Here is a 72,089-nt window from a genome sequence, read left to right on the forward strand (position 1 = left end):
AAGACAGAATTAAAAAGATAAAATTGAATATCTGTTTCGATAAAGATATGTTTTTATACGATGCTTTTCCTTACCAAGAAATCAACCTTGTATTTAAAAAGTTAAAATCAAGTAAAGCAGGCGGGCATGAAGGTCTCGTATATGAACATGTAAAATATGCAGGAAAACCTCTAATTCACCATATACAGAATTTATTCAGTCTTGTTGTTAAACACGAATATATACTAAAGACTGGAAACAGGGCATCATAGTAACTGTACACAAGTGCCATGGGAAGCCTTAAGAAGATCCCAATAGTTATAGGGGAATAACACTTTTGCTGGTATTTAAATTTTTGTTTTGAAATTGCTTTTGCAAATAGAATTACTGAAATAATTGAGTCTGATATATTTCCGAACAAACAACAGTCAGCATATCAGAAAAATTAATGCAGTCTCTGTACAACGTTTGATTTGTAAGAATACATACACTTTAATATGGAATATGGTTAGGATGTATATGTGTTATTTTTGGACAGCACAGTGGCTGTCGATACTTTTTTGGCACGACGATTTATTAGTTAAATTATACGACATTGGTCTCACGGGTAAAGTATGGAATATACTGAGAGATATGTAAACAGATGTAAAAAGTTCTGTTGTATTTAATGGCGTATTCTCTTCAGCACTGAAAATGGAAAGAGGAATTTTACAAGGTGGGACCGTATCCGCCAAAATGTACTTAGGTTTTATCAATGAACTGTTAAATGAAGTTGAAAATTCTGGTTGGGGTGCAAGAATAACTGACATACCTGTAAATATTCCAACCCAAGCAGATTATGTTTGTTTAGTAAGTACCAATATTGTGAGTCTACAGAAAATGTTAAATATCTGTGAATCCTACAGTCGGGGTTCATGTATTCAGCATCAAAGAGTAAAATTGTTGTATTTTCAAACAAAAGAATTGTAGATATAAACCATAATTTCTACCTCTATAACAGTGTATCATCAGTTGTTGCAGATGTTCTAATGAACTGTAAACATAATTCCATTGAAAGAACAAAATCTGCTTGTAGTAAATTAAAAAGTAGTGTAATGGCCCTTTTACGCTCAGGCGCCCATCAGTGTGCTCTAAACCCATGAACAGTTTCAAAAAGTATGAAATTAAATTTGTTTGCTTTCGAGTACTGAGATACTGATGTTAGAAAGGGCCCAGCGCTTTATTGTAAAGTCAATCCAAGGTCTAGATAATAGAACAAGAACTGACATGTGTACCTCTCTACTTGGGTTGACGTCAATAGAAGCGTACATAGATACTAAAAAGCTTTTGTTTCTGGGCAGAATATGTAGAATGAAAAGAAGTAATTTGACTAGTAATTTTTTATTGTAAGGTGCTTTTTGTATACAATTAACGAATATTCCAAAATGGTTATATACCTGATACTGTCGGAATCCTCAAAATGTGATTCATTCCAGCATTTTGAACTTTTACTAGATGATGGTACTTTCCCAAACAAAACACATTGGAAGAAACTGATCTATAATTCTGTAAAAGACTACGAAACAAACGCCTGGTTGCAAAGAATGTCTAACGATGCAGATTTTTTCACGATTCAAACTACTGCACGATTGTTTAAGACCACACTGTTTGTGGAAACTAGCTCTGTATCACCCTAGTTCTCTCGACAATTTTCGTTATGTAATCAAACTTATTGTTTCCATACGGAATTTAAATATACAATGCTTGTGTCATTATTGTGAATATTTTCATAAAGACATTGTGAATCATACGATTTATATTTTTCAAAAATTGACCGTGATGACTTATGGTGCGCAATTGTGTCCTTTTCGGGTTTGAATTTATTTCATACTTACTATCATTTTACTAGTAAACCCTCTGGCCTATAAGCTAGACAAACACCATTTAGAACAATGTAGACTGAAGTCAGCATGTTCTATAAAAAGGATGCTGGAAGTATATAGTTATGTATAGCGTTGTACATTAAAAGGCTTAATGTATATAAACTTAAAACATGTATCATTTTGACATAAATGCTTAGTGTGTAATTACTTCATCACATTATAATTGATAAGGTCACTCTTCACGGAGTACATGTATTATGTTCAACCAAACTTAATGTAGAATTAACGCATTCTATGCATAGTCAGAATTTGTATAGTTTACATTATTTTTCACTTTAATTGCACGTTTTTCATATTATATTTGTATGCTCTTCATATTTGGAGGAAATAAAGACAATAATAATACATATATGACTCTGAGGACGTACAATGATATACAACCCCATAAGTAAACAAGAATATATGTAATGCGTGTTTGTATGGTGAAGATGTGTTTCCTCGATGTCGATTATATGGCTGTTGTAATGATGATGACACTTAAAAAGGTATCGTGTCCAAGGGGAAATAACCTCGGCAGATATCGTGTAGAACTTCGGTACCTCTTGAAAGAATATATATAAATGTGTAATTAAAAGTGTTTTATTTATTATTAGATTATATCGTAATATTACAACAAAACTCATCATTGACTCTAAATGGTTGTTGTCTTCCTCTAATACAGTGCAGCCCTCTAAAGAGTTTGTTGTACGATTTTTTTATAATATCATTTTGTCTATTTGAGATATAACGTGGAAGATGAAATCTGTAGATAACATTTTGTTTAAAAATGGCATTCTTCGACATAAAAGTAATTCTTTTGCGAATTATATCATCGGCTAGGTCTCTGATTTACGTTATTAGTTAATATTGACTATTTGCAACATTATTTCTTTGTGTCAATATTTTTGAAATAATTAAAATCATTAAGAAAGATTCGTTTTAGGAAATATAGACAGGTTAAAGAAATATTCAGTATAGCCTATCGTGGCTTTTTATCACCGAAAACTCTTATCGTTAACTTTCTTCTTTTGTCCCACTGACCATCAGCAACTTTGCATAACAAGCGTATATCGATAACTGTTCAATCTATAGAGAACCAATATATTTCCGGACTATTCCATACCATTTGACAAACTTTTACTAGAATTGGGTATAGCATTTCCGGTGTAAACATGGCGGAGAGGGTCGACTTTGCTGAGGTAAATATTTTATTCATTATAAGGGATTATTCGATCTTTGTACTTGCCATTCTAGCGCACATACTAGACACAGGATATTTTTCTTTTATGTCACGTTCAGTAATATTCTTGAACAGTGTTTGCTCTTTAAAAATATTTGAGTACGTCTCCAGTTTTGACGAATTAGTGTACAGATGCAGTCAACAAATTTGTAATGATGATAACATTGTTATGAAGTTGTGAAACAGAAAGATTCATTATAGATAAATCATATTATCGTAATCAAATCTAGTTATAATAGCATGCAAATTCGTGATTTGTCAACGTCGTAAAAGAAGGAAAATGTCCGGAGAATGACTTGTCACCTATTTTGACGGAAATGATTTTCACTTTGTAACACTTTCCTTAATATAAACTTATACTTTATTGATGTGTGCTGCAACTTCTATTCAAATACTTTAGAATTATCTAATGGTTTTCCATTGAATGTCATAATAAATGATTCACTAGTATGACATTTAATCAGTATTTTATACTTATTTAACTTTGCATAGACTTGAAATAATGTTTGTAAAAAATATAAATTATATATAAAAGATTAATGAATTATAAATAATCATGTAAAAAATCAAATAGCATTTAGGTGTATGGGAGTTAAAGCCTGATCTGATTCTATAGTATTTTTTTTCTTTTTTTTTTGTGCATGTAAATTGAATAAATATACTGAATGCAAGATAACATTTAGAGGAATAAATTGATATATATGTGAAAAAAAGTTTCTGAAATCAATGTCTTTTATTTTAATTCCTTTTGCTATTATTTAAAGGTAAAATTATTGTACTGTGAGTGGGATTTTTAATGGAAAGTAGCTCTATAGTAAGGCCAGTTTAAATAGATGACTTCCTGATTTTTTTCTTAGACATGAGATATTCATATTTTTATTTCAACAGATTCAAGTTGCAGGAGATTATGGCTCTGAATTTGAATATGACAGTGAAGCTGACAGAAGAAGGTTGGTGTAAAACTATGACAATTACTGGTACATGTACATAATTTTTGGAACATGTACATTTTAAACAATGCATTCATTTTCTTTTCTAATTATGAAATCAATATTTTTGAAGTTATGGTATGGATATATACCTTTATGGTACATTTTGTTCTCCAGACACAAAGATGACAATTTAATGAAGAAAAGAAAAAGGACTACAGATGGAAAACCAAAAAGGCGAGAAGCTGAAACGGAATACAGCAGGTTTGAGATATATGTTTTGTAAACCATTTGTTTTTCATATGATATCTGATCTACCTGATATAAAATCATAAGAACTCCTTTGAAACATATGTTTGTAAATCTTTATCATTGGAAGATTTCATTTATTTTCTGAGAATATAGGGCAAGATTTTTCACAATTTTATATTTCCTGCTAATATGGTGCAATGGTAGCTGTAATTCACAAGACATGTGCATTGCCCTTCCCTGAACTTGCATGACTAACCAACGATATAAGCCATCAATAACAGACAACATATATATCAAAGTGCACTTCTATAAAGATTTAAGACATTTTTATCTGTAACTTTTTCTCATGATTTTAACTTTGGATAAAATTTGGTTTTTATAACTTTGTTTTCAATTGATTATAGGGATATTCCACCCATGTTGCAAAATTTCTGGCTGTCCTGTATTTAAGAAATCATTCTAATTAGTTTTAAAACTATTACATTGTATTTACATCAAAATATCTCTCCTGTGGTAAGTTTGAACAGGCGAAATTGGTGGGAACACTCCATGCCAAACTGGCTTAATATAGCACATTAGGAAATCTGGAACAGAAAGGTCATTAGATCATAGATTTCATGCATAATATTGGGTAAATACACAAGTGTGTATGCTGTTTACTAAATTTTCTGCTGGGTTACACATTCATTAAATCATCAGACTTATTTTCTGCTGATTTTATAATTTACACAAACATTCTGTTCTGTTCAGGGCCATGCAGACATTTGTAAATCAATCTAGCTAGGTCTACAAAGAATTTCCCCAAATTAAATATTGTGTTTGTTTGAATGGTAAATTGAGGTGTATGATTTCCATAAGCATGAAATCTTAACTTGTGTGGCATATCCCTTTAACCAAAGATATGATATAATGGTAATGTTATAGGATTAATTATGGCATATGTGTCAATTTGTATGTGCTGAAATGTTACTTGAAGTTATTGATGTGTTGTGATAATATTGCTACAATGTAGCTAATCACTGATGTTTTCTTTTCATAGAGAGGAGGCAAAAATACAAAGATTTCACATTGTCAGTATGGACGCTGTATCCTTCAGTTCAAATGTGGCAATAAAATCTATAGATATATAATTTGACAAAATATTAGATAACTTTAAAAATTGTTTCTGTAACGAAATGAAATTATGTACATGATCAAATTGTAAAGATTCACTATGAGAAATTGGAACACACTTAATATATTTATTCAATACCATACTTGTTTTACAGTAAGACCATGTCTGGTAATAAGCCCACCCATATCTACTGACATGATAGCTTAGTTGGTTAAAGTGTTGGTTTACATAGGTCTGAGGTCAGTGTTTGAAGTTCCATGGTGGTTTATTTTTCTCCAGAGGCTGAGAAATGGATCAGTCAATGCTGATATGGTTATATCATTGGGCGAGACAATTTACAAAAATTGCTTTTTAGGGTATGCCACAGACCTGTATATTTTTAATTGACATAGCCACCAGTTACTACAAGAAGATTCCACCTTGAAATGTCCCTGGTTGTTTATGGGGCGATAAACCCAACAAACAAATAAACATAGCTACTGCTGTTTAGTACAATAAACCATCAGATGTGTAGGAAAAAGAACATCAGACATGCATCCAGTTGAAATAAAAAGTCTTTTATCTTGAAGGGTTTGAATTAGTTTCTTCGATCTGCGTTTCCTTAACTACTACAGTTTTCCAGACATAAAAAGTTTGTTAATGACTATATGCTGTATTATGGAGGAAAGAAAACAGACTTCAAAAGGGACACGTAAGATCATTTCAAATTCAATTCTTCTGAAAATATTATGTATTCAGTTGTACTAAAACTTTCAAGTCTCTGTATGCTTCAGATATATTGAAGTTTGTGTTTTGAATGACTTTTTGAAGACAGGTGTTAATTGAATAATATCTGTAAATTTCCTAATATCATGTAAAACACATCACATTTGGATTCATTAAAAATGTTCAAATATCAATGAAAACGAGAAGAAAAAGTTTTTACTATGAATATTAAAGAAATATTACAAACTGGTAACTGAAAATGAGTTTAACATTAAAATAGTATAAAAGATGTTACATTTGAAATACAGATAAATTGAGTGCACATGTAATCCTCTCTTGGAATACATCCATTAGAATATGCTGTATATGTTGAAACAGGTCCCGAGACAAGACAGATATGGATGTGATACGAGAAAACCATCAGTTTTTATGGGAGGAAGACGAAGGGGAAAGTGACGACTCTTGGTAACATTGATAATTACATAACGAGTACATGCAGTTATACTTAAGTACAAGGAGGGCTTGTAACTTGTCTCTAAAACTTTCTTGGTCACTTCAACAGGAAGGAAACTGATTTTAACTAATAACATGCAATGAATGAAATCCATCACATTCATTAAAACAAATTCTTTCTATAGTTTACAAAATCTGTAATTAAAGTTGTTTTCATAATTTTTTTTCCTCTACACAACAAATCACAAAGGTTTTATATTTTTTAATTCAGTTATGCTATTTCAGTAATTCTGTCAGTACAAAACAATATTATCGTCTTGATGTTTTTCTGTAACCTTCCTTTGAAAATTCATTTTCAGGGAAAGGCGATTGGCCAAGAAATATTTTGATAAACTGTTCAAAGAGTACTGTATCACAGATCTCAGCAGATACAAAGAAAACAAGGTGAAGATATAACTAATCTCTTGTCATGTAATCCATCTGTAATGCAATGAATTCGCCAATAAAATATTTTTGCAGGTACGTCACTAGTGTAATGTAATCTGGAGCATTTTTCATTGGCTGCACCATAAGAAGTGAAAACTCCTCTAAGATCCTATATTTATGAGAGGATTACTTTATTTTTCAGTGAATATTTACATGTAATAGTTTTGCATGTTACGCTTGTGTCATCAAATTTGTCATGACATCAGGTTTTGATAATGAAATGATGTCACACACTCACAGATTGCATTGATGTAACAAAAGGGACTGTATAGATATAGAGCCAAAATGATTTCAAAGTTGACATAGAAATTGCTGTTTTCTGCAATATATGACTTGACAATCGACGATGTTATGAAAAGGATATCAAACTTATTTCTGATTGATTAATGATTTATGAAATGATACATACAAATTTTCATCTTAGTTCACCAAAGATTCAGAAAAATTTTCTTAGAAACTAATCTCAGATCATTAAATATTATGTGTTAGTATGGTTGTATACATGAACATGTATCACATTTCTTTAGTACAGTTAAACAATAGATAATTTCACACCTGCCGTGATCATTATCTTTAACCGTTTTGTAATCGCTGAATTATATATAGTGATGTAATTAATTTCATCATGATGGTCTATTTATTCATATTTTTCTGACAATCTGTTTCATCATGATGGTCTATTTATTCATATTTTTCTGACAATCTGTTTCATCATGATGGTCTATTTATTCATTTTTTTCTGACAAAGTGTTTCATCATGATGGTCTATTTATTCATTTTTTTCTGACAATCTGTTTCATTAATGATTTTTGAAAAAAAAATCTTTCTTTTTTTGACATTCTGTTTCATTCAACAGGTTGCCATGAGGTGGCGTACAGAACAAGAAGTCGTTGATGGCAAAGGTAGGGTGTTACCATCATTCCTATTCATATCAACCATCCATTGATGTAAATAATGGATTTTTGTATGGTGGAACCAGTTCGAAATTCTTGTACTCTTTCTATTGACTTTGAGTTGATATTTGTATTTTGGTCATCTGAGGTCACTGTGATAAGTCATCTGATTCAGAGACAGAATTTGTATATGTAGTCCATCTAGGGTTACTGAAGGTTAAATACGGTAATGTCTTGTTTACAACAAAATCAGAACTGTTAATAACTTTAAACAATTGATTCAGTTTCAATTTCATACACGAGCAAATTCATTTCTACTGCCATTTGATTTCTATTTTGTATATTATATACTATTGGTTATTAAGTGGTGATTGATAGCTGCTGAGATTTTTGAATCTCATACAAGAGACATGAAAATGTTATGTATTGTTAGATCTGTCTGTTTGATCTGGCTGGTACCTTTATTTGATATTTGAGGCCAGATGACGTCATGATTAAAATGTTATATTCAATAATGTTTCCGACTTATAACTGCAGAAAAAAAAGTAACATAATTAAATTGAAGAATAAATTGGAAATGAAACTACTTGACAAGATTTAAATTTGTTTAATTTTCACAAAATTATGTATGAGAAATAGAATTTCTTACCTGAGTGTGTTGTTGATTAACTATCTCAGTGTTGTGGTGAAATTCTGTAACATCTGTTTCTCGGCTTAGCCATTACAGAATGTCAGTCAACTGATCTTGAACACATACAGGTAACAGATTCATTCTGGAGATTTGATGCATAAACTTAAGAATTTGTAGTCTGAGCAGGTCACAATTGAAATCAATGCCTTCACTTTAGGGTAATTAATTATTTGAATTATAAATATTTGATCACTCTATGAATTACCCATCAGAAAAGAAAACATGTCAAGAGTGGTATTTCTTACCACATAGTACATGTAGTTTAATTTAGACACAGAGCTGTGAGAAATTAGCAAATTTTTGGCAATTCTTTATTATATAATAATTGAAGGTCAGTTTATTTGTGGAAGCAGAAAGTGTTGTGAGAAAGAAGGACTGAGGAGCTGGGAGGTAAACTTTGGATATCTGGAGCAAGGTATCAAGAAAAATGCTTTAGTTAAATTAAGTAAGTAAAGTGTGATGTTTTGAACTCATGTGATGTAACATTAATATAATCACATCATAGTAGTTTACATGGAATGGGACCATTTCAAACTTTTAAACTATTACTGTAAAACCATTCATTTGCATGGAGGTTTTATTTTTGTTCATTTTGTAAGTACTGTTAATCCATAAATAGATATGTTCACACACTCTTAAGACTAGTGTCAGCAGATTTATTTAAGTATATATGTATCTACAAAATAGTACTTTTTTGAGAAACCACGAATATTGAGCCCCACAAAAATATGTGATTTTACAGTATCGCTGGCCAAGGGAGGAATACCAAGACTTTTCTTGCATACTTCACATCTTAGTTTCAATATATTCTAGGGCTCACTTACTTTTTACTCTTCCAATGTTGTCCTTAGACAATACCAAGTCAACTCCATTTATCTATTCCAGGGTTATATTATGAGCATGTTCTTTTAAACTGTAGGATAATATATATCTCTATTTCAGGTTACAACTTCAAGCTTATTAAAAAAAGAAAAAAAACATGTCATGCCCAGACTAATTAAACTATTTGTCACTTTACCAGGGTTGTGTCCAGACTGCTCCTATAAACTTAACTACCACCACAAGTGAGTATGTTTATTGAAATGGAAAAAGATGAAAGTTACTTGCAGTTTCAAATGTTGCCTGAAAGAATCCCGATGGAGATGGTGCAGCTATTGAAATTCTCTACTAATATACCACTTAAGCAGTTCTTTGTCCTTCACAAATTAATACTGCGCCCACTTCATGAGCATTTACAAGTGTAACATTTTCTATTGAATTGAAAATGTTAACTCCAGTTTGCACACATGAACTGCACAATTGAATATGCAAATATTTTGATGTTGATTAAATCACAGGATTTTAGAAAAATAATTTGGATATTTGGCTTGTTGATCAATACCTTTCATAGGATTTATAGAGAAAACTCAGGAATTCTTAGAATTTAGTGAACATGTTCTGGAGTTTTTAAGATTTATGTAAAAAATTTAGGATTTTTTCTTTTTGAATTTTATAGAACCTTCATCATGCTGAAATAAAAACTATATACAGTATCACTTTCCTTGATTTCATTTTTATCACTTGATCAGATAATTAAGCACGATTTTGTTTAACAAAATTGCTTAACTAATTAGCTATGTATTTCTGGAGGTAAAAATTGTAACTACATGTACTTATATTAAATTTAACTGTTGTCTCCATTATAATATTACAATAAAACTATCAAAATACCTTTTCTTTATCACTTGGCAACTTCAGAAAATATAGTAGGAGTTCACTTAAAAAATCATACAGGTGTTACATGGGCATATAATTACCTCAGAAAAATTCAAAATTTGTATTAACCTGTAAATTGAAAAATAAAACTGCTGTATTTATTTATCTTTTTAAAATTTGATTTATTTTGGTTTAAAGGAAAAAAGAAATTCTTCCAAAGAAAAAGAAAGGAAAACATAAAAACAGGGAAGATGATGACAATGCCAAACGACACAAGACAGATCATCATCATTCTGAACATGGTGAGAACAAATACTACATCGATTGATACAAAGATTTCATTGTCAGAAACTAAGAAAAAACATCTTGTGCTGATAGTCAGCTGGATCTTAGCAGAGTTTGTTCATTGGTTGTTAAAAGTTGTATAGGTGCTAATTAAGACTTTTATTGGAACAGTTTAAAATTAATGATCATTAACAACTGTCATTTGATTACAAATGTAGAACTAAGAAACATTATGATTGATTTCGATTGAAATCCTTTTGAAAATTTTACATCTCTGTAGTCCTGTGCCTGAAAGATAGAATTTAACTTTAAATTTTGTTGACAGTCCAGGTTACATTGTTATTGATCTTGAAATTATGGTATTGAACCTTTTTACTTTGTTTCTAACATTGTGCTAAAATTTGACAGACAGTCTTTCATTATTTTTCTGACAGTGGATTTCAGTTAAGCCCATTTAGGGTTTAGAAATTTCTAAAACTTTGATAACAAGGTGCTTTTTTTAAAAAAAATAATTAAAATTAACACAATGTATGAAACAAATGCCCACATTCTTTATATTCTGTTAAACTGGTGAATTACCTGTGTGTTTTCTATGATAGGGTCCAACAATGAAGCAACAGAATCTCCTGGATGGTCCAGTAACACTGATCAATCCATCTGGTCAGGACCGGCCAAAATCACAGAGGAGAAATCTAGGTATGTTACAACTTTCATATATTATCTACATGTTACTGGAAACCAATTTTCTTTATAGATGACTAGTGTGGTACCTACAATATATCTATAATATTGTTATGTCTTGCGTTTTAAGTCTCAGGTCCTATCTTTATAATTTGTGAAGGTTTGTCGTTTGTCACTTTCTTCAACAACTTCATTAATGAGAGGTTTTATTTGTTATGTGAATCAATATATTAAGAAATTTTGATACTCTTTCATGAATGACAAGGACTAAGTCAAGCCCTCTGTAATTTTCAATAGACAAATATCTAATGATTTTGTATACCTAGTGACATTTACATGTACTATTCTGAGAAAATTATCATGAAATTTTAAACTTTACATCATTAAAAGTATATTTAGATAATGTATGACCAAGCAATTTGAACGGTAGTCATTATTGTCTTTCACTAATTGTGAATCATGAAGGTTCACTTTACATGTACTAATAGTAAATTTACATTTCAACATTATTTGTTACATGAACAAATTAACTGCAATTAACACAAGCGCAATATCTGCAGTGTGAAAAGAGCTAAAATAAGATTATCACTAAATGTATATGTTTACAGTATTCATGTAAAATGTTAACAGATAATTTATAAAGGCAATTAATATAGATATCGGTTCACTGAATATATTGTGGAAACTTATTACTTCTGAGGTATTACACTGTATATTAATTTCTTACATTTTTTATTGCAGGGAGGAAGAATTTGACGACTATTTCAATGACATGTTTCTATGACAGTGAAGAATGTTCAAACATCCTTGTGATATTTCAAAACAGTTCGTAACATTTGAACAATGGTAAACGAACTCTAAAACCATAGAACTTTAAAAGAAAAAAGACTGCACGACATCCAAAGGATAGAGATTTTATATATAATTAGATCCAGATGTCTTGTGTGTAGCCTTCAAATTAAGTCTAATCAGTAATGCCTTCGGTGACCTGTCCACTTTCATCACTTCAACATATTTATTTGTCTGCTGATTTTAGCCATTTAATTCAATCCTTTTCTTGCTAAAACCTTAAGAATTGATTGATTGACACTTTATTAATTTTGATATACAAATATTGTAAGTAAATGTTTTGAAGTACAAACGACAAAATGGGCAGCGTAAGAAATGTTCTATTTTACAGTTGTTTGCTGGGATTACCTCTTGTGAACAGCCAGGGTCATGTTGTGGCCGAACCTCGTTATAGTAGCTGGTGTATACCACATTGAACAACATAGGGGAGGTTCATCACATCCCATCCAGAGTGATTAGGGTAAAGTGTCATGCCTAATAAACATGACCAGCACAGGCAGGTCCGTTTCTCAGAAACAAGCCACTGTAGGTAGAGGGAGTCTAACAACACATCTCAGGTCTTCACCTGAGGTTATGCAAGCTAATGTTCAACCAACTAGAGTCCTGAACACTAATCAATAATTTTGAACTTCTTTATTTCATTTTAATGCACTTCATTCCTCTATTTAATAGGAAAATTACGAAGTTACAGAAATCAAAACAATTAGGAATTGTGCATACGTAGATACTAGATTGTTCCTTCATATTTCAATATTCAAAAAGCTTACTGCAAGGAGTAAGAAAACAAAAGACAAGTTGGTATGAGATCAAGTTCTTTATTGGTAAAATAAATACCTGCATGATGCAGTTGTTCGAAATGAAGTAATATAGTGTACATAATTATAACACTGTATTTGTTCTTTGCACAATTAAAATGGTCATTGCAATGACTTGTATTTTTTCAACCTGGTATTGCTCCAAAACGATCTACCAACAACATTTTCTTTGTCATTTAGCACTACCAAAGGAAAGAACAAAGCCTCACCTTCAGAGGATCTCGTAGATATGAGAGTCGCAAACAAAAACTAGAACTCAAACTGAAACCTCTCATTTTTAGTTCTATATATGAAATTAACCAACATTTTGTGTACCTTTATACACTCCTGGAAGGTTGGAGGCACATCGTTCCTAAATGTTGGTGTTCAACTGATTTTCCCATCAGACACTGGCATAGATACCCCTGGTGTACAGAGTCTACACAAACATGGCAAAAATAGTAGAACAAATGTGTGGACAACAAGTCTGTGTCATCTTATAATCCAGATATAATAAGGCTGATCAGACATCACAAGTTTAAGTTTTTTTCTTTAAACATTATTTCTACTTTCTTATTCATACTGTCAACCCTTGAGCTCTTTTGCAGTTTAAGATTATTTCATCTCAGCATTTATGAAGTCACTATTTCTTGTTTACAATGGTATAAATGATGTCAAAATAAAAAAAAAAAAAAACAACAACTGTTGTTTTGATGATGATCTGCTGAAGATTTGAAGCATGTCAATAACTGGCTTTGATTAAAGTTTGATTTTAAGAAGACAATGACATGTTGTCTGTATATTTTTTTAAAATTACACAATAAGAATGTAATAAACCTTTTAAAAGGACTTGGCATCTTCTAGCTGAGAGGGGGCAGGTCGATCATTAAGTTGGTGTTTTCTTCCATGTTGCCGAATAATTAGTGTAAGTACATTAGTACATTTATATACCTATATTAATCTATGAAATCAAAAGTCCACAAAAATCTGATCTTTTGAAAAACCGCAAAAAGTAAGAGAAGTGGATCACGACAACCTACTACAAGTAACCAGAAATCAAAAAGTTGTCATGATATGTTAACATTGCATGATGCCAGTGTAACTGTAAGCAAATCTACATTTATGTCATCTAAAATGTCAATGTCAATTGCTGATTCTGAAGGTGAATGTTATTGTTCCTAAAAACATACCTGAATTTACTATACTCCATTATCTTATCATGTCAGATGAGTATTCTGTACAATTATGTAAAATTGTTCAACTTAAAAATTATTTTCAAGATTTAAGAGTAGTGCTAATTACATCTGATAGAAAGCTCTGTGCCACACAAAATTTAATGACAATGATAACAGTCTTTAAGCACCATCCACCACAACATAAATATGGGGACTTGAGTTTGAGTTGAGGTTTCAATGTCATTCTTAATGATGCAATAATGATTCTTAGGAGACACATCAGTCACAACTAAATATTTGTTAAAGGTCAAGATAAACTACTGATGTCATTCTTAGGCAAGCAATTGTTTTTCTTCAATCACTACCAAGACATATATGAATTATACTACAAATATCAATGAGATTTTATGGTAACATATTGAAAAGTTGCTCCTAAGAAATGGCCAGCACAACACCTTTAGGCAGTAGAGTTTCAAGTTACACTCCAAATATCATTCTGAGGTCAGCAAGTGTTAACTTTGTCTTAGATACACCAGATCTACAATAGAAAATACAGATCTCAATTATTTTCAAATAATAAAGTTTACGAAATGATCTCCTTTGAATTACATAAATTTTGAACAATAGACATGTCAAACTTAAGTATATAGTAGCATATCTGGTATTGTCAAGTGACTGTTGAAAGAAAACAAAAAATATGAGAAGGTTCAAAACTTTTCATATGTCATGAAGAGGTCAAACAATGTATTAGAAATATGGATGCACTCACGCATGGATGAACACAGACACAGACAAAGTGATAACTATGTAGCCCACTCCTTTACATCAGGAGGGGGGTATGAAAATCATTCAAAGAAGAAAAACTCCAAACATGTACTCATATTTGAAGAAAGAAAAATTATATAGGAACAGAAAAATATAGATGTTGCTACCTACCCTGACAAAACATTATCTGCTATAGCTTGTTTCCTCTTTTGTAATTGAACAATCTTCTCTTCAACTGTGTCCCGACACAAAAACCTGCAAATATTCAGATCTCTATTAAAGCAAAATGAACAGAAAATGGGACTGCTATTTAAACACCACACAACATTTCATGTTAATTATATCAAAGGCTACGAGTAACATCTGGCTAATCTTCATTTCTTTTTTGTTGTATTTTTCAAGAATTAGAAAAATATAGTATCTGTCAGACTAATAGAATTTGCAATAAATGAGTATACAATGGTAGTATCAGAAATAGTGCAACAACTTTCTTGAAATAATCAATTAAATAGCATAGTTTTGTACCATTTTAAAACTTGTCCTTATTAGTAATTATACGTTGGAATTTACAGCAAAGCACAAGAGGTCTAGATTTCACTGATGATTTTGTATATAGCTGAACTCTGTAGACTGACAGACTTTATCACCTCTGTGTGATGTGGACTGAGCCTATCACAACTCAAGGGCAGTATTTAAAGCTTTGCCAAGTACATTGTACTGGACTTTAACTAGAAACAAAAACGGAATTGAAACTAATTTGATTAATGGAATATTGTGTTATATAATTTCTTTTTTGAATAAAGTTGAATTTTCAAACCTGTGTATGAAGACATCTTTCTTTTGTCCAACACGATGGATTCTATCACAAGCCTGCTCCTCCAGAGAAGGATTCCTTTAAAATCACAAAATCACAAACGATACAGCTATTAGAAATTACAAAACAACTGTGTGAAGGATTACATTTTTTTAACCTACTGTAAAATCAATTATTTTCATGGGGGATTTGTTTTCATTGATATTGTGGGTAGGCAAATAGTCCACAAATTTGTATGTCCACAAATTTTTGAAATAAGTGTTAGTAGATTCATTGAGCTTTTAAAAAAATGTTTTAAATGATAATAAATTAGATTAAAAAAGTGGGGGAAAAAATGAAAATTTAGACCCACAAAAATATATGGTTAAATCGTACACTGAGAAATTCAAAACTAGTAAATATTTTTATTTTCATCTTTATATCAGTTAGGTTAATGCATCAACAATGTTATTAAATTAATAAATAACAGCACAATGAGCCGACTATATCATGAAATTCTCTGGTTAGAGAGGTTTATCTGAAGTAAAAGCTCCTATGTTATTTGCAACATTATAACAAAAATAAAATGTGTGACACCACAATGATAATGATATAAGCTGACAATATATCAGCCTTCAGGTAGAATGGATCACTGCTTGCTGGATTTATCACCCCGTGTACAGCCACGGTCAATTTGCGGCAGAGTCTCTTTGTTGTAGCTGTGGGCTACCTCAATAAAAACAAGAGACCTGTTGCATGCTGGCAACCATGTTTAGGGTAAAGTTTCTTGCTTAAAGACACAACCAAAACATCTAAGACAAAGCTGTTTCAAAATTTCCTGCGAAACATGAACGTCCATGTAAAGTGAGCTTCAAATCACAGACATAAAATATTCCTTTGAGGTTTTGTTTTCAACCCTCTCCAACCCAGTTATTGCAATCTCCAGAACAGAGCTGATAATTGTCTGAAATAAGGTGTTATTAAGAAATTAAAGATGAATGCTCATAAGAGGAGAGTCTGGTCATTCAGACATTTGGTCCCATGCTGGCTCTTGATTTTGTTTCCCAACAAAGGGATGAATGCAAGCATGGCTGTTACAATTGTAGCTTGTAAATAGTAGCATACACCCTTAACTTTAACACAATTTTAACAGGAAGCCAAGGTAATTGAAACATACCAATGTTGGTCTAGTAAAAACAGATGGTTTCCCCCAATAAGGTTAAGTCCGACTCCTCCTGCACGAAGTGATACCAGCATCACTTCTGGTCCACTGCCACTTGAATTAAAAGCATCTACAGCTTCAGCACGCTTCTTTGGTGGGATGTTTCCCTTGATAATGCTGTATTTGATGTTAAGCTTGTCCAACTGTAGACCTACAATCTCCAGCAATTTTGTCCACTGGGATACAATTACACTGAAATCAAGATACAATCATTGTTTTTGTTATTGTCATGTCATATGGAAATGCATGAAATTTTTGGGAAATCTTAAAAATCATTTTTTGTCAAAAAAATTTCTTTCATTTAATCTTTGCTCTTCAACAGGGAAAATCAATGAGGATATCCACCAGCCTTCTTATCAAAACTTCTAAGACTAGTTTGAAATATGTAGTTTTCAGTGAAAACAAGTTTTAAAGAAATTCAATTAGCCCATTATTCTATAATCGTAACTTTTAAGACTCCTTATAGAAATATTGGGTTTTATCATACAGATTCATTCTATGTTTTCCCATTCAATATGTTTAGTTATGGAATTGTAAACATTACCATGCTCAAAGGTTTAATAAAACTCTGACAAAAACTCTAAATTACGTCCATTAAAAGGCTTTCACTCAGTTTTTTTCATTTTTTTACCTTTTCTGTCTTCTGTCTTTTTCTCTAATTTCCTTCAGTTTTTCTAATAAAAATTTCATCTACAAAATAAACAAAAAGACTATAACATATCTAACAGGAGACACTTGTGCTGGCAAAAGAAAGAATATATATTTTAACACACACATTTCCGTAATACCAAGTTGAAAAATTAGCTTTACAGACTATTAACAGACTTTTTATCAGAAAAAGGATAAAATTTTATATACCACGGTTGCTATGAATGGGATAACTCTATCCTACATGGGGTAGGGAAAGAACTCCGGGCAAATGCTATGATGCCACTTGCAATAGGGTAGAGTCATATTTTGAGTAGCGTAATATTGGAAATTGATATAGTAAATTTTGACGAACATTTAATAGGACATGAATGATGTACAATGGATCGGGTTCAGAACAATTAACAATTTGTTTTGTTTTTTTATATGTGACTAACTGACTTATCAAAATATTCCACATTATTACATCAGATCTTGGTGGCATACCTTTGTGCTTAGAAATGACTGTTCAAACATTGGTGATGCTTTTGTGAGTTTTGGTTCCTCTGGTTTGCCTGGCTCTTCCAGCATTAGGTCCCTCATCTGATCTGCTATGTCTAATTCTAAACCTTCAGACTCTGCTGTCTCCTCATCAAATGCCTTAAATATAATTTTGAAAGACCTGCACATGTATCGTCTTATCACAAGCTTTAACACTTTGCAAACACACAATCTTGAAACAGATTTAAAAAATGTACTGTTGTTATACTTGCATTTTTTCCTGATTTTTCTTTTTTTCTCAAATTTGCAAAATTTCTTGTTAAATGCATATCTGTGATTTTCAGACTCAAAATTTACTCATCTATTATTGGAAACTTTACCAGTCTTGCAAACCCAACAAATGAAGCTGAAACACTATATTTGAACATGTTGAAATGACCATTGCTGAATCTATGATGGATTTTTTTAAGCTGGATATCACTACATATACATACATCTCTCATGAGACTCAAATGGCAGCAGCACTGTCTCAATCGCAGTAATAACACGAGGATCTGCTGAGCGCCAACCTTCTTGCTTTGTTGTGAGGCTGCTCCAGCCCCATCAACCCGACCATCATTCTCACGATCTTTGAATGGATTGACGTTTTCTTTTGTGATACCGTCTTTCTCATCCTGTCTTCTTAGATATTCTTTCAGTACTGACCTTTATGAACAAAATCCAGACTGAACAATAATTTCAGGTTTTTGATCGAAAGAACACAACAGCAATAAATATACCAAGAAGTTAGAGCTATCAACTTTTGTGTTTATATTCATTGTTCCAAATCTTTACAAAAATGAATAAAATGCCATAACTCTGCATATTTTGTAAGACCCTATCATGCCTTAGTAAGTTAGTTTGAGACATGGCCTCACAAAAAGTGATAAAGTGCGAAAAAGGACAATAATTCTGCAAATTATACAATCCTAGACCTTATATCAGTATGCAAACTATCAAACCATGTTCTGGCATACAGATTCATCAAAATCTAATTGATAAAGAAAGTAAGACATGACAGACTCCCTGTCAAGGTGATATAGACCATGTAACTGAATTACTGGTAAATTTCTCATCAAGTGGTGCTACAAGGGATTAGAAAGAAATAAACTATTCTTTAAGTATCCCAAAGTTTAAACTGAGACAAAGAGAATATTTTCTTTTTCACAGATCCTTCATTTGTTCTGCGATATCAATATTCACACAGAAAAGTGTCAAGTTACCACAGAAAAAACCTTATAATTATAAAATATTTTAATGCTGAATTTCAGCTTAAGCTCACCAATTAAAAAACAAATTGTAACATTTGAATAAATCAATCACTACTCACTTATGTTATCAAAAGCTTAAGTTCATTACCATTGGAAACTCTCACTGATCACATTTATTTGAAGTTCACACTCACCGAGATTGAGAGAAAACTTTATCGTACACAGATCTCTCACTTTCTGAAAGTTTTAACTCCCACACCTGACTTGACTTGGTTGTCATGGCAACCTGGAAATAGAAAGGACAATACACTCTAACAGTTACACATCTCAGTCTAAGATTTTTACCCATTTTTACTTTTCAGAATATCAGTCAATTTTTAATCTGCTTATTTCAGGACTATACAAGTAAAACATCTCTTTCACACAGGACTCCATATTTTGTTCTAAGAGTAATACAAATAAAATATAACCGATAGATTGCTTAGGAGTAACAGATAGGAATCTGAACCAGCTAGAAGCAATTTTGTGATTTATTTTGGTGTGTTATGTTACTTAAATAGCCATAAGGCAAATATTTAATTGAAATACCTACAGTTAATATTCAATAATATATCAAAATTATCATGTAGCAGCAGTATACAGAGAAAAGCCAACACAAAACATGAAATTCACAACTTCTAACCAAGACAGTATCAAACATTCATACAATTTCCTACAGGTATTGAAATGAGCCTTCACACTCTTTATGGTATATCCCTTACCAAGGGTTTTCCAGCCTTGTCTGTCTGGGACTTTGTTCTCCGTAAGAGTAACGATTTCACAAGAATGTTCAATCGATTCTGTCCCGAGGCTACAAAAACAATCCATGGCCATAAATGATTGCATTTCATAAAATTACTGACTTGTACAAAAAAGCCTGACTTTACAATAAGTTAGTATACAATGTCATACTGATTCTGCATACTTTTCAAATCTTTCTCTTATTCAAACAGAGAAAATAAAATAAGTATGTTTTTATGATAAATGATGAATATGAACCATGTATCAAAATAAATGATGCATCAAGTATTTTTTTCAAAATATAAATTGGTAATCATATATATATATATAACAACAGTTTCAGTCATATACAGAAGATTCAACAAAAGACAGACTGAAATGTATATGAATTCATAACTTGCATGAGCATTAATTAAGCTTAGTATAAGGTAAAGAGATTTTTTAAAAAAATGTCCAAATTGTTGTAGTTTTGATCAAAAGCAAGAAGCAAACAAATGTATTGCCATTTCCTCCCCCCCTCCCCCTCCGGAAGGTCAGGAAACCAATAAGTATGTAATTACAATGTTGATATGTATTTTTTATAATTTTTGCAACATAATTATATCATCAAAAACAGCCAAAAAAATAAAGTCCCTCAAAAATCACTTAGTATACAGTAACAATTAAGACAGAATTTTCTCTAAAGGATAAATATAAGTAAAATATAAATATAAGTAAATATACCAGGTAAGTACTCTGTTATCCTCAATAATGCAGATATCAGTTTAAAACCTACGATAAAAATATCTTGGAGAAATCCCTGAAACAGTCTACAATTATGAAAGATGCTATTCACTTAACTTTCAATTCAAACTTACATTTTCCAGTATCTACTTGACGTTTCCAGACTTTGTACTCATCAAATGGGGAGCACCTCAGAAACCTAAAACATGAATATAGAAGTAAAGGGAACTTTGATTGTTAATTACTTCAATTAACAAATATATAATTCAACACACTTCATTTGCTTTCAAGTGGCTTTTGAAAAACATATGTATTTATTAGGTTTGTCAACCTCGAGTCCAAAGGCAAGCACAAAGATTGTTTTAAATTTAGTACAAAAAAACCAGAGTACACAGAGAAAGTACATATCATGCAGTTATAGGTGAGCAAAACCTCTTTTACCTGATTGATAGAACATTACAGTAAATCATGTCCAGTGTATAAAGTCTATGCATCCTACTTTCAGAGCATTAGGTGTATCTCTACCTTAACAGACGGTACACATCTAGAAGTTCAGAAAGTAGATGTTTTGAAGTTGGTTCTGTATTGAGCACTGGGTATTTCCCTACTGTAACAAAGGGCTAAAGTCTAGAAGTTGGTTCTGTATGGAGCACTGGGTATTTTCTTCTTTATCTGACAGTAAATGTCAAGAAGCTGGCTCAGCATTGGGCATTAGGAATTTTCCTACCATAATAGTACATGTCAAGACCTTTACAGATGGTACATATCTCAAAGTTTAGAAAGCAGATGCCTTAAGTTGGTTCTGTATGCGATACTGGGAATTTCCTTACCTTAACAGAGAGTACATGTCTAGAAGTTGGTTCTGTATTCAATACTGGGAATTTCCTTACCGTAACAGAGAGTACATGTCTAGAAGTTGGTTCTGTATGCAATACTGGGAATTTCCTTACCGTAACAGAGAGTACATGTCTAGAAGTTGGTTCTGTATGGAGCACTGGAAATTTCCTTACCGTAAGAGAGAGTACATGTCTAGAAGTTGGTTCTGTATAGGAGTGCCAGTGATTGCCCATCTATGAGAAGCTCTCAAGCGACACACAGCCATAGCAGTAAGGCTCTTATGGTTCTTGATGTTATGAGCCTCGTCCAGAATAATTCTCTCCCAAACAATTCTTAGTATGTTACACTGCAATGCAGGGTTGGACACCTGAAACACAGTCACAACTCATCAGTATGAATTAATTGAGATATCAACTATCCTTTTCTCAAAATGATCAAAAGTGAAATGAAGTTGACAAACAAAAAAGTTTCATACAGGAAAGATTTGAAAACATACACCTTTGAAAGTGATCTGACAAGCACATTTTTGATGAATTAATGTCCATATGATTTAGGTGATAGTTAAACAGGTAAAAAAATTATATGAAAACTACATTTTTTTTCTTAGAATTGAAATACATTGTATTGATATATACAGTAGTTGAAGGGAAAATATGACAGGGAAAATATTGCTTCCAAGAAATATCTGAATCTGTATTAATGAAATTAATGTTAGTAGTCAAATCACTGGGCAAGTTATAAAGTTTGAAATTAGCTTTTTGAAAAAGCATTCCATATCATGACAAATAAAAGATATAAAGACGAAACATAAACCTATAAAAACTTTAATTTCTATATCCAATTAAAAAATATCTTACCTCGGATTGTGGATTTTCTGTTTCATCTTCATCGTCCTTCACTGGTTCATCGGCATTTGTGTTCGAAGAGCCAACTTCTTTTGCAACAATATTATATGTTGTAATGACTACATCATATGCAGCGAGCCTGTCATTACAAATTCATAAGTTTAATCATATTACTGAGATCTACAAAAGATCTTTTCATTCAAACTTTTCTCCATTCTTCCAATAAATTCTAGATCACTCATTCGACAGAACAGATGTATTCAAAACCTGAATCATACCCTGAAAATTGTAAAGAATTGTAAACTCTAGTACCGGTATTTAATTACATGCCAAAATAATATTGAGGATGTTGAAGATCTACCTATCATAAAACTCACTTGTGTCTAACACATTGAATACATCAGATAAGTTGAATGTTTTGTTCAGTTTTTATTTTTTCTCTTCTTTATCTAAGTAAATTAGACACAGATAATCTGAATTGAATTGAATACTGCCTTTGTGCTGAATATATTTTGTGGTCTATCTCTTCTAAATTCATTCTCTTTAACAGTTAGGCTTTTACAGTGTTGTACATGTAAAGTTGTGATTCAGTGCTGTTGCCATGGCCTACAGCTTTTCGTAACTCACTTCAGTGATATAGATGTAATATCAATGTAGAATGTTCATGAGTACATATTTTTTTTAGTTTTATTTTAAGATATTGTAGACAGGATTTGTTACTCTTAAGGATATAAATATGAATACAATAATTGTATGTTTTTAGGTATCACTTTCACTAAGCTTTGTGTATGAGAATGGATGTGTTTCCACACATGTGCTGCAATTCCATGAGGAGTGTTTCACATTAGTTTTTGTTTTATATTCATACATGTGACTGTTTATCTAAATAACAGATATCGTTAGTGTATAAAAGTATAACATGTTTTATTTATCTACTTACTCATTACTGTCACGCCATGCAGATGAGAATAGGGTCAATCTTACATGCACAATGTCTCCGTTCATCGAAACACAGCTAAGTCGAACCATTAAATAAGTCAAATAATTCATTTGGTTCCATCGACTTTTGATTTGTCAATGCTTTACTGTATATGATAATTTAAAGGAAACCTGACAAACCGTTTAATATTTTGCTCCCTGTTTGGTCCGTGATATAGCAGAACAGATAAAAGGTTTGAACGACACCGTTTCTCAATCTCTTTGTGCCACTGGTGGATTAGGGAAGCTGGACACACAACCAGGGTGGCTTTAGACTTTACAAGATTTTTTCCAACTACAACACAACAAATCTTGGGATTATTAGAATAAATACAATACAGTGCACATTGCAACAAGTTTAATCTTCCAAAATAACAAAATGACATTTTCCAAACATATTTTTAATGAAGGAAGACTAGTGGTAGCACATTATGTAATATTTTATCATTTTATTTGGTTTACCAAAAAAGTTTGAAAGAGGATCAACATAATCATTCATTAAAGGTATCTATTCAGCATCAAGTTTAAAATTTTGTTTTCAATCTTAAGAACATTCACTATTTCAGCCCATTTAATTCCATCACATTCAGTTTTGAGTAATCATAAACTTTTTTTTGTCCACATCAAAATAATTTTTGCAATTTTTTTTTCAAATTAATCATTTCTTGACATCAGGTAAAGGTCAAGCAGTCTCATTTCTATGTAAATAAAATCTTTGTTTTCTCATCAAAATTGCAAAAATCATTGGCATCAACCATTTGCATATAAAAAAACAAATCACATTCCAGCTATTCACTTCCAATATCATAAACATTCCTGATTTTTATTTACTTTTTATAATCACCAACCTTTCTTAATTGCCTCATCGAAATTGCACTTTGTTATTTCCTTTTCTAAATGACTTAGTGGTCAAAATAATTCTTTCACCTAACATCTTTATTTATATCACTCACATTTCTTCATTTCCTTGTCTTTGCTTTTCCATTCCTCCTCATCCTCCGTTCGTTCTTCATCCTTTCGTGATTCATTCTGCTTAGCTATCAGTGAGATCATGGTTAGTGTTTTACCTAGCCCCATGTCATCCGCTGCAAAACACAAATATTGTAAAATAAGGTATTTGGTAGTGTACATTTTTTTTTACTTGCTATTTCATGGACACTTAATTTTATATTGAATTTAGTTCAATAAATATACTTAACATACTTATCTAAGCACTTCATAAACATATAAATTCAATGACATTACAATGTAAATCCCATACAAAAATGAACGTTTTTACAGTAATTTGTACATAAATTTGTATCATATTTGTATGCTCCCAGATCAAAAGATTTCGGGGAATATAATTTTTGTGCTGTCTGTTTGTCAAATTTAACCTTGCCCATAATTAAAAAACTGTATGAGGTAGGGCTTTTATATTTGGCATGTGTATTCCTTGTGACTAGACATTTACAGTGGTACCAAAATTGTTTACCTTCACTGAGATCTTTGAATAACAATTGCAAAAGCAATTGCAAACATAGGCCATAACTATTGTACCATAAGAGGTAGGGTTTTCATATTTGGCATGTGTGTTCCTTGTGACAAGACCTTTCTAATGGGTACCAAATTATTTTAACATGTGACATTAACTGTGACCTTTGATCTACATTTGAAAGCTAGCACATACCTTATGCAGTACAGTTTCAATTTCCCACTTCAGAACTTTGTTGCCACTAAGGCTAGTGTTTTATAAACACATCTTGTTCTAATTCAATTTTCATTATTGTAAATAGTAAACTAACCTTATTTGTTCGGCAAAACTTCATTTGTCCAAACAAAAATCAAAGAAACCCTAAAGGTTTATATCTGTTTGCCTACTAGACCCTATCCCACTGCCCTCAGGGGGTCAGTCAAATCATTTATACAAAGTCTCCTTCATCCAAGCATGCTTCATCAAATTTGGAGAAAATTCTATCATTCATACAGAAGATGGATAACAACGATTGACCAGTCCTTTGTTACCCATAAGAACTGAGTTGTCTCACCTTGCTGTTGTATGACATTCATGTCTTACAGATAAAAGCAGGGTTGTGTCCTCTTATCTATCAAGTTTTCCCACACTGAGGTGACAGCCTTACCAAGTTTACCAAGTTTTTCCACACTGAGGTGACAGTCTTAACAAGTATTCCACACTGAGATGACAGCCTTACCAAGTTTTTCCACACTGAGATGACAGCCTTACCAAGTCTTTCCACACTGAGGTGACAGTCTTAACAAGTATTCCACACTGAGATGACAGCCTTACCAAGTTTTTCCACACTGAGATGACAGCCTTACCAAGTTTTTCCACACTGAGGTGACAGTCTTAACAAGTATTCCACACTGAGATGACAGCCTTACCAAGTTTTCCCACACTGAGGTGACAGCCTTACCATGTTTTTCCACACTGAGGTGACAGCCTTACCAAGTTTTCCCACACTGAGGTGACAGCCTTACCATGTTTTTCCACACTGAGGTGACATCCTTACCAAGTTTTTCCACACTGAGATGACAGCCTTACCAAGTTTTCCCACACTGAGGTGACAGCTTTACCATGTTTTTCCACACTGAGATGACAACATTACCAAGTTTTTCCACACTGAGGTGACAGCCTTACCATGTTTTTCCACACTGAGGTGACAGTCTTAACAAGTTTTCCCACACTGAGGTGACAGCCTTACCAAGTATTCCACCCTGAGGTTGTTGTTTCTCCCTCCATGTCAGCCAGGCAAGTGCTCTTCTTTGATGAGTCATCAGAGGAACAGTTAGCCCCTTGGGATCTGTAAGCTCAATCTCCTCTCCAGGACAGGTCTCCAGTTGTCTACAATACAGACCAATCAAATTTATATTATCTTACCTACTCTGCGCTATTCAAGTACCAGGTAATTTGCTGGCATGTATCTTATACACTATGTACCAGGATTTCAGATTTTGATTCAGATTTTCTTCATAATATACGTGGGAGTGATAGGTATATGTAGGAAACCCAGTCACAGATAGCCATCATTTATTTAGGAATTCAGAGGTCAGACAGATTCTGATTTATTGGAATATACTTGTTACTACTGTTAGCTACACATGATGAATTTTGTTGGTACCTGATGAGCAGATCCAGTATTTTGTCACAATGAAAGAGCTTTAACAGGCTCACACTTAGGAACTGTATAACATGGTTGAATATAGTTTGTTAAACTCTGATTTCAAGAGGACTGACAGGTTAGGTTACACTCCAACTTCTCCCCCTCTATTCTCTATTCTGCCTTGAATCAGTGTTTGTGAGCTGTGCTCTGGTAATAGATCCAGGTATACAACACCTGTTTGCTTGCAGTGTTTATCATCCTGTCAGCAGCCGAGGCAATTTGTAGTAGCTGGTGGTTACTACACTGAACAACAAAGAAAGCCTAAAGTCACAGGAGTCAAGTGTGTTGCCCAAGACCATTGTCACTACAGCACAGGTTAGTTTGTTTTCAGCTTCCTGAGAAACACAAACTGTCCCCAGTAGAGATTGTTGAACCACACACCTGAAATCTTCACCTGAGTGTGCAGAGTCAAACACTTGACCAACTGAGTAATCACAGCTCCAATATATGAAGTGTAACAGGGTATTAAGTATTTATCACTGATCACACTCAAGATACAGTAATTATGTGACCTACTTGTGTAGTTTTTCTATGGCTTCCTTTGTGATACTGCCAACCTCCCTCAAACGGGCAGCCGTCATTCTCCCTCCATATAGCTGCATGGCTTGGGGGTTGGCTACATCAAAGTACAATGAAAAAGTTTTTTTAAACAATCTAGACACCAGTTTCATCTAATTTAAAAAAAAGAGGGGGGGGGGGGACAAAGCCATTCATTTATCTTAATACTGGTAGATAAGTTGAATAAGAGCAATATTACTCGCTCATATTACTGTCCATTTATTTCTGTTCTTATGAGAAATATTGATAAATACAATTTAAAGCTGAACATACTCTATATGCTGAGCCAAACTATTTCCATAATATGAAATGGTTTTCTAAGAATTATCTTCAACATTTTCAAATCAGAAAAAAACTATAAATATCTTTCAGAAAAAATCTTAATTAAGAGTGGCTAGATATTTGATGACCAGTTTTAAGAGGCCAATCAAAAGCTGCCCCAATCTATACACCCATGCTTCAAATACAAATCGACAAAGAATTGTAGATGTACAGTCAAATTTTCATATTAAATTGTATCTACACATATGTAGGTATCTACAATTTGAATGAGATGTTGCACTTTTATCTGGTAAGATATTTTATACCTGCATATAATTGCTGTAAAATGTGAGGAGGTAAGTGGGCTGTATGAGGCAGGATGCTGGTCTGACGAAGTCCGTCAGGATTGTGTGAGGCATGGGCACTTACGGGCTGTGCAGGAAGGCGAATCACCTTAACACCTTTCAAGGCATGGATAAATTTAAAAGACAAAATCAAACAACAGGACTTTCAAAGATTTCAAAGAAAGCCATCTGCAAACTAAGAAAAAAATTCATATTTACATTTGTAATTTAGCACATAAGAGCTGGATGTTTCTTATATACATGAAACTACATACTGTACAGATGCATATTTTAGCTGTAATGCTGTCTTGGTACCTTTCCTGCTGAGAGTATTGTGCTATTGTGCCAATTGTAGCTTCTGTATGTTACTTATACAGCAAGTACTGTGAATACATAATTTCATCTTTGCACCACTTTACTAATAAGAAATAATGTGCTGAAATCTCATTGCACCAAATCAAGTACATGGCCAATATTCTGACATGAACACTCAATGAACATAAATATCTTCTCCAAATTTTAACTAACACTATCAAATTCTTAATACCTGATTTGGTGTCATTTCATAATGATGAAATAACAACGAAAAAATCAAAGCTGTCGCTTTGTTAATCAGTATTACTGTTTCATCCTTGAATAATATCAACTATTGCAACTCTAAAATACAACCAAAAAAATCCACACTGGAAAGCTGAAAGGTAATTAAAAACAAAACATTTAAAGCAGGGGAAGTAGCTGTGTGTAAGCAGGTATGAGAAAAATAAAAACAATTATTTAACAGAAATAAATATTGACTTTAAAATCAAAACCTTATCTTTTCATTTCATTGCTATCCATCATGTGGATCAAACTGTTGAAACCTCAGCTTTATACAGTGGTATTTACCTGGGGGGAGTTGTTGGTGCTGTCCAGTACTTGTCTGTTGACCTTCTGGTTTGGCAGGTAGCTTAATCACTGTGATTCCTGGATTTTTACTAGTACCTGCTTTTTTAATATAGAAACTTTTAGTACTTTTGCGATTTCAATAAACAAACTGTACATACCAAGATTTTTTTTCACAATCAATGAACCTATCTTATTTTATGATATTTTATGTCACAAACAATCATATACATGGGTGAAATTTATGAGGCTTAATGAGTTTTGCATATTTAGTTTGTTCAAGTTTCCCCCTCATGTAAATTTCTTGGAGAAATCACTGCATTGATAATTGCCTACCATGAGGAGCTTTGTTTTCTAACCGACAGTGCTATATAAAGGGACTAAATCCAATAAATAAGGAGATACCTATAAGATATGAATGTCCCAGCTTCTATGCTTAGATCTGTATCATTGTTGGATGAATTTACAAAAGTTGTCAAATGTGACCTTTGACCTTTTAATAATTTTTTTTCTAATATGGTGTAGAACTTGATATTATGATACTATGGGTTAAACACATGTATGAACCAAATCTGTTTAAAGGTTCTCAGAATATGACTGATTTAGAACAAGACATGACAGAATGGACAGATATGGCTCACAGCATGGTATATATCACCACTCTTGAAATGGCAGGGGCTTAAGAATGAGCAGATATCACTACAATCTATCTATTTGCTTTTTGTGAACCAAGTTACATATCTAAAACTCATACCTTTTTCACTTCTAGTATTATGGTCAGAGATTTTTTTATTATAGATAGAAATGGTATTCTGAAGTTTCTCCACTTCTTCCATCAGCTTTTTACCGCGGTCTGGTAGGGTAGACATTTTCACAGTTGCTATAATTTGCTGGAAAGAAAAAAATATGTACAATTTCAGTAATTATGATAGAAAAAAGTATGATACTGGTATAAATAATGTTTTGAGTAGACCAATATTTTGTCATGTTTCATTTTAGCAGCAATTCTTTTTCTGGAATTTTAATAAGATATTATGAAAAGTTTAAAACAAAGTGCTCTAGATCTATTATAGATGACTGACCAATTTTGATTGCTCTTTTACTGGTTACATGACACTAACAGGTATTTTCACTAGAAGTAATATGTTTTGAAAACAAATCATTTTCAGAGTTCCAAATTTCTGGGAGTTAGTTGTATTGAAACGTGATATTCATCTATTTGTCTTTTTGTACGATCTTCAAGACTGAAGATGGTAAACACTGCTGGTAGACAATTTGTCCATGAGGTTTACCATAACCTGCATGCCACATTCTAATTCATCTAAATAGTGGCATGGTTTTAAACATATATACAGTCAATTTTGGGATAAGTGTACTTCCCAGTCTAAATATAGTAACATTTACAGTGATTTTTTGGGACTGAAATATTTGAGTCCTTGACCCAAGCTTTTCCTGTAGGATTTGCTTAAATTTTGAGAACAAACTATATCTCTTGGTAACAGGACTCATCAAGATCTTGGAAATGTTGGACTGAGCTCAACAGAAAAAATCCTACAAAATTTACTGATTTATAAAGAACAATATAGATTTCCAAACTCACCTCTTAAGTTTAAAATATTTAGGCCCTTAACATCACTGACGAGTCTGAAGTTTAATTCCTTTCAATATTTGGCTATACTGCATCTAACTTTAAACTTGTATTGAAATGTGTGATTCACTTTTGTGTATAAACACAAACTTTATCCATATGCTAAAATGCATATCATGGTACTTTTTTCAGTTGATAAAAGCACAGGATATCTGTCATATTGATTATATAAATGGATATTACTATTACCTTCTGCTTTTGTAACCGTTTTAACAAACTGTCGCGGACTTCAATGTCTTGCTTCAAACTAAGCTGGTTAGCTGTTTGAAAACCTGTATTACTTGTACTTTGAGATGTGTGTACAATGATTGGTTCAGGAACTGTGACCATTGACTGCCCAGTGGTCACTACTGGTTTTATCTGTGTTGGGACCCCTCCATGGTTAGACATTTGGGACAAATTCACAGTTGACTGAAGAGCTGTGTTCTTGTCGGACTGTACAGGAATGGTAGATTTACTGACATGTTCAATAGTAGACTGAGGAACTGTGATGTTGGCCTCCTCTGATGACATCCCTGGTCTTTTCTGTGTAGGAAGACTTACCTCTGCAGTTCCATTAGTCTTACTACTTATAGAGTCCTGTGCATGTGACACATCATTTATCTGACCTTGACTCCTGTCTGAGCCATGACCTTTTGTATAGCCTGTCTGTGATACAGAAGTGGGTGAACTGTGACTGACCACACCATTATTTTCACCATATTGTGTTAACATGTCACGCTCCTGATCTGCTAATCTTTCATCTTCATGTCCAATGTCACTATTACCATCACTGTCATTTTCATCGTCACTTGTCAGATCTATACAAGCAGCTGTAGACTCCCTTCGTCCACCCATTTTCAAATGGTTTAAAACAGATTTCTTTTCAGCACTGAAACCACTTTTGTCACTGCCAGTGGAGTTCTTCTGTTTACTTTGTGCTGATAATACAGCAAAACTGACTTCTTCCTGTGGTTGAGACACAACCTTGGCATTTTTCTTGAGTTTAAGTTTGCTACAAACTTTTGGAATTTCTTTGTCTTGCAGATCTTTTTGACCAGAATCAAGATCAAGTTTTTCCATTCTTTTCGAGATTTGATCTGAAGTTGTTGAATCAACACAACTCTTAGTGTCAGGTCCACCAGCATGGTCCACTTTAAGATTACTTTGGGTGTCCTTTTCTTTCGGACTTGTAATCTTCTCTGAAAATTTTGATGGGTTGTTCTGAAAATTAAAATCATATACCAATTTAGAAAAACAAACACATCTCAGTCAAAATGTTTTCACAAAACTCTGAGAAAGCCCTTTCAAACATTTTCAAATAGTTCTTCTGATATGATATGATAAAAAACACTAAACTGTAAAACTTTGCCTGATGATGAAAAACAAACACTCGTGTGATATTTTCATAATTATCATTAAACAATGTTTTTTCATGGTACAGTGTATAATAAAATAGATACGCATCTTGGGGTTGACTGTCTGTCATCAAACCACACTTTAGGCCTTTTATAATATAACACACATTCAATATATACTTTAAACTCCTTTTGTTTGTTAGGATATTGCCCCCATAAATAGATTGTTTTAAGGCAGGATGGGTTTGCATTACTTAACATTATTACCATTACTTTGGGGAACATCAAACAGGACACCCACCACATACTATCTAAAGCTATTGGTAAAGTGTCTTTGCAACAACAACTGGTTGATAACTATACCAGGAGAAGGCACTGAGTACCTTCATACCATATATCAAAAATGTGTCCATGTATTAGTAACTGATTAAACAGAAACAGTATTTATCAAGACCCAAGCCCTAAGCTATGGCTTATAAGTTAACACAATGTCAATCATTACCTTAGATGAATAATAACCACACCATGTCTGTGTTTCTGGTCGTCCATGGCAACGGAAATATTTCCTAAAGATAAAAAATGAAAAAAAAAAAAAAAAAAAAATGATTAAGAACTATCTTCATGCAATTTAAACTGTTCTCATCAATTTATATCTTTTTGAAGTGTGTTGCCTGGGCTGGGAGATGCAAACTGCACTTTTAATTACCCATAAGGTAGTGTCTTCACCTTTCCTAAAATTCCAGCAAAACAAAAAATAGCTCCGCAAACACGGGCAATACCCTACAGCCTTATTATAAAGTTGGGTGCAGGGCTGAGATTGTGAAGAACCTCAAAAAGCTGTGTAGGTCCATAGGCCCAACATGCCCAGCGAAAATGGTGATTGCTGGTGATGTCGTTTTTGAGATAATGAGCGGAATGCAAATTCAAGATGGCGGCCGTAACCGCCATATTGGATATCAAGTGATGACGAAAAACAATAGGGTTGTATTGGTCAATAGGCCCAACATCCTCAGTAAAAATGGTGACCACCGGTGTCGGTGTTCTTGAGATAATGAGCGGAATGCAATTTAAGATGGCACCCGTAATCGCCATATTGGATATCGCACGGTGACGAAAAACAATAGGGTTGTATAGGTCCATAGGCCCAAAATCCCCAGTGAAAATGGTGATGACCGGTGATGTAGTTTTTGAGATAATAAGCGGAATGCAATTGTGGACGGACTGACGGGCTGTGGGGTAAAAAGGACATGCTTTGTTAAACATTTACTCTTGATCTGCAAGCATCTTAAGCATTTTATACACATCAAACCTGTGATTAAATGCTCAATTGAATATCTGTTTCAATTGTTTGGTTTTTCTTTGACATGTAAACTTAAAAAAAAGCAGACATCAATGTTGACCCAAGATACAAAACTTCTGTATTGTTTAAATCACTTGCAGAGATTGAACCTGTATGTAGGGGCTTTCAAAGTTTTGACAGTCAATGGTCATCCTTCAATCAGTAGACACCTCATTATAAAGGACAATTTAAGTGGTCCAGCAACGGTCTGCTAAATACAGGTTTTACTGTATCTGCTACAACATGCATATACATGTTTAACAAAAACTCTGTTTCCTTCCAAAGATGATTTCCGTGATGCAAATGCTGTGTCATATGACATCTTTTAACTTTTCATCGTCAAGTTATTTTATTTCAAATTTTCAGGATATTTCAAATTTTTGTCTTTCCTTTCATTAAGTAACTGATCTATTGTATTTATCTTACAAGAAACCTTAGGGCCACTACATGAACACGACTATAGACTAATATATACTGGGACGTAGGCACATCATAAGACAATGACATAACATACAGTGTATTGTACCATTGTCCTGAGACAAGTATTTCTATCAAAACATAAGTAGATATAGTTGGGCATATTACAGGGCAATGAGGGGGATTGTTGGATATGTTTTCTAAAAATCAACAGATATGTGTGGGCTCATTTCTAGACAGGGAATAAATGCAGATCGCAACCAAATATTAACCAGTATATTTTATCTTCTCACCTTTGCTCCCCAGAAGTCTTGCTGTTTGACAAAGATTGCAGCTCCATTGTGTTACCTGGGTGGTTGGGACAATCTTGTGGAGCTAAACTGAGAGACAAACAATACTTCTTGTAAAATCAAAGCTATTAATATTCTTAGGAAACAATGATAAGCAAGTGAGAAAATGATCTCCATTTCTTTTGTATTTATCTCATTTTCAAACTAATGGAATTCAGTAGCAACAATGTAATTCTATATTGTTATAAAGTGCCAGAACAGGGCTCTCACACCCCATTTTGGGACTGGGGCCCAGGGCCCTTAGAATTGGGAAAAATAGTGGCGTTTTCCTTAGAATTGGGAAAACTTGGGGTCTAAATTGGGAAAAAGATACTATTTTGCATTGAAATATTCGGCCCCAAATCTGGCAGATCGAGAGCCCTGCAGAATAACCCTTACATTGATTTTGTATATCAAGTTGATGATTGCAAAACCTGGAGTTGAAAACACAAGCATCTCAGTCTTCCCCATAGTGTTCATTGTGGTATTCTCTAATAAGGATTCTTCCCCTCTCCCCCACCCAAACCTGTACAACTACCAATTAAAGGCACTAAGAAGTTTTGATAAATTCATTCAAATCCATTAAAGTTATCAAAATCATTAAAAATAGTCATTTCTTTTGCATGTTTTAATGGGTAGAGTACAGACCTGGGAATTCAATTACCTATGTTATAAAAATTACTGTACACCCATCCTACTAGAAATAAATGTGTTTCTTACTCTGTTTTCTGTGCAAAGCCACAGGAGTCTGTTCTGCTACATACATAGAAACTCATCCCTTGGGTAGCACCAGCTTTGGTTCCTGTCTTCAGCATGCATAGCTGATCTGTTTGGGTTATAAATCAAAATTTTAAAAAAATTCAACTAAAAAAACCAACATCATTCTTGCATTGTTTATATTCATGTCAGATCTAATTTGGACTCAATTAATACAAAAATAGACAAATTTGTTGCTATAAATAACAAGAGTTGCAGGTAAATGTCCATGAAATAGTTAATTTGTTACTGCAATAGATCACTCTAGACCTATAATAACATCTATTTGGCAATATTTATATAAGCACACACCAGGTAACAAGCCAATATTTCCTATATTTATCCTACAATAAGTCCAGGAGGTCTTAATATCACCTGTGATGCAGATTAGGAATTGGGCTGATAACAGGACAACTTTGTAGAGAAGCATCTGTTTGTAATTCAACAGAACAGGTGGGATTATTGTCAACACAGACTGTGACACTGAGGACCATCCATCCTTGACTAAATGGAAATCCCCTCTTACACATGCTGACATGTGCTCTCAACTTCTACCATAGCTGATCATGATAAGACACTTACATATATAGAGATATACTTAGATATACAATTAAAAATGTAAAGGTAAATACAGCTATTACGACAGCATCAAGCTACCTCAAGCTACATGTCCCCTATACCTGGCCTGTGATAGCCTTTCAAAATCGAGGATGAAGGGGAGCAGTGAAAGGTCATAAAGGAAAGATTTTAAATAATAAATTCTATTGTATACATGCAAGTTCTCACATATGTACAGTACATTTTATTTGAAAGATGTAATGTGGACAATTATTTGACTGCATAAGATGCAAAAACTGATTCAGAAATTTCTTAACACTGATCACATTTACTGTGTGTTACTCTAACGATTTGAGCAGCGCAAGCCATGATACGCCCAATATCAGGTTGTCTTGACGAAATCGGGCTATGTACCAGATGTACCGGCGTTCCAGTACCTGATCAGGTGAGTTGGCGACACTATGACTACAGCCAAAAAGTCGTCCGAGAGATTGCAACGAACCTAGTCAGATTATAGCTGTTTACATGTCTCGTAGTTATAGTGTGACGATAATGATGGGAAAACAAATATATATATGTGTGTGTGTGTGTCATTATTTAATTTCGATTTGCGATATGGTCGCCTGTGATGATAAGACGATTTACGTATCATATTTATTTCACTTTTTTATTCGAAGCCCCTCAACAAAATGAAATATATGGTGTGAAGACCAATTAATCCAAAGTGAAACTTACCATGCTTTAGACAACGAACTGCTTCCATTCTCGTCGATCTATATTTACATCTGATGATGCATTTCGACAAACTTCCGGCAATACAAACATAGCGCGTAAAAGTAAAATATTAAACTCGATCCAATTACAATTAGGTTTACAAACGAATGCTCCAATCAAAATTGTGGTCTCATTTGACAACCGTAATGGATTACGCAGTTCGTTTTCTCGCATTTTGTTATTCAGGTTATATACACATTCGACTCTCAGTAGAGATGTACATATTTTTATGTGTATGAAGAAAATTCTTTTTAACGGCCAGGGTCATAATAAGAAGTAATCGTGTGCATCTACGTAATTTTTTTCCGTTGTGTTGTTTATTATTTTCTTTAATTTAATAATCAATTACATATTAATATAGAGTCTAGTATCAAACACAATACAATCGGTTATACTTCTTACTTACTACCATTAACAGTAACATTGAAATAAACGTAGATGTTTATTTATTTAGTTTATGTTGTTTTTCAGTCATTAACCGGATTAGACACACAGTACTCTCATATTGAGTAACTTCTCTCCACTGAGGAAATTTAAAATGTACCTGTATGATTCATCAAGATTAGTAGTAAATGTAGGTACACTTGTATGTGTTTTGATTTTTAAGAAATTAAAGGTAATAACAAATCCCAACAGGACATATTTCCATTTGTGTTAATTGTGTTCTACTCATATTCCCTTATCATTCTTGTATTTAGACCTCATAGTTTACATGTATCTATAAAACTTTTTACTTAAGTCTCTTATGTTAGTGGCTCGAATAACTGGAGTAAGAAATGCTGATAATATTTTGTTAAACTGTCGGCCCCTTAGAATCCTCAAAAACATCAAGAAAATACCAACCATATTGTACAAGTGGTCATCCGGATATTTTATCACGTTTTCCATTTTGATATTAGGAAAGTCCAAGACCGGAAGTTTCACCGCCTGATACAAAAATGAAGCAAGATTGATAAAGGTTTGCTTTCGTCGTAGAATTGATTCTAATTAGTTTTATTTTGAAATATGTATTGTATGATAAGTAGCAAAGCTGTTAAATTACAACACAATCTTCTGGTCATTTGTTAGAATGAAAATCTAGATTTACTATTAGATTTGTGATCACGTTCAGTCAGAGACTACTCCAACAATGTTAGAGGTTTACACGGCGAGATACTTTTGATTGGCGCCGTGTAACAGATCCGCCAATGTAATCAGGTGGACTAAGACCTCTTATAGGTATAGGAGTAAGTCAGAGACGTGATATACACGTCTCTGCGTACAGTGTACAGTGTTCAAACCGGGATCCTTCACATTACAACAAGTGTGGAACGTGAACCTAATATTAAAGGTACAAGAATGATAATTGACTCAGTGGCACATTTTTCAACAACATATCAGGATCTGCTGGTATTGCAACAATATGTACACTGATTCACAATTGATTACAATATGACAATACAATAATTATTTGTGAACTACTGCATGATGTTAGTCCGAAGGGCTGTGACTATGTATCCACGATTTTATTTTTGCCTTTGTCGCAGATCGCATCAAGAAAAAAATAAGTCGGTCCTAGATAGTCAAAACCCTTCGGACTAGTCTGATGTAGGCATATGGACTGCAATATATGGATGACGTATTTTCATATCTTCGTATATCTCCAGTGATAATTATCTTAGAAAACGATTAATTTCAGTCTGATTTTTCCTCTGTTCATTGGGACTCAGATCTGCAGATGTCTGAGTCATAGTCGCTTATCATATGCATAACTCAGCAATAATTTTGGAACCCACTAGACTGTATCTATTATTAATGGAGCTCATCAAAATTTTGCAAACATTATTCTGCTCCTTTTAAACAATCCTACAAAATTGCTGTCAACTCCTTTTCCGTCAATTTCAGTAAATATCCAAACCAGAGGTATTTATAAATAATAACATATAAATTGTAAAATACTAAATTGTTTCTTAAACTCTACCAATGTAATTCTTTTGTATCCATTGCCTAGTTAGTCTGAAGGGTTCTGACTGTATAACAGATCAACTGTGACCAATACAATCCCTAATGTAGTTGGAACCCTTCAAACGTTTGCCAGGTAGATATTATATTATCATTATACATGTAGCTGCATCATACATAGTTTACATACAAGTAGCAGATTAGTTAATTACATTTATTGACATAAGATTACGGGTCTACCTTCTAGTCAATTTAAGAACAAACATTAAAGATCCGACATGTCAACAACCAAAGAAAAATGATGTACCTTTGTAAACCTCTTGTTCTAGATTTATTACAAAATAAAAAAAAAAAGTTATTAAAACAAATTCCATTACATTCTTTCATTTTGAAATGGTTTGTAAAGATTGAGACAGTAAATGCTTGTAAACTTCACTGATCATATTTTACAAATGTATTTCTGGTATTTTCTGTTGCAGAAATTGATTTTTAAATATTACAAAAAGCCATGAGCATCAGTACAGATTCTGTTGCTGGGTCTGACAAATCCCTTATTCAGAATGAGAATAACGATCCAAACATATCAGATGGAGGAACAGGAAATGGTGCTAGGAAGAGGACTGGATGCAGGTCAAAAGCTCAAAAGGATGGAGCGAGTGAGGATATTTACAGGAAACTTTCAGCGATCAATGGAGAGATTAACAAAATGAACAGAAAACAACTTCAAGAGCGTCTCACAGAATTGAAAATGGATACAAAGTAATTATCTATTGATATCTAGGATTTAAATTTAAGATAAAGAGACATTCGTAATGTTTCTGAAGGATTCTTTGAAAATTATTTTAACGCATATGTACAGAATTATGCTTTTTTTTAGGTATATTCAAGCCTGGGTTGTCTGTAAAGTTTGAAGTCTTTTAAATTCTTTTAATATCTCATTGAAAGTTTTCTCAATTTTTACGAAACAATGTAGAGTAAATGTTTTTCTTATGGTGTTTGAATACCTTTTAAAACCAATATAAATATATATATATATTTAGTGATTACATATATATTTCAGCATACTGTTCTATATCTTAATATTCTGTTTCATGCAAGAAACTCATGTGAAACATATACCTTGTTGAATAATGTAGTATTAAGACTTTTTAAAACTACAAGTTTTATTTGATTTTCAGGGGTGTAAACGATGTTCTAAAGAAGAGGCTCAAGTTGTACTATAGACATAGAAAACTTATGAAAGCAAATGTCCGTGTCCCAAGTACAAAACCATTGTATGATTATCTACTCATCATAGACTTCGAGGCTACTTGCGAAGCTGATACACCTGGTTATCCACACGAAATTATAGAATTTCCCATTGTCCTCATCAATGTTCATCAAAACACTGTGGTAAGAGTGAAAAAAAGTTATCTTCTCCTTTTTTAGGGAATAATGCAAGGCTTTTGGCAATGGAAATTATTAAGTCTTATAGTTTGAGAATAAAACACACAAAGTTTTTTTTGTTTACAGGTAAGTTTATGTTGACTTTAAATTTAAGAGGTGGTTTTGTTTTTTGTTTGAGCAAAACTTATGTCATTTGGGGATCTTAAGGGCTCAATGTCCAAGTCTGATAATCATGCTTTTTCAGTGGGACTTGTCGAAATTGTTTGAGAATCCAATAGATCTTTTAGTAATGGTTCTCATCAAAAATTTCGAAATGTTGTGTTGGACTTGTTTGAACAATCCTACTTTACTGGACTTACCAGTAATTTAAACAAGTTCATTTTGAGGGTTGGCACTTTTAAGTTAACTCTTTATGACTGAAACATTTTGGTGAATGTGATGGGATTCAATTGCATGATGTTAAGTGTATATTGGATCTCTCTTATCCAATCTCCACTAATCCTATTATTTAATGATTCTTAAGTAATCACTAACTCAGATGTCCCAGTCCATAAGTAACCAGCCACCATCAGTCCAGTTGTCTGAGTCACAAAGTGTCCACTAATCCAGATATTTAATGATTCTTAAGTAATCACTAACTCAGATGTCCCAGTCCATAAGTAACCAGCCACCATCAGTCCAGTTGTCTGACTCACAAAGTCTCCACTAATCCAGATATTTAATGATTCTTAAGTAACCTTTATTGTTTATTTGTTAGCCTTCTGCAGTCTCAGAAAATAAAACTGATCATCGGCATACATTAATAAACTAAGAGATACCTCACAAAATTCAATTGCATCGCAGTTTTGATATAAATCATTTTCTAGATCGTTAATATACAGAGAAAACAAAATTGGAGATAACAATTCACTTTGATACAATCCGAGATTACCAGAAAAATTGTCAGATAATAATCCATCTTTTCTGACACAAGTTTTTACATGAGCATACAATGATTGTATAATTTTAGTAACCACTAACCCAGGTGTCCCAGTCCATAAGTAACCAGCCACCATTAATCCATGCATCCAGCTCACAAAGTCTGCAATAATCCAGATATTTAATGATTCTTAAGTAACCACTAACCCAGGTGTCCCAATCTAATAACTAGTAACTAGCCACCAGTAATCCATGCATCCAGCTCACAAAGCCTGCAATAATCCAGATATTTAATGATACTTAAGAAAACAATTATTCAGTTATCCCATTTAAAAAGTAACCAGCCACCTCTAATCCAGATTTCCCATTAACCTACTGCTACTTGTCTAATCCAGACAGAACAGCCACTATTGATCCAGTCATATCACTAACTCTACTACAGAGTAATACTTATATTTTGTTGTGTCCACCCATTTCTTACCCTGTTATAATTCTTAATGAGTCACCAACTATTTTTCCCATGTCCTCTCTCTATCTGTTCTTTGAGTAACATTCACATGTACATGATTAAAACGAGGAATAGTAAAATCCACCTGAGGACTATTGTGTGAAAGTTTATAAAATAATACAATGTTCCTAACATTTCACCTGATATTACAGCAATATTAATATGGTCTGACACACACAAACACAACGTGTCATTAGTTGATCTTCACTAGTGTGAAAATGTTATCCGAGGTGATTTTTTTTATACACATTGCATGGGGGATAACTCTATGTTGTAGGTGGATGAATTTCATTCCTTCTGTAAACCGGTGCTGAATCCACAGTTGTCAGAGTTCTGTACAGAACTGACTGGTATTACCCAGGCAAGTAACAGACCTTAACTTAAATTCCACATACCTCGGTATCAACAGTTTATAATTTAGTTATTTTTAAGGAAGTGACAGTAATAATCCTCTCGAGCTGGTAAGCAGCTGATTGCCTTAAAGCTCCCAATGCAAGTTAAAAAAAAAGGTCATTTTTTTTTTAGATAAATAAGTTCCTGTTACCCAAATGCTTACTGAAGTGTATAACATCACTATAATTTCAAGTTACAGTATTGATTTATAAAAACTGACACACAATAATTCCTAAAAAGTTCCTATTAGCATATACATATTGTTAATAATATGAAGTACTCAGGGATATGAACAGGTAGTTTACTCTTTTCCAAAGGAGACCTTTTTGTTTCTTTTGCAGGCAGATGTAGATGCTGCTGATGAATTTCCAGCAGTCTTTCAGAAAGTCGAGGAATGGATGAGAGAAAAGCACCTTGGCGAAGGCAATAAATTTGCAGTTGTCACGGATGGGTAAATATGTGTTTTTTTCATCAAAGGTATACCTGAGATCAGAGCATTATTCATTTGACCCTTGACCTGTGGCAATAACAAAAGTTAAACTACCAGTGTGAAAGCATTTGTAAAATAAAAATGTTTCTTGAAACTCAAGAGAAAATGTCATTTTTGGGAAACATACCCTTTAAGATTAATATTCACACACCTTATCTGTCAAAAACCTGTGTAATATGGACACCTCAACTATAAAGACATAATCTTTTTTATGTAAATTGGAAAGAAATTTGACCCTTTTCTATCCCTTGATTGTAACAGTGTTCATGACATTCTTTACAGATTGTTATGAAAATTTGAGTTTATCATATTTCTTGGTTTTTTTCAGGCCTTGGGATATGAGCCGCTTTCTTTGTCTCCAATGCCAGCACTGTGACCATCCCTTTCCACGTTGGGCCAAAAAGTGGATTAACATTAAGAAAACATATGGATCATTTTATAAGTGTCAACGTAAAAAATTGGAGGACATGTTGATATATCTGGGGATGAAATTTGAAGGTAAACAGCACTGTGGCCGTGATGATTCGAGAAATATAGCAAGGATAGCTATTAGACTGATAGAAGATGGTTGTCGAGTCAAAGTGAATGAATTCATTTACAGTTATCCAGGTGCCAAATTTCTGAAGTTTTCAAATGTAGGAACAGAATCAAGTGACAGTGATGAGAAGGAGGATAATGATAGACGTACTGAACGAGCTGATGACAAGAAAATGAAAGAGGTCAAAATCAGCACACATAAGGATGACAAAGATGTTACTACAGCAATGAACAAATTGTGTATAGAAGAAAAGACAGAGGAGAAAGAAGAGGATTTGTCTGATCTGTTGGCATATTATAAGCTGCAGAAATCTTGACCAGATGTATCATCTATGAAAGACATTTTGGATCTTTTGTGTTTTTGATAGTAAATTACAACATTTTGAATTGATAAATAGATGATATAGGACCTTTCCTGCTGTTAAGAATGAATCAGGATATTTTCAGTTGATTATGAATTAAGAATATTTTGTTTTGTTGATAATGAATTGCAACAGTCTAAATCATATTTTGTTTATTATTTAATTCATTGATTTGGTAGGAGTTATAAACATTGTATGAAACATGTAATAACTCTCTTGTCATCTCATAGATAAATTACTTATCATGATTGTTTCCTCTTTGAAAAATCAGCTTGAAATTTGTACATGTTTAAAGGGAAAATATTGGAGTTTTCTCATAATTCTTCATAAATATTAGCTTTGATCAATAGAATCTACACTTGTGTCTATTTCATGATGAGTAAAGTATTGCATTATTTAATCCGACTCTTGCTTTAAGGCATTTATCATATTAAGATATTGATCTTGTTGATAAACTCAATATAACACTGACATTCATGATAGATCTGTACAAAGTTAATATCTTATATTAATATACTAGTCCTTCTCTGGTAAAATAACTGCAATATCTCTTGTTTTTTAGTAGAATCATCAACAGCAACTAATTTATTGTCTCCTGATGGATTAAAACCCCAGACTAGGAGTTGAAGTATACAGAAATGTACCTGTATAAGGTATTTACCTGTATGGTCCCTTACTGTCCCCCCAACCCCTAACAGCCTGGGGTCAGGCTTAATGCAGAAATGTTCCCTACTGACAGCCAACAAGTATTACATAAACTTATTACACTGTCTTTTTTGTCTGCTTAAACTAGTAATACAGTTTTGCTTTTTTAGATTTTGTTTGTTTTTAAAATATCATTATATATTTGTTTTAAATTTTCTACCTTAAGACACCAAATGTGTTTCAGAAGAATGAAAAATTTCTTTTGTTTGAAATTCATATTGAAATCAATATTTATGGTTTTTGTTTTATTTATTGTTTTTATTCCAAATTGAAGCAACTTGAAAATTTCTCAATACATATGTCTTAGTATGAACAGACATCAACTTAAAGAAAGGTAAACAAATCATGTTGTAAGTGATAATTATGTCCCCCAAACGAAGTGGGGTGACGTATTGTGTTTGCTCCGTTTCTTCTTATTATTATTTTTTATATTATTCTTATTTATTTCACTTTCTTCCACCAGGAAGGTTTCTGACACATTTCTCAAAAACTATTGCATGGAATTTAACAGAACTTTACACACATATTCATACATGCGAGGCGGAGTGCAGGCCGCTTGAATTTTTCCAATCGGTCATCTGAGCAGTCAGCTGTGGTCAAAATTTGGCCAAATTTTAGATATGGTCTGATTTTCATGAAAATTGGTATATATGTATAAGGTGGCACTAGGAGCAAAATGGCGTAGTCCATTTTTTATTCGGCCAACGATCGGTCATCTGAGCGGTCAGCTGTGGTCTAAATTTGGCCAAATTTTAGATATTGTCCGATTTTCGTGAAAATTGGTAAATATGTATTAGGTGGCACTATAGGAGCAAAATGGCGTAGTCCATGTTTGGCACGACTGCAGGTCTGATTATTGTTATCATTTATTGCTGAAGGGGCCATTTGGTGGACATTTGTAATGGTCCTCATTACAATTAGTACTTGTTAAATCATGTGATTTGAAATAAGCCATTCTCTTAATTAAGAGTATTTGTATAACAACCCCATTTGATTTTTCGCCTTTTTTTATCCATAAAAAGAAAGGCTGTGTAAATTGTGATTGGAGTGAAAAATTGTTAGTTTTATAAACCTTTTATATAATCTTCAGAGGGCAAAATAAAAGTGATATCAATTGATGTATAATAGTACATATTGAAATTACCTGGATAGACAATATACAATATTTCATGCTTGGATGGTTTTTTCTTTGATTTCAGTGAAAAAGAACATTCTATCAATCAAAATTTAAGAAGTAAATCTTTAATGAATAAATATTAAAGATCTACAGCGTTTCATGTTTTCTCTTTATCATTGGCAGATGTTGCTACAAGACATTTGTCCAGTTACTGTATGTCCAATGTCCATCATGTGTAACGATAATATTTTTCAATCTCTTGAGACCTATTGCAATATTTTGATGGAACTTTGTGATAATGATAAGTTTGATATGGGAATAGAGGCTGTACTTAAGTACTGAAGATGTTACTAAACCTAAAAAAATCAGTAATTAAAGGACCATTAATACAAGGAGGAAGCTGAGAATCACAGAGAAACAGTATGTTATGAAGGACCATCTCGGTTTGGTTTTAGTAGGTCACGGTATAGTACAATATTCAGAAAGCGTCTTTCGTCTAGTTTCAATGATTTTTGAGGATACTAAGCCATTAAGGGATTTTTAGTGGTGTAGCTTTAATGCAGTGTTAAGTTTAGCATCGCTATTTCTTCAAAGAAATGTTCACATGTCTTATCACTAAGAGCAAAAACAGAGAAAAGAAGGGAAAACTTTCGCAGATCATATGACGACCACAATGGTGGGCGCCAAGACACCTCTGGGATCGCATATTTGGTTATACTCTCAGTTTCTTACAATGAAACTTTTCTATATAAACTTCCTACCCTTCACATTCAACGTTATTTAACGAGAACAAAGTCATTTTAAAGAAAAATAAAATGATAAAAAGCGTGATTGTTGATAGCCCCCTTCTTACTCCATATCTTACATTTCTAGATAGATAGCATCTCTATCGCCGTTTCGCGACAGCCTTTTCACTAGTCGGGCTCCTCATCCGTGATGTTTGAAGGTGACTGGTTGACTTTTGACGCCATTAGTTGATAACTATTAATATGTTTAGCTGGATCATCGACCAGTACCTGTTCCTGTTCAGCCATGCGGGTGTTTATCCGAAAACCCTTTAAAGTCTATCAATGTAAAAAAAAAAATACGTAACCGGGTCGTGATAACATAGCAGTGACTGCAATATGTCATGAAATGATAGTAATTAAAGTTCACGATCGCTGGCATTATACCAAGGAAGAGAAGGGGAGGGAGCGCGCAGCTGGTAGTAATTCCTCACGCAGTCAGGAAGACATTTTGTTCTGGTAGCTGGTTCCAATTGATCACAGTGTCCACAAAAGTGAGTGATTATACCAAATAGTCTATGATTAGTAAAGTCGAAGAGTATGTGCTATTTCATGTATTGTTTTGTTTCTTTTTTTTTCCGGGAGATTACTGTTAAAGTGAATATCGACATCTGAACTTAAATAAAACCATTGCAAAATTTGAACAAAAGAACCATTTTTTGCTGAGACTCCTGAAAAAGTACAAGGAATACAGGACTAAGTGTTCCGGAAGAGTAAGCTTCTTCTGCTTCATCGAAAACACCCTCCTTGTAAACATTGGGCAAGCCAAGTAAGAAATATCACGTTCTCAAATGAGAACAAGGTATACGACAACGGAACCAACAGGCAAACTAAAGAGCATCAAACACGCCCAGCTTCATATCGCACAAAGAAATAGAATATTTCTCAACGACAGAAAAAAAATCACCATATTTTTATCAATTTAAAGACAAGACGTCATTAATATATCTGACAACGAAATCAAACGACTTTGCAAGGTCAACGTGACTTATTTTGATGTGCTGTTCAATGAGTTCAGCCTCGCATGAAAATGAAAAGAAGTGAGTCAACAGAGGTGCACAGTTTCCATAAGTATGAACACATCCATATATAGGAAATCCGAATGATAATGACAATAAATAGAATCAAAATTAAAGAGACAATTGGTAGACTCATGGGACCGTGATGTAGTCCGAATAAGTTCCTCCGACCCGGACCCTCTGTCGGAGGGACAGAACGTTTATGATAACAATCATGTAAGTAAAGGACCGGAAGGGATGGCAGTGTACATGTATATACTCGTAGATCATCATGTGGGAATGAACAATGATTGGGTACCAAATGACATACTTAAAATCTCTCATTTCTTGTTCTTCATGATTCGAATATCAAACCATTAAATTTCCGTTAGAAATGACTACATGTTTATAAACTCTGATCGATATCGCGTAAGATTGAAATACCTTCTTTTTTCTACAATTTTCACATACCTTTAATGAATATGAAGTAATTTTTAGTAGCTCTGGTGACTATTTCCAGTAGTTTGTTTTTGAAAAGCCAACTTCCCTGGTTACACCCTTGACTTGACTGAAGATTCTCTCCTTCAAGGAGAAAATTCGTGAGAGCAGTACAACTGCTTATAGCAAGCTGGTGATGTTAAATGGCTGAACTATTTGCATCAAATCTTTGAACTAGTATGCATATAGTAGGTTAAGCAGGTTGAACTTTATAATATCATTTAGTTGTGTATATCATTTTCTACTTTTTCTCAAAGAAATATAGACAAAAAAAAAAAAAAAGGATTTTCTGTTCTGTCGAAAACGTTCATTTGTCGTTTTAACTCAGTATTTGACGTCTTGTACGTAACGGATTTCATCGGAAGTAGACTTATTCATCATTATACTAATCAGGGCTTATGCCAAGCCATGAACATACCGAAACTGAGGTTTAATATCCAACTTACCACATCTTCAGGTTTGAAATTAATATTGCGATGTTGTTGGTGTGTTGTTGTTTGGGCTCTATCTTCTGTTTATAATGGGTGCGAATCCAAGCTAGCACGTCCTTATTATTTAGTGAGGGTATTCAGTCCGAACTTTGATTCGTATTTCTTCTAAATAAACTAAGCGTAAGCGAACCCATTTCATTTTCGTTCGTCCAATAATATGACAAACGTGGACGCCAACTGCGATTCCGATAATGTTTTGAGTCAACATTTGGACACGTTCGAGGAGTACATGGAAGAGCGAGAAAACGAGGACAATTTTATAACACAAAACACTTTATTTAATATTCTGGATACAGAGAAAGAAATGGTATACACACCCAAAGTAACGCAGAAGATTGGTCGGACATGTTGGACAGTGCTTTTTGGAAATAGGAGCTGGGATGCAGGTACTGTTTCATTACTGTGTATGTTTCTCAATAAGTATACGTGTACAACTCTCTGCCTATGTGTATACACACACATGCTCACTTGTGCAGTCAGCTGGAACACATCAAGCCGACAGTGATTGTGTCCGCGGATCGATTTGGTCTGATGGCAGGTATACCTAACTTCTCGAACATACATGTACAGATGTAAGTATACATGTTTATTGTTATGACTACACAACTTAAGCGATGAACTGCGGTTTGACAAGTGATCATAATCATAATAATGACATATCATTATTTTAACTGAAAGGGAAAGAAACGTCTATTTTGTTGCCAATGCCGCTACCTGTCCCAAATCCCGGAAGTTATATGTACATGAAAGTAGAGTTTGGTGTTTAGATTGAACTTGAAATACATTTTAAGGAAATGATAGAAAGGAAGTTTATACTGCAAATAATTAAACAGTTTTGTGTTATGGATCCTGACACAATGCATCATATCATAAACAAGTTGACACATCTAAAGGTACAATATTTTCCTTCCAGGTGTACAATGGCGGAAGCCATATTCCTATGAAATAACAGCACTGCTCTCAGGCGTCTCAGTGGGTGGAGGATTTTAGACTGACGCCCAATGGTAAACTTAGTTGTATCCCTATCCGTATGTCTCACTCAAAATAATTGTCTTTTACCTACACCGGAATGAGTGTTACTATTGGTATCAAGTGTGTATCTTCGAACAAAATGAAAAAAAAAAAAAAAACAGTTTTGTCACTTATATGAAATGCTTTCCAGAATTCCCTTAAGTACAAATGTACTTGATAGTCTTTTTTCTGTTACTTGTTAATACGTTTATATGTAAAGGTAATACATCGGAATGTTATGTTCTCATCATTTCCGATTTTATTTTGTTTGATATAAAATCTCGGATAAATGAAATAAAGCGTATCGCACATTCCATAGATATGGGAGGATTGCAGTGAGTGGGGAAAAAGTCATTTTACCTTACACTAACTACAGTGAGACAAAGAGGTACGTTTGGGTGTGATATCGTGAAAGGATGCGGGGAAGTCTTGAATTCCACGGAGAAGCTGTGTATGTAGTGCTCTTTTTTTACATTTCCAGGCGGGTTTTAAGCAGATGGTGACATAATAAATCTTGGGGAACGTGTTTTATGATTGTGAATTTCGAGGGTTTTGCATTCAAGGGGTAAGGAAAGGGTCCCAATAAGAGAAAAAAAAGACCAATTAAAATTGTTTTTTTCACAATATTTCTTAATGTCAATCCTAAAATTGTAAAATTCAGGGTCATTTCGGCTCCTAGCGTTAATTGTGTGGAGATAATATAGTTGAATTTATCCATATTTACCTGAAGGCATCTTAAGGGAAATCTAAAGATGACTCAAAAAGAAGAAAACGCTTTTTGAAAGTCAGAAATACCCAGGGAAGTTTAACTGAACTATGAAAATCATGCCTGCAGTGACCCTACTGCCACTTTTTGTGTGAGGTTAAGTTTATCATAGGTTATACATTGCAATGCATATTTTGACACGTTCCCCTACATGTAGGTCACACGCATCATTCGTATAAGCATTCTCAAAGTGGTTAATCTCCATCAAGATAGGGACCCAAAGTAGGCAATCAGCCAAAATAAAGCTAAACAATCTTCTAATGCCAAAGACAACCAGAAGTATTTTGTCCGTTTTCAGAGAGATTTTATGTCATGAATGAATTCAATTTATCATTTGACCATATATTAACCGTTAACAATCGTACATGATCAGATGATGATATTAAACAACATAGGTATGTGCTATCATTAGGTCTTATATTAACCGTTAGCAATCGTACATGATCAGATGATGATATTAAACAACATAGGTATGTGCTATTTTTAGTGCAACTCCTACGTTTTGTTACAGGTCCAGCTTACCTGACATGGCTACCGATCTGTCAAATAAACTGAACCATGACTTAGACAGTTATGGATTTTCAAGAAGCTTCACTGATTATCGAAGAAAGGTAACGACTTGCTTTGCCTACGAAGTGGGCGATGATAAAGTTGAACAACGTAACGACGTCCGTAACATATTTGTTGGCAGTAAACGTGATGCATTGAGTAGTGTGTCTGATGACCAAACAGATTATGATAATCTCATGGTCTCAACACCCCTGGTGTTCTGTGATGAAAGAAACATAGACCTAGCAAATCAGTATATATCAGGCATGCCTAACTCTGTCGATCCTTTGTTGATTTTTGAAAGTGGGCCAAACGCTGGGTATAAGAAAATAAAGGTTTTCCTGTATGAAAAAGCAGTTCAGCCCTGGATGTTCACGAAGAAAATGGATACGATTTACATGCCAAACACATTAACAAAAGAACTTATGATGTCGATGGCTGGCGACACTCACAGGAACCTAGAAGTTGAAACCCATGGACCAGCTGTAAATGCGGTAACAACGGTTTATTCTGGAAAGAAAACCGTGGAATGGGATTTTGTTATGGCCTACAAATGTCCGTTTCTACCATCAGACTACGATGAGTGGTGTGAAAGAAAAAGGACCTACAACTGGCCTCCCCCGTGGATTATAGAGGCAACAAAGAAAGATGGCTGTCTGGTCGTTAGCGTTGGTCATAACGCTAGCGACACCACAGGTTGGCGTCTTTCAGTGACGAAAACAGAACATTACCTCACAAAGTCATTTAATGATACTCAGATGAAATGTTACACCTTACTGAAGCTGGTGTTGAAGTGGATCATCCAACCACAATTAAAAGATCCCTTGAGTTCCTATCATATGAAAACTGTGATGTTCTGGATGTCTGAGGAACGCGAGAGTTGTTTCTGGAGACCTGACAACCTGATCGACTGTTTCATTTCTTCCTTATTGAAACTGAAAACGTTCGTTGAAAACAAATTCTGTCCAAACTATTTCTTGACTGCTCTTAACTTGCTTGAAGGGAAACTAGAAGGTGTCATGCATATGGAAGTCCTCAGAATCTTGGACAGTATTATCGAAGAAGGACCTGCTGTAGTGTACAGATGTTTGCCGTTAGATGCCCACCTGAATGGTTCGGAATGTAACCATTACCATAATGAATCGTGCTTATGTTTACAGAAACATAACCTCAATCAACGAATTGAGGAAATAGATTTCATTGATTTTGCAGTCATTAACAGATCTTCTACATCAGAAACCCTAAACCTCAACGCCAATTCTAACCCTAACCGAATCAAAGATTCGTTTCAATCATGTTGTAGCAGGTTAGTTGACTGGTACGTCGTCAATGAATATCTCAATCGGTCAATATCACATTCTCATGCATTCTCAACTTTATCAGTATATGAGGAAATGGGCCTTCCAAACAAACGTCTGTATTCCTTACAAAAAAAGTACATCGCTGTGCTTCGTGGGAATGGACATGTTGCACGGATGAAACTAGCCACGTTCTTACATTACAGAAGACGATTGGAATATTGCATACCTCTCCTATCGCTCGCAATAAAGGCAATGGAGTCCAGCCCAGCATTCGAAATGTGCAAAGAGGAAGGGGCAAGTGCAAACCATACTGAGCAAATTGAGGGTATTGAATGTGTCTACCTCACACAGCTCATTAAGGAGTTTCGGGTGTCCGAGATTGTGTTTGGCCCTTGTGACACGCATTTAATCCCCCCGGATCTAAAGAACGAGATGAGGCGACCAAAGACAGTGAATGGTACTCATTACGAAGGATGGGTGTTTGTCGACTCCATAGTGTACGCGTACTACCTTATGATTGTGACCCTTCATGACATGCGCAGATATAGCGGTATCATCTCTTTGTTCAGACGGTTCCACAACGTCTACACTCAAAAACCAGGCGCCATCCGGATTTTCAGGAAAGAGATGGCAAAACGATTGTTCGAGCATGCCTTCATGTTGGTGTGGAAAACGACCAATGGATTCACTGACTTTTCCGGGTCGATGTGATATAGATATAAGTGCATCACAACAGAAAAGCTTAAAGTTGATTGAACTGTTCTGTACCCACGTGTGTTTTGCTTACATAAGCAGTTTGGGCGTAATGATATGACCTTTTGAAAAATGCCGCTAATTGATATGTAAAACTGACAATTTCACAAATAATGAAATGTAGAAGATATAACTCATTACAAAATATAGCCAGAAACTAATTGGTTTGTTATCTTAAAAAATGATAGAAAATATAGATATTGAAAGTGAACAAATTAGCTGATTTCAAAACTGAATGGAAAATTAGTCGGCAGGATGCTAGATGAATTGGCTATTTTTTGAACCATTAGATCAAGCAGAGATCATAGATAGATATATTTCGAATCTTCGCTGTAAGAAAAGACCGATTGATCATTGCTGCAGAGTTGCTATTTGTTTGTTTATCAAATTGATAGAAAAATACGTGTGCAATAAGCTGAGAAATGATACACCAAATGTTAAGGTTTTCGCCGTTAAAAGGGAGGTAACTCGCATAACCTTTGTTGACTTCGGCTATTATCGATTTATTTCTCAATTTAAAAAATCACACTTTACGTGCAACTTTTCCGAGCTTAAACCGTACAATACAATACACGAATATCCTGTCATTAAGTATATATGTTATCAGATCGGTCTCAATGATTTTTATCAAACAATATAGAAACAGACATTGCGTCACGAAATCAGCTTTTCAACCAGCGGAGCACAGAACCGTCGATGGGCGGCGAAACGCCTTTAGTACTTAAGAGGGGCTATACTTTACACTGTTTCTTGCATCGTTGGGCTAACTTTTTTATAGCCTAATATGTTCGAGAATAAAATGAACAGTTAAAACTGAAATGTATTGATTTATTTGCATTTGAGTTAGTTAGATACTGAGGGAAATTTCGACAATATGTCACAGCTTGAAATGATTGCTAGGTTTTTTTTCAGTATTTGGGGTGGGTGTAGAAGAGGCGTTTTCAAATTACAAAGTTACTCATACTAGAAACAAATCTTAATGAAATTTAGAAAATGTTTTTTTATTGATGATTATTACATCTGCATTAATTTTGTTGTGAGGTGAAAATGTTTGGATTTATTTGTTGGGTTTATCGCTCCGTGAACAGCAAGGGTAATTTTTAAACGAAATCTCCTTGAGACATGTCATTAAACCCTTTTAAGTTTCCAGGGATGCAACTACGTCAGCACAGACTTGTCCACTTCTCAATTTCCTGAGAAATACAAACTGCCGCTGGTTAGGAGTGTTAAACCATGTACCTCGGATCTTCTTCTGATGTAACGTGGGACAATTCCATTTGTATTAAGATTAAGCTTTCTATTACGGCCTCAAGTAATTATGGGAAATAGCATTCGATGTCAATATCAAATCAAACAACCTCCAGGAATGATTATTTTACACTCGTCAATTCTTTACATATTTAACGCTGAATACAGTATTTACAGTACAGATTTAAACCATATATATTTACCATAGAGGGGAGGTACAAAGACTTCAAGATGATGAAAAAATGGAATTTTCTTCTGCATTGTTGTAACGTTCTAATTTTGCGATTTGAGAATAAATGAGAATATGAATAATAGCGTTTGTATTTTAAACCGACATCAATATTTATTTAAAATTTAGACGTTGCGCTCAGAATCGATGACTACAAGTCAGTTGACCAAAGTGCAGCTGTTATATTCTGCCAGAAACCCATGAATTTCTTGGGAAAATGTCTTAAAATTGTGAAAAATTATCTATCACTTTATTATCGTTATTTTTATTCATTTGTGTGTTTTTCCCCTCATTTTTTTCTCGCGTTGTAACGCGGCACATGAATACAGTATGCACAAGTGATAAAGGTTCTACATAAAACACATGCTGATAGTGCTGAAAATTGTACCTACTCATATGAAATGTTATACAACCAACCCAATTGACCTTAACTATGTTTTCTTGGTTATGTACCTGTATAAATACAATACATATCTATTTATTTATTTTGGTATTTTCTCTCATGGTTCCTTGCACTACACTGCCATCATATCGGTGGAGTAGGCAGGATGCCACAGAACTTTGTTAGGGTAAACTGAATGTGTTACGTTAAAAACCAATACAAGTATATATTAGACGCTTGCCCGGACAGACAAATGTGGATAGGTAGGCATGGTAACTCATTTTAGAAAAGTGGAAATAGGAGTAATTTCCCCTTACCTATCACTGGTGTATAGAGTTTCTCTCCGCTTTATTGTGAAACATTGGATATTTAAAATGTGTACTATAATTATATACATGTAAAATATAATCATTTATAAAATAGTTATCTCCGTGTTAGTTATTTAAATATTTTTGGTATGTTTGTTGGTTTGTATTTTTGTTTGTTTTTTTTTCTATTTGATTTATGGCAAGCATTTCATTATTCACCTACACCTAATTGTGCATCTATTGCCTTCATCGAACTTACTTGTGACCTTCGTCTGATTTGCTGGGACACACAACTCGCGTCCACCTTGTGTATGCACTTTTTACTTTTTTCTACACATTTTGTCTGAGCAGTTATTTCATCTTATACATGTACATGACATTCACTTTGTATGTCTTTGACCTTCACCTTGTAAGTCTGTAATCTAATGTTATTTTTATCTTATATAAATAACAATTAAAGACCTTGCTTTTTTCACACTGTTGTACATTTATAAAGTATGTTGGATTCACTGATTTACATTAAATTCATTTATTTAGTATATATTGATTTCATCTTGTTTTTTTTTTATCAGTTTATTTATTCTTTACTTTTTTCTTTACTCTTTAATCAAAATTTTCTTTCGGATACTCAGTATCAATGCAGATATCAATTCAACGACCATTACATTCTATAACCAGCATCGATTAAAATCAAAGACTTATCGTTAGTATATTTTGCTATGTCTAAAACATTATCAACAATTCTATCCTACTTACGAATTCCAGCGGTGGTCGGTGTTTCCGCAAGATGATTAATTTTCATTAACTATCTCTGATAGACAAAATTATTTTTGAATATTTGACCCCCCCCATTGTACTTCGTCTGAGAAGCGTTGAAAATAAATGACTCCTCTTCCGTTTTCCATTTATATCCTAAAACCATACAAGAAAAAAATGAAGAAATATGTCATAATGTTCTGAAATCACTTTCCATAAAGGTTAATGCGAAAAAACTATCAACCTGGGAAGTTATGTACATATTTGATATACCTATTTATTGAAGTTCAAATAAGAAAATGTCACATGCGCATATGATTTATTTATAACGGTAATTGAAAATTTCTCAATATACGATCCATCTTTAAGGTTACGACTGTTCATATCGCTAGCATCATATATCACCATTAACGTTTGTAATAAAACTATGATATTGTAGCTCCGGAATAGCCTTCCCGTCAAACGGATCGGTTTGTTAGAAATGCTATGGCGGTCGGCAGTTGGCTAATATCCGTTATTTTATTGTAGAGAAATTGCGTCGTTAAGAGATCAGTAGCTGTACGCGGAAAATAAATCAGGGATCATATTTGTAAACATGTCTAGCGCAGACCTTAATATTGATGGAAACTATCAATATTAATGGCCAAAGCGCGATTCGTTTCCGTCCATATCATCTGCCTTGCGCTACCCGCTCTCCAAGTGGTATGACAGCCTATTTATGCCTGCTAAATATTTTATAAACATCATTTATTAATATTTATACGACATTACCTTCTAGGAATAAATTGATAAAGATCCACAACAGGGGGCGATCAATAAAATTGTACGGGTAATATTTTTGTAATACAGAAAGGGTGATTTTTGTGACCATTTTGATCCCCCGGGGTTGGGAACGTGCAAGACGAATTGAATTGTATTGTGTTGGATAATGGCGGACCTTGGGAGGGGGTATAAAATATTGTCTGGGAAGATTCCTCCCTGATGAACATTTATATCTATAAAGAAAAATATGAGGCTCCTATTCAGATTGTCTTTGTTCAGTGGGTCTTGAGAACCCATTAATAAAAGAGGAGGGTGTGTTATTGTGTAGCGTTGACAAATCGTACTTATTTAAACGACCGTGGTGGTTCCATGTGGGGTTCGTTTAGCTCATAATTCTTTGGAATTTCCTTTTTTTCTTTACAACAGTGCTGGTGACAGTTATACTGGAACTAAACAAAACACTATTAATCACAATTAAGTCTCCTCAAATTTAATGAATTACAAATTTAAAACAAAACAAAACAGGCACATACACAAACAAAAAATAAATCAGAGAAAAAAATATGACTGTGATTTCATCCTTGAAGGCAGCAAGTGGAAATATATTCTTATCAAAGTGTTTAATGTTTTAGAATTTTGTTTTTATTTAATTCTTCATCAAAATACAATTCTGGAAGTTTGACAGCTTTTTTTTAATTCTTGATTAATTTGACAGCAATTCAGAGCTTTACAAATTAAAATTATATTTTCAAGATCGTTGGATTGTGCGATTACTTTATAGTGATATTTACAGTTATCTCCCTTCATATTACGAGCCGCATTCTTTGCGATTCAATTTCAAATATAGCTCGTGGTTGTTTTAAAATCCAATGTTATATATCTGATAGTTTTCGCGCCATACTAACACAGACTTTGACGATAAAATGATTGCAAACATTTTGGTTGGAAATCTGGAAAATAGTCATTTTCATATGCTGTAAACTGCATGTTATTTCTTTTCTAATGACAAACAATTACAGAAGACATCATGCGTATTAAGGTTCTACTAAGTGTCGATTATCTCAATACTGAACAATTATAAAGTGGAGCCTCACATATATCTTATGATATGTTTCTTTAAACTGAAAATGTGTTTCCAGGAATATTTTGTAAAGTAAAGTCTCACATATGTCCGACAATCTGTCTTAGTGAATTAAACATGTGTAATCAGGAATATTTTGTAAAGTGAAGTCTCACACATATGTCCGACAATCTGTCTTAGTGAATTAAACATGTGTAATCAGGAATATTTTGTAAGGATGTGCCTCCCATATGTCATGCTAGTTTGCCCTGTAATCTGAACCTGTGTAAACATGGGTATTTATATCTCAAACATGTCCTACTGTCTGTTTGTCTAAACTGGAACTGTAATAAGGAGTTCTGTATATGATAAATAGTAACCTTTCCTATTTTATGTATTGTTGGTGATTGAATATTTGTTTTCAATGTTATTGTAAGAATGTTTATTTACCCCTGAGGATGAGAAAATCCCCGCCATTAAAGTCAATATAGCAAAGGATGAAAACTATAGTCTTGATCTACAATGAACGCTAATGTTCGCTATAAATCAGATGTACTCTACAATAACAGTCAACCGAAATTGAATTATCATAACAACATGTAAAATGGGCTCTTCAGTCTTTATTATGGTCGGTGGCGCAGTGGTAGCACACTCGCCTGTCACGTGGACGTCCGAGGAGGGTTCACCTGTCCCATCACGTGGGTTGACCTCGGATACTCCGGTTTCGTGGTGCAGCAAAACTCCTCGTGCGCTTCAATTCGAGTCAACAGGAATGATTAATATCAGCTGGATTTTTTCCCCGCAATTGATATAACAGAAAACAAAGCTGAATTTAATTCTTAAATTCAAAGCCTTAAGTACGCTTTAAATCAAATTCCTAGAGACTAATTGACGTCATATTTTTGCTGTGAAATATATTACGAAAAAGTTATATGCATTTCAATTATCTCCCCTTAACTTGATATCTGATACAAGCGCAGAGAGATCAATTTGCTCGACACAATGCTTAGACGGTTTAAACTAAATAATCAGACATATCTTCGATTCCTGATTATACATATTAAGTATATTGATATAGAATCTGGATATAAATGACACATCAAGTTGCAGTAGATTGATATCAGATATCATCTAAATAGTTGTATAAATTGATTAATTTATGCAGCCGACATTTATCCAATTAGCAATCGATGTTTATCAAAGCAGCTTCCCGAGCACGAGGTCCCCCTAAACGTTTAAAGACGGGCTACAGCTGCCACAGTAGAGATGTCACTGCCTAGTTAGCTTGAAATGGTCTTGACGCAAATTTAGCAGATATTTTTTTCAGATAGACAAATCGAAAAGCACAACGAAAAATATCTTCAATTATTTCCTAAATTAATACATCCGAGAAAGGAGACAGAGCAATGAGTAATTTTCGAAATTATAGAAAACAAAGACATTGATAAATTATGGAGAAAAATAAGAATCAAGCTAACGAGTCATTATCGTGTTTACTAAAGAGCAGAAATATGTAGATTACTTCAAAGAGTAACGCCGGGTTGACAGCTGCTCTCACAAAATTGACAACGGAAACTGCTATCGACAACGCCCGTCGCTTTATTTAATATTTTGGCAGGAAAATATTAAACATTCAATGCGAATTATGTCCCATATTTCTCTGCCAGTGAAAGGTTATAGCGGTCAAATAAATATCTATCATGGAAGGTGTTGAAAATTAAGCACTACATTTTCAGAATGTATATACAAACACATGAATTGTATATACTGTCTTATCTAAGTTGTAAACGGTAGTATTTTGATTTCAGTCCCTCTAACCAAAATCGCTAAATTACGGCAAAAATTGTACGTACGAGGTGTATCTCTCATAGCAAGCATGCGTTTATTTATAAAAACTTATCTTTCGTACCAACATAACTTTTATCGATAAACATACAATCCAAAAATATAAAATGCTATTTGAATCAAGACATATCATGTCTTGTATAGTGCTTAAAAACAGAAAAAAAGATCACATTTTGTATGTGAATATTAATCCTAAATTTGCACGCGTCTCTTTTAAATAAACAGCTTATAACATTTTTAACTTAAAACAAATTTTAATTTTGTGAAAGTTGAACTAGAAATTAAACCGCATCATGCGTGATACCTTTTATTCTCCTGGGAATTTTCTAAATTTTGAAGCTTGGGAGACGAATGTATTGTCGGTATTGTACTATATTGTCATATTGTTTTGTATTGTCATATGTAATGTATCTTTGGAGAAGGCGTTGATAAGTTGTAATAACTTGTGCCTAATCCACTGTCTGTATTTGACAATAAACATTTTTTAAACCTGAATGAAGAAAATCGAAAGAAAAGACAAATTCTAGAAGGGGAGGGACACTAGCCTCATATTTCATTAAATTTCATTATTTTCATATATCTAAGTTTAGGACACTGTAGATTATATATGCATATATTAAAACGTGGCATGCAGGTTACGGCAAACTTTGGGGACTAAACTTCCTAGTATAATATATATAATATAATGATATAAAAGTTCAGGATAAATGAGCTTTCAATCATTATGAATTTATGAAACGTCATTTGAAACTTTTATTTTTGTGAGTCTTGGCGGTTTTATCTAAATCCCATATGAAATTGAAAAACACATCACTCAGGAAAAAAATGTCAGGACATAATGTAAAAATATGAAGGACAAAACCAAAACAGAGGCAACCATTTTCTTTGTGTCGTTTTTAATCCATGACATAACGTCATTGTTCATATTATGAAATCGCCATTGGTCGATTTCTGACAGGCGCAGCCAATGAAAAAAGCCCAAGGGTATATTTTACACTAGTGACATAAACGCAAAAGCATTACATGAACGAATTCTCTAAATAACAAGCGAATTACATGATAAAATCAGAAGTTCAACTTTTGACGTTGTTTTGATGATAACTTTTATTTTATTTGTCTTTTGATGACTTTTCATTTTCCTCAGTCGATTCCTAAATAGCTATATGATGCAGTTTTAATTCATTGTTTGGTTCGGCTGTATATGACTTTTGTATTGTATCCTTAGAACCATTACAACGTCAAAACAAGCACAAAAGACGTTGTAATGGTTCTAAGGGTACAGATTCGTTACGTTATATTCATTGTCAATATAGATACAATAATGATTGAAGGATAGTAGACAGACATTCATTTAAAGTCATGGTGTTTTCTATATTCAGAATGCATTCATATTGACAAGGACTACAATCTGAAATGTCAATAGTTTAATAGTTACTGACTGTATGATAACATTTTAGATCATTTAAAAAAATGATCCCGTGTCTTGTTATCATGACGATTATAAAGATACAAATATCTGTTTATTTACTCAAAAAAGGCTGCTTATTTATAATTCATTAATTTTGCATTCGCAAAAAAACAAAATGAAGATGACTATGCCTTTGCATATCTCAAGTCAACGAGGAAAACGATGTTAAAGTTTTGATTTTTTATTTCAAAGCTTTATCCGAAAACTTAAAGTTATTCTTCGCCTGCACATGCTATGTCGGTAACTAATCGAAAGCAAAGCATAGGCTAAACACTTGAAGAAAAAAGTGTTAGTTAATTACAGTCGCATAACACGCCATATGCTGACGAGAGCCCTTATCATACAAACCAAGCCGATCGAACGCTCTCCTCAATACCAATTGTCTCCCAATTCGTTGGCCCGACAAACTCCAACACCAGCTTTTCATGGGATAATTTGATAATGTAAGAAGCTAATTAATTGGTCATTGATGAACGCTCACCAGGGACCTTTCCAGCTTTGAAGAGGATTGATATCAACCCAGAAGGGCTTAATTATATATCTGGATTTCAGCATGAACTGGTTCATATTAGATATTGCAATAGTGACTAACACATATTTCCCTATCACAGATGACGTAGAAATTAACATTGCCCTTTTTATGCTTCTCAAAGAACCAGATGTACATGATCCGGTACTTATCATGACAACCCCGAACATCCGGTTGCTGAGAAATTCATGTAACGAGTTTACAAGTTTATCTATTTTCCTCAGATAGATCAAAAGGTATCGCATGAGACATAAAACACAACAATACAGTTCAATGGCGAAATAGACAGTAAGTATACCAAACATAATATATATAATCTGTAATGTATGCTTTCCAAATTTTCTATATTTCATATTTTGTTTTAGATATGTCGTGAAATGAACTATGAGTTTAAATAGTGTACAAATACTAATTTTCGCGGGGGATTTATTTTCGATAATTTCGTGGATACTCATAATCCACGAATTCCTATGCCCACGAACTGTTAAAATGAGTTTGATAACATTTATTCTGCCTACCAAATATTGATCTTGAATATGTACAAAAATTGGGCCCAAAGAAAATATGTAATTTTAACAGTATTAAAAAATCAGGGATAGAATAAAGAAAAATATGTAACGCAGAATTTAGAAAAAAGTGTTTAAAAAGTTTTCATTCGAATAACAAGCTTAAAACATCAACTGCAAAAAGAATATATTTAACTAACATTCAATAATGGGATTTAATAGTATTCTATTAATCATAATGAAATTTCAAGTAAAAATAAATCAAATAAATTTTAATTCCTGTGATAATTCAGATATGAAAGATAAATCTTAACGAAATTATGTAATAATTTATACAATTACTTTGATATTTCTACACTATAGGGATGAAACAATATCTGAACTATCAGAGGACACAGTACGAATTTAATTATGAATAGATTGTCAACAATAATCATATTTGATGTTAAAAGTTTCTGTGAACATAAGTAAAACTAAGGGGAGACGAGACTTACTAGCATGTGTAGATAAACATGCACTTGAGTTTGGTTTTATGTACACCGAAAACGTAAATACAAAATCCGTGGAGCTAAGGGGCGAGGACAAATCTGTGCCTGTACTTTCTTACTCGTTAAATGTATTTCATTAGCTTAAGCCCCTAGCAACACGGACGATTGTATGGTGAAGTTAAATAAAATATTTGTTTAGCCTACATGGAATGTTAAATCGTTATTGGAAAGTGCTACTTACATGTCTTTATACAATAATAAATCGGTTGTGACATCAGAGACACAGTTTCGTATTTTCCCGACACAGAGTATTGTGAACAGTGTACAGTGATAATACGGACTAATATGGTGAAGTACATCGATTGTTCTGGTCTGTATATTATCTCCATTGTGTATTTACTCAGACAAGAAATGACAAGGAGGTTCTACGGTAACATATTCTGACAGCAACATTATGTCATAGAGAGAATATGTTATCATAACATCAATCACCCGTTTTAACTTTGAAAGAAAGTGTAAAAAAAGGCAAATACCAGCATGTGAATATAATCATCATTCAAACTCAGATTCAATAAAACCAGGCCAAAATATGACAAAAGAAAGCTTTACACAGAGACTCCGTAAAACGCACATGAAAAATAAGACCAAGTGTTCCTGAAGAGAAAGCGTCTTCTGCTACATAGACGACGCTTGCCGTGTAAATTTTGGTCAATCAAAGTAAATAGTGTCAGGTTGTCAACTGAGAACAAGGTATACAACAACGGAACTAACAGGCTAACTAATGAGCATCAAATATGTCCAGCTTCATATCACACAAAGAAATAGAATGTTTCTCAAAGAGATCACCTTGACGGCCGTAAAACTTCCCCATAGCGTATCTTTAAAGTATTATTGCTGCATTTCGGAAACAAAGAGTTGACTCGTATCATGTGTATAAAAAGTTTTAATAAGATTACTATTATTTGAAATCTAGAGGCTCTGGAGAAACATCTATTGTGATTTGTTCTTAATTGTAATTGTACAAAAGACATACCAAGGGAAAACATCTTTCAATACCAATTTTGAAATAATTACAGTAAAGACAATGAACTAAACTGCATCATACAGCTGTTTCATCCTTTTAAGCTTCGTCAGTGCTGATAAAGGCCTAAATTTTGTAATCTTAGAGGCGACCGACGAAAATGAAAAGTATCAAAATCTTGCTTGGACGGTGCTCTATAACTCTATGAATTTTGTAATTTTCATATGTCTGATCATTTCAAAAGAGCAGCGATGACTTCAGCTGAATCATTAAATGGTGCTAATTGTACACAGCATTTCATGATGTAAGGAAACATTGAACATTTACATACGTTTAAAGTATTTTCATGACCTTTTACTCTAGTGCAAACCTAATCGCCATGTATTAATATCGATAAATACAAACGTCGAGGTTTTCAAGCTTCATCTTGGGACCACGCAACGCAACACAAGTGTAAATGTTGTTGAGATCCACAGTTTATCACATTTTGAGAAGTAACTGATGTAGAACGGAATGGTGTAAATGTATAATTAGATAATTCAATGCCAGTGTTATTCAGCGAAGTTCATGAGATTACTTAAGTATTGGTTAGAATATAGTTCAATGTTTCATTTGCATGCAATGTGTCATCTAGTACTTTATTAAGTGGTCATTTTAGAAAAAATGTTCCGGAGAGAATTCAAATCAGAAATTTTTTTGATACGGAACTCCATTTGAAGAAAAAATTTAAGTCAGATTAAAAAAAAAAAAAAAATTCATACGGAATTTCATGTTCAGGAAAACTTCATGTAAGAAATTCTTTCGATACGGAGTTCTATACCCGGAGAAAATTCAGGCAAGAGATTCTGTTGATACTGGATTTGGTGAGACAATAGGATAGTTTTTTTTCTGTTATACGCTTCAAAAGAAAATCAAAATTAAACCACATAGCAAACCATAATTGGTCGACAATACACGGTGATGTGTAAAGTACAAGAAAAGAAGGGAAATTCCCAATGTTGTGAATTATAAACCCATTAGTCACTTAACACTAATTTTGAAACAATCTACATTTAAGCGATTTTACATTATCCCGTAAAGACTAGCCTAAAATTGCTCTAGCCATTTATTTGATTGCCTAATACTTTTTTCGCACAGGACCTTTTTTATTTGTCTTTAATAGCAGTAAGACCAATGCCCTTATAAAATAAACATACCGTTCCTCGGCCTCCTACAAAACCATTTAACTTGATTGACTAAAATGCGGTTTAAATCTTTCATCGGTTGTAGTACAAATTTGTTTTCAGAACGTGCAATGACAGACACCAGTGGTTATTTGCTCGTCGCGAGCTTTGTTCAGTAATGCTATTGAGGCGACCAGGGAAATCCCAAATCGGGAAAATATAGGAAAAACTAACGCACATAAAACCAATGGCCTTCTTTGACTCGGAGCATGACCATTAAACTAAAAGATCAGCGTTCTAATAATCTCGTTGAGTAAATAGTCACTTTAGTTTGTCCTTGATCAAATTAATAGAAGGGACCGGCCTATTATAATCGGGGGCATCTATCTGATTAAGGTGATCAAACTATCGTTAAACGTTTGGGACAAAGCACGAGAGGATCGCTTAGGCAGGAATCAATTATGGCAGAAGTGAAGCGATATGGCTTCCACTGTTCTCCGACAATATCCGGCCTCGCAATATTGCACTAATTCCTAGATGACAGATGGGAAAATATCCTGCTGTTAGAACCGATGAAGAAAAGTTATCTCATCTTCAAGATAGGCTGTCTCCTCGGGTACTACTTTAAATATTGATGAAGTATCGGAATTTAATATGGTTGGACGTCATCTAGATATTGTGGTAGTGGTATGTTTATTTAATTTACTTGGACACCGGAGATTTGCTGTGTTAATGCACATCGAAGGGCACGATGAGTGGAATAGCGGAAAATTGGCTTTCGGTTTTCTCGTGAAGGGCTAGTCATATCGAAATACTGGCATCTTATCGACAATGTTTACTGTCTGAAGACCATAAACGGTTTGAAACCACAATAAAATAATGATTTATAATGTTCCATGAACGGCTTCGCCTATTACATACTTAGAATATGGCTACGTATCATTTTTCGTTATGACGTAATGTACATCATTTTTTTCCTGAACAATATCAATTTTGCTGTCTTGTTTAGTCGTGGAGTGGCACAATGGTACCGATAATGGTCTGTGTCTCTTAAGTTCATACCCTTGCCTTAGTTCATATGATAAAAACCTCGACCTTGTGAATATTTCATACCGAAGCATTGTAATGCAATATACATTGGCACGTCTCAGTCGTCAAAGTTGGACGATGGCTACTATCTGGAAATATTAATCATGATAAAGAAAACCACCACAGATACTAGTAATGCATGATCTGAGATTTTATATGATATAAACATTCGATGCTGATTATTTGCCGCGTATTGAATACAATAAAGAAACATAAATAACTTTCTTGTATACAGTTTAGCACGAAATTGACATCATATGTTTATATCAACGGGTTTCAAGGTTTAGAGGAATCGATTGTACTATCATCTGAAAAAAGCTTGCTTTTGAGAATTTATTTTACTTCCTTTTCCTTTTTATTGATACTTAAAACATAAATATTACGAGAATGTCATTTAATGCAATTTAACATTTTCAGATATTCACTTAAAAAAACATCGCGAGAATTTACTTTAAAAAGCGCAAAGCCGCGAATAAATTTTCTCACAAATATGTCTTGTTCTACAGTACGTAACTTCTTATGGCCACAACATTAATTTCATTCTTGATTTGTTAAATTTACGTTAATAAGTGCAGATAATCATGTTGATGAGTTTGGGAAAATGTATCTTCGAAAGAACACATCCTACAAAAATTTTCATAACAAGATAAAATAACCTTTCTTTAATCATCTTATGTCATCGGTTATGGAATATACTTCAATATTTTCGCAAAAATAAGAACATAAAAAACCTTTACCCCACTCGGGACAAGAATCATATGGCGGATTTTGTTTTTATTCAAGTAAGCTTTTTCATTTCACTGTTGATCGATCTTACAGTTGCGGTTCTTGAAAAATGTATGAAATACTTCAAATTTTGAAATGTGTAAAATTGGGTGATATAGCAAAATATACGGACACTTGCAATGAGTTGAGATATATATATAATAAAAACTATATATATTTGCTTTCAACCTCAATCTGAACATGTGATTAAAAACGTTGTTGAGGCTTTGATTTCACCCAATGTAGAGAAACTTTGACAACGTCGATTCTGTTTATAATCTATTAGCATGAGTAACGACAATGTAGGATCCGTCATTCACATTCTATGGACTGCGAAAGATGATGCGCGAAGATAGCTCGCTGCTCCAGGGAGTCATGATTTAGAAAAAGAAAGGTAGTAATTGATTTAAAATATCAATTTAGCTAATATGAGATTAAAACCATTACAGTCCTTCAAAATAATAACGTTATGTTAAAACTTCATTTCTACAGGAGCACAATAGAACAGCCACGTGACTTGCAATAGAAAATAGAAAAATGTCTATCTGGGCATGTAAAGGAAAAAGTGTGCCATTGAAAATCTGCAATTAGAGTTTATTGATCGTCAGATAATATTTTCCAAAAGAAATTAAGACTATATCATATGTTAGAATACCTTTAGGGGAAAGCGGAAATAATCATGTGTTGTAATTAGATTAAATGTGCTACTTACACTTTCCGTGGAGAGTTTGTCGTAACGGCTCCTCAGGGAACGCTTAATTGTAAAAGCACTCTTATTCAATCATTTCCAAACGGAATGACCTAGGATAGAAAAGACAATCTGCAATATTGTTCCGTATTCTATTCATATATCATCATCATTAAAAAAAGTTACAGTTAAACTTAGCTTTCATGATCGTTCAGGAGTTCAAACTTTAACATAAACTCTAATTATGAGAATTTATAAAGATTATTGATGAAGCCAAAGAACGTTCGTATTGATCACGTCACTGTACTGATATACCGTGTAATATGGTCTTGTCACGAAACCATATGACATACGTGAAATAGTTTTATTTTGTTCATATTGACGTCATATATAATCGTAATGAGTGACAACCATGGTAGACATGTTGATTTTCACTATAATATGAATACTCTGAAAGAATAACCAATGGTTATATAATAAAACTGCTTGACGATGTAGTTCAATTTTTCATTTGTCTCTACTGCTACGGTATCTTATTGTTGATTGTACTAGAGAAGGTAATATTTTTTGTATGTTTCGTTAGATAATCGAGGTAGATGTCGACAACTTATAAACTCACAATACACGGTTTCTAGAGCAACCGATTCATGAAGATCATGGGGATTGAGTTAGATTTACAGACTGAGGCCTTCATGAAGCAAGAGGCGCTTCACCTGCGCTAACACGTGGTTTTATTTGCCTTGTACTGTTTCAGAGGTCCCCTTGTTAATTTTCCTTCGTTCATTTTCCACATTTCCATCGAACTTCTGTTTGAATTATTCAGATTATGTTAACAAGTCGGTATTTGTTGTTTTTTATTTGCCATCTGTTTGATCTCATTTGCCAACGACACTGACGTCATTAGAATGTGCTGAAATAAAAAAAAGAAGCTGAATTTAAACAATTACTATAAAACAGTAGGATTTTGTTCTGACTGCATATTTCAATCTTATGATCCACTGGTGTACGTTGTTATATCACAGATAAGATCCACGTCTACGTTTCTTCCCAAATCACATCATATCGGCGATGATATAATTTCCCAAAGTGATAATTATCATAAAACATTCCGAGTTTTCTTCTGGAGAACATTAGCTGATGAATATGTTCACCCTCCCAAAAGTTTGAAACTTAGTATGGTATTTATAGGTTTGCTCAATTTGTGTTTTAAATGAGTGAGTTTATCGGACATTACTTCCTTCTTTTCTTACATACAGTGATATAACAACAAAACCCTGCTCACAAGAACAGACTCTATACTACAAAAAGGTGAAAAATGTTAAACAATTAACAACATTAACTTTTTATAGAGCTACTGAAAACGCATGACAAACCTGACATTTAACCAAATTGTATCTCAATCTTTTTATCAAAGGATAATCTTTTCATGAAACCAGCTACATTGCAATCCCAGATAGGTCATGACCACTGTTTGGAATTCGCAAATAATGCTTAATAGATTGTGTGGCTGTGAAACATTTTCAATATCTTAGAGAAAACTATATAAGTATTAAAAACCTTCTATACAGATTTACAGAATTTACGTTTTAGTGTCAAAACAAAATTCCTTTTTGATATGTACATAATGTAAGATTCCGTCAATATTTTGCGAAATGGTGTCTGAGTTTTAAGTGCATGATTCTTGCAAGATTTGTTACTTTTGTTCAATGACACGCATATTTAGTCTTTAGAATCAACAGAAACGCTTGTCTGATACAGAACTTAACACCAAATCATTTTCAATCTTCAGAAATGTTTATCGCAGATGTTTTGAAACTCAGAATAAGACACCACTGTGTACAATCAAGAAACATACAAAGTCGGCAAACCTAACGACTTAACGCTAAAGTAAAATTGAAAAGCAGTATCTTCTAAAAAAAAACCAGCTGTTACATCAGACTCCTAAGGGAAACTGAGACCTTTTGAAAAACAACAAAATCAAATCAAAGTAGAAATAATGTTTTAGGTGGGTTGATTAGGATGTTGCGTTTTCACAAGTGCTTATAACACATGGCAGCATTTCCCACTTACGTTGCAATAATAGAATATTTCACCAGTCACCTTGATCACTTGTGACATTGCTACAAGAGATATACTTATTTCAGAAGAATCGGCTTATTTCATATCACAGACTAGGAAGTCGTAGGCATTAATATAAGAAACTTGTTGGATAAAAATACTTTGTGATAAGAGCATGGAATACAAGAATCATAGAATAACACGACTTTCCTATATAGTAGATAAAATATGCTCTGAAGTTTAGGTCAACATGAATATATACAACAACACAATCAAATGAGATTTGAAAGCTAGTTTTCTTGTTGATTTTTCTTGCGCCATTTGCCAGACGACAATCTGTACACGAAAAAATTAAAACATTACACCGAAAAACGAATTTATTAAGAAACCAGGATATTGTCTTCGCATAAATGCTGGCAAGTGACCCAAATTATATTGTATAAAATGTTTGCTGTCCCAGTTATGTGTATATGAAGCGGAAGGTACTTGTTTTTCTTAGATTTCTGTTAATTGGTTTCTTTGATAATTTGTTTTTCTCACATCCTTCTATGCGTTTAGCACCCGCGAAAGCAAAACATTATATTCTTTATATTCTTTATTCTCTGACTAAGATAACTAAAAGACGATAGTTCTTACGACTGACTCATGAAAAAGTGAGCAGTAGAGGGTTAACATGTTGTCATTATACATAAACAGGTCAAATGTCACGTAACTATGTCCTGGTAATTTGTCGTTGCAATTGTACTTAAAAGAATGCATTCCGTATGAATTGTTGCAGTGATGTTCGTTATCAAAGCATCAACCGAATTTTAATACGTCGGAAAAGGGCTTCACCATTTCTTACTGACAGTATCATTAGCTACAGTGTGGGCTGTAACGCTTTTACTTAAACCTCCAATCGGGCTAGCACATAATGCTTAGCTGTTCCCTCAGTTCCGACTGACGAAAAAAAGTCAAGAGGATTTAATTCAGACTATTGTTTTAGTGAAACATTCGACATTCGCGGCATCATGGCAAGTCTCCGAGTGGAAAACTACCAATATTTACCTTGCTTTGAATGGGATTATTCGAAGAGAGAGATAATAGCATTGTATGTTTTTTTAACAAACAATTACTTCGAAAACTTTCGAAAATTCAAAAAATGAAAGAACCCATCAATGAAGACAACCAGTTTGCAGTTAAAACCATTTCGTATTTTTATCATTGTTGTTTGTTCTTTGAATAAATTTGTTAAATTCAGAAACTCGCATTGTACTGAAATTTCAAAAGAAAGTGAAAGTTAACGAAATGAACACAATTCAGTCATTCGTTTAATAAGATTTGAATCATGAATGCGTGACTGTGTCGAGGAAATTTCATAGAACTTTAATCAAACCATTCTAATTATAATGATTAAGGATACACTTAATTTGAATATTATGATATTGGTGGATAAGCATATTGTTGTTCATATAATGTGGTCAATAGCGACGTTACATTTGAACTTCATTTAACGCTTGGAATTCGTATAGTCGTCATCAGTATATATAACAATGAAGTCAGTACTATTTTATTTGGAGCTCAAATAAGACGGCGTTTGAAGTACATTGTTTTTAGGGTCACTCGACCTGTAATGTCTATATGTAAGAAGTAAATAAATGAAGATGAGGTTATGACAATTTATTTTGCCAATCCTAAACGTCCAACAGTAAACCGACAATCCGAATTGAGTGATCCCTAATCAAGGGCAAGCTGACATATATCCGGAATGTTTTATCGTATGTAATTCTCAACACCACCAATTTCTTCTCCAAACGGCAGAGATTTTATAAAGGTTGATATAACATGTGTTGTGAGGAAACAGTAAGCCTTCCTTGCAACTTTATTTCTGGTCCAATTTTACATCATATTATCTATTGGTATATTCAAACGTAATCATTAAGTAGAAGGGGTCTTACCATAATCTTTCATGATGCGAGTTTCGATGGTCAGTTATCAAAATTGTTTGTCTTCAATGAAGATAGTTAACTTGTCATTAACCAAAAGTTGCCTTAAAGTTGATAAAATATGTGCTGTTTTCTTTGTTATACTTTAATTTCATTCTGTTTTGATATTGTCACCAGTGCTCTTAAAAAGTATATCATATTTGTAATTTATGCAGTCGTCAAATTTGAAAAAAAAAAAAATCCCGTAATAAACCATAATCTTCCCTGGCTTTGAAAATAATAACTTCAGCGCCCTCTGTAGTTGTTTTTGATCTATTCGATAAGACTTTTTCAATAATTTTCCCCTAATTTTCTCATATATTTTCTATATCACATAATCAAGCCGCCGAAACATGCGTGTTAAGGATTCGTGTGCCACTCTCCTTAAAGAAATCTTTGCATCTTAGGCGTCAGCGTGTGTCGGCTCCCGTACATAGGAACGTACAGGGACCCAACACAGTCTACCGATAAGGATGCCCTCCGGCCCGCCACGAGTCAGCAGCCAGATCGATGACGTATAGGCCAAGGGCTGTGTGATATTTATTTCACTTTTAATAATTGTTTATTTAACTTGGAGATACTGCCTATTCAATTGTCTGCTCGAACAGATCAGATGGAGTTATAACCTAAAACTGTACCAGCGTATTATAAGGCAATAAAATTGATATGTCATCTCGATCAATAGCCTCACGACCGCCGGATTGATAGAGACTAGAGAGTAACACTACTGCAAAAGGCAGGGCCACTCTATCTGTGAGATCTCATGGTAATTTAAAGGGTTTTAATAGTCAGTGGGAATGCCAAATTTACAAGTGCTTAGCCTAATGTGATTGACTGGACGGGGCTATATCGATCATTAAACGGGCAAGGCAAACAGATGTCCTATTTGTCGACTTCTATTGAACTTAATCTTGTCAGGGCGTGGCCGAAGCCCGGAGTGGGCCTGAGATAACACTCCACTATAACACAACTGTTTGTCATTTTCTTTCATTATTTGGTAAATTAAAGCATTTAACTGTCTGACTCGGCCATATCATCATCATCATCATTCCCCCTTCTCCTCCCAATCCGCTGTATTAATTGACCCGACGAGAGGAAACGCTTCATTCTGTAAAAGGAGGCTATAAACAGAGCCCGGATATTTGGCGCATTAGAGCAGAAGTCAAAATGGCAGAAGAAAAATTCGATATAGACATTGCAACACACAATGAAGTATACGCGCGGGTCGGTGTTGAGAAATTAAATATTGAAAGAAGTAACCGATTACCATTTCAAGGTATGCCACAGGAAAATAGTTTACCAACGCCCTCTAGTGGAGATGAAGAGGATGTGGATAAATACGAAAATAACTCTCCAAAATGCAGGTATGATTCTTCACACCTTTCCTTTGGGATTGATAGCATCTTGAAACAATCAGGGAAAAAAAGACACGGAAAAGTCGGTGAGGAAAATGAACAAAACTATGATGAAAATGACAGACATAATATTAAAAACACGAATAAAATGGATGAAGCAGCATATTCTCGTTTGGGAGGAATGGACTTAACTTTAAAATCTGACCAACTGGAGGATCACAAGGTTCAAACTCCAGAGACCTTTTACACGATAGCGAACCATTTGACAATGTGGTCACTTCGAGATATCAACAAAGACAGATTTGGTGGTATGTATTAACACGAAATTTGTTGCTTTTACAAATGTGATATTAAATCTATATGACAACGTTGTAGCATAAATTTCATTTAACGAAAACAGAAATATCTATAAAATACGACATTGTCTAATATTAGTTAATGGTTAAATATAAAGCTGATTTGCTGTTGTTTTCGTTATTGTTGTTTTGTTTTCTCTCTCATTGTACATATGTAATATAAATATTTTCCTACAGCATAATGCTGCTGATATGTGTTGCTTTCTGATACTTTTAGAATGATCAGTGGATTGTAATCTTGTATTTATCACCTAGACAACATTTTACAAAACCGCAACGTCGTATTCAATTTTTCACTTATGTAAACACATTTTTTTTTAAAACATTCTGTGTCTTTTTTATTACTTCTGAATGATAATAGCACATGTATTGTAACTCTTTTGACCTCAGTCTGAAGTATTTAGCTTGTCAATGACAATTCATCTTCGTACGTTTGGTGATTACATTCCAATTATTCTTATTTGGAGTAACACTATGCCTCTGACTTCTTGTAATTATGATTTTTATCTAGTTTACTCTGTGTATTCCAGACTTAATAAAACTTATAGTCACGAAAAGGTGATTGCATCTAATTATAAATGTATAGCATTATGAATTTAATTGAGATAACCTTTACTGTAAAACCATGTAGTGTATTATATGCATAAAATTCCGTGGCCACATAAAAGATAATTCCCCAACACGAATCATGTTTTAAACGCTTATATTTATTTTGTTATTTTGATATCAAAGT

General features: G+C 33.6%; 5 protein-coding genes across 7 annotated transcripts in view; 4 read left to right on the top strand and 1 right to left on the bottom strand.

The window, feature by feature from the left end:
- Positions 1 to 3,051: 3,051 nt before the first annotated feature.
- Positions 3,052 to 15,705, top strand: LOC132552373 (protein FRA10AC1 homolog). Of its 3 annotated transcripts, XR_009554328.1 has the most exons (14): positions 3,052 to 3,079; positions 4,009 to 4,070; positions 4,227 to 4,313; positions 5,341 to 5,386; positions 6,030 to 6,106; positions 6,499 to 6,585; positions 6,933 to 7,017; positions 7,916 to 7,961; positions 8,975 to 9,088; positions 9,665 to 9,707; positions 10,537 to 10,640; positions 11,223 to 11,319; positions 12,046 to 12,150; positions 12,485 to 15,705. XR_009554328.1 is itself a non-coding variant. In XM_060216538.1 (13 exons), exons 1-13 carry the CDS (start codon positions 3,053 to 3,055, stop codon positions 12,086 to 12,088), a joined length of 918 nt encoding a protein of 305 aa, XP_060072521.1. In that variant the 5' UTR covers position 3,052; the 3' UTR covers positions 12,089 to 15,705. The 3 variants fall into 3 exon arrangements, 2 of the variants coding, with proteins under 2 accessions (XP_060072521.1, XP_060072523.1); XM_060216538.1 differs by having other exon boundaries at positions 12,046 to 15,705; XM_060216540.1 differs by lacking the exon at positions 3,052 to 3,079 and having other exon boundaries at positions 4,009 to 4,097; positions 12,046 to 15,705.
- Positions 12,965 to 35,796, bottom strand: LOC132552399 (transcription termination factor 2-like). The gene is made up of 24 exons (XM_060216567.1): positions 35,769 to 35,796; positions 34,440 to 34,545; positions 33,684 to 33,770; positions 32,137 to 32,200; positions 30,487 to 31,500; positions 29,404 to 29,539; positions 28,653 to 28,748; positions 27,750 to 27,884; positions 27,121 to 27,220; positions 26,146 to 26,285; positions 24,397 to 24,528; positions 23,585 to 23,738; positions 22,478 to 22,604; positions 21,794 to 21,987; positions 20,918 to 20,982; positions 20,042 to 20,130; positions 19,475 to 19,566; positions 18,525 to 18,735; positions 18,037 to 18,189; positions 17,534 to 17,592; positions 16,858 to 17,094; positions 15,705 to 15,779; positions 15,059 to 15,142; positions 12,965 to 14,660 (listed from the first exon to the last, which is right to left on the bottom strand). Exons 1-24 carry the CDS (start codon positions 35,794 to 35,796, stop codon positions 14,600 to 14,602), a joined length of 3,639 nt encoding a protein of 1,212 aa, XP_060072550.1. The 3' UTR covers positions 12,965 to 14,599.
- Positions 35,797 to 37,859: 2,063 nt separating this feature from the next.
- Positions 37,860 to 42,545, top strand: LOC132552374 (3'-5' exoribonuclease 1-like). Its single transcript, XM_060216541.1, has 6 exons — positions 37,860 to 37,884; positions 38,228 to 38,507; positions 38,927 to 39,140; positions 40,838 to 40,925; positions 41,299 to 41,404; positions 41,772 to 42,545. Exons 2-6 carry the CDS (start codon positions 38,257 to 38,259, stop codon positions 42,295 to 42,297), a joined length of 1,185 nt encoding a protein of 394 aa, XP_060072524.1. The 5' UTR covers positions 37,860 to 37,884; positions 38,228 to 38,256; the 3' UTR covers positions 42,298 to 42,545.
- A 6,695-nt stretch (positions 42,546 to 49,240) lies between these two features.
- Positions 49,241 to 51,274, top strand: LOC132552400 (uncharacterized). Its single transcript, XM_060216568.1, has one exon. It carries the CDS (start codon positions 49,241 to 49,243, stop codon positions 51,272 to 51,274), a length of 2,034 nt encoding a protein of 677 aa, XP_060072551.1.
- Positions 51,275 to 70,812: 19,538 nt separating this feature from the next.
- Positions 70,813 to 72,089, top strand: part of LOC132552360 (homeobox protein ceh-19-like) — a 7,955-nt gene continuing 6,678 nt past the window's right edge. The window contains exon 1 of the mRNA XM_060216521.1: positions 70,813 to 71,308. Coding sequence (XP_060072504.1) covers positions 70,813 to 71,308 — 496 coding nt within the window. The remainder of the gene's footprint in view (positions 71,309 to 72,089) is intronic.

The sequence above is a fragment of the Ylistrum balloti genome, unplaced genomic scaffold (assembly GCF_031769215.1).
Source record: "Ylistrum balloti isolate Yb309-2 unplaced genomic scaffold, AGI_CSIRO_Ybal_v1 Utg370246, whole genome shotgun sequence".
NCBI lineage: Eukaryota > Metazoa > Mollusca > Bivalvia > Pectinida > Pectinidae > Ylistrum > Ylistrum balloti.

What these genes read in the sequence shown, in the direction of transcription:
- LOC132552374 (XM_060216541.1), top strand. Translation starts at nt 38,257, where the DNA reads ATGAGCATCAGTACAGATTCTGTTGCTGGGTCTGACAAATCCCTTATT. An exon ending in ATGTTCATCAAAACACTGTG is followed by an intron (nt 39,141 to 40,837) that starts GTAAGAGTGAAA and finishes TCTATGTTGTAG; the next exon opens with GTGGATGAATTTCATTCCTT. An exon ending in TTTGCAGTTGTCACGGATGG is followed by an intron (nt 41,405 to 41,771) that starts GTAAATATGTGT and finishes GGTTTTTTTCAG; the next exon opens with GCCTTGGGATATGAGCCGCT.
- LOC132552399 (XM_060216567.1), bottom strand. Translation starts at nt 35,796, where the DNA reads ATGGAAGCAGTTCGTTGTCTAAAGCATG. An exon ending in TTTACAGCAATTATATGCAG is followed by an intron (nt 27,221 to 27,749) that starts GTATAAAATATC and finishes ACTTTGATGTAG; the next exon opens with CCAACCCCCAAGCCATGCAG. An exon ending in AAAGATGTCTTCATACACAG is followed by an intron (nt 15,143 to 15,704) that starts GTTTGAAAATTC and finishes GAATATTTGCAG; the next exon opens with GTTTTTGTGTCGGGACACAG.
- LOC132552373 (XM_060216538.1), top strand. Translation starts at nt 3,053, where the DNA reads ATGGCGGAGAGGGTCGACTTTGCTGAG. An exon ending in GCTGAAACGGAATACAGCAG is followed by an intron (nt 4,314 to 5,340) that starts GTTTGAGATATA and finishes TTCTTTTCATAG; the next exon opens with AGAGGAGGCAAAAATACAAA. An exon ending in AAACTTAACTACCACCACAA is followed by an intron (nt 9,708 to 10,536) that starts GTGAGTATGTTT and finishes TTTGGTTTAAAG; the next exon opens with GAAAAAAGAAATTCTTCCAA.
- LOC132552400 (XM_060216568.1), top strand. Translation starts at nt 49,241, where the DNA reads ATGGCTACCGATCTGTCAAATAAACTGAACCATGACTTAGACAGTTAT.